This window comes from Neovison vison, chromosome 2, assembly GCF_020171115.1.
Source record: "Neovison vison isolate M4711 chromosome 2, ASM_NN_V1, whole genome shotgun sequence".
Taxonomy (NCBI): domain Eukaryota; kingdom Metazoa; phylum Chordata; class Mammalia; order Carnivora; family Mustelidae; genus Neogale; species Neogale vison.
This window is the reverse complement of record NC_058092.1, coordinates 228975669-229047286: the sequence shown is the minus strand read 5'-3', so window position 1 is coordinate 229047286 and position 71618 is coordinate 228975669. Positions and strand designations below refer to the sequence as shown.

Below are 71618 nucleotides of genomic sequence, written 5' to 3'. Positions count from 1 at the left end.
TTCTGGCATCAGACACCTGATCTAGAAGCTGTTTTCTCTATTTGTCGACAACAATAGTAACTCAACCTGTTTTTTTTCCCCTTTCAAAAGGTTTATGAAACCACAGCCTAACCAATCCACTGGATGGGTACACAAAGATCTCAGCTTGCTGGGTGAGTCTTATTCTAAAAACAAAGTGTTGGCAATCTGGGTATATGCTACACTTACAGTAGCTATGTTCAAACTTGACCTTCACTCACAACAAAGGGTGCTGGCAGATTCTGACAGTCCCTGTCTCTATATAAAGGAGGCCTTGAGAAATTATAGTTTTACACCACACCAAAAATCTACATCCATGCAGAACACTGGAACAGGACTGGTTTGAAATGCGCTTCAGTTTCACCCAATTATGGGCTGAACAGACACCAAAAAAGTATATATAATTATGCCCATCCTGGCTAATTACATACTCTTGTACTAATTTTCAGATAAAAATATACAATTAATTTATCATAAATGTAAGTTGCTGAATGTTCAACATCTCACTTTTGAGCACCAGGCTCTCAACAATATTTTTAATTTAAAAAATGCATACAAAGGAAAGTGGATGATACAACTATTTCTCCTAAAATAATGATTTATAATGTACTTTAAAATTTTGTGAATTTTTAAATCTTCAAAACAACTGACCAGTTCTTTATGGCTTTTTAAAAAAAATTTTGCCCAGACAGCACAACAGGACCCTTTCTTTAAGTGTATTTCTTTCTTGCCAGGCTTTTTACTTTAAAATAGTTCAAATTTAGGGGCGCCTGGGTGGCTCAGTGGGTTAAAGCCTCTGCCCTTGGCTCAGGTCATGATCCCAGGGTCCTGGGATCGAGCCCCTCATCGGGCTCTCTGCTCAGCAGACAGCCTGCTTCCTCCACTCTCTCTCTCTGCCTGCTTCTCTGCCTGCTTGTGATCTCTGCCTTTCAAATAGATAAATAAAATTTTAAAATAAAATAGTTCAAATTTATAGAAAACTGGAAGCGTGGCACACTTAGCTGTAATCAGACTGATTCCAAATTTCTCTCTCTCTTTTTTTTTTTTTTACTGATTCCAAATTTCTATTTCCAAACTTTCATGCTCTTAAGAGTTAAAGAGCATATAACTTTCCATATATGTAAATGAGACATACTTCTGGTGCGTTCACAAAAGTACATCTGTATTAGTTATTTGTGTATTAGAAACTAATCCTAGGTATCTTAATACCATAACGAGGAAGGGAATGGATGTCATTAAAAAAAGAAAATTCTTTCATGCCAGTGTGAGGCAATGTCTTAAGCCAATGGTCAACCATGAGACAGTCTCATATCTTTAGAAATTGCCTGGGAGAAGAACAACTTATTTTCAACAAATCATACCGGATGTATTCTTACGGAAAACCGTTTCAAACAATAATACAATTTTAACTGCAGATACAAAAAGGGGGACAAATGTATTTACTTCAGCCCCTGAGTCACTCTGTGCCCGGGACAACAAAGTCAAGATGCCCCTCGACCAAGCTGAGGAAACTGAGGACGCAAAAGTCCTTCGAGAGCACCCCCCAAGCTTGCGAGGGCCCCCACGGCGTCCGCCCGAGCGCGGACAGCAGTGAAACCCGGACCTCAGGCCGGGTGGGCGAGCGGCCGCCGAAGCCGCCGCGGGGCCTGGCCCGGGCCTCCGGAGCTGACCAGGCCGGCCGTCCCTCCGGGCCCCTGGCGCCCCAGCCACCCGACCCTCGGCCCCTCGGATTCGACCCGCGGGACGGCACCTGGCGCCACCGCGTGGGTCGCATTTCCCGGGCCGACCCCCGGGAACCAAACGTGGCCCGGGGAGGGAGTCCCCTCCCCCCCTCCCCGAGGCCTGCCCCTCGCCCCGACGCGAACCAAGGGCAGACCGCAGCGGGGTCTGCCAACAACAGGACGCCGGGCGCGGGCGTCCGCCGGCAGGTGCGCCCAGGGTCCCCGCAGCGCCGCCCGGTGCAGCCGCCCCTGCCGCTCGCCGTCGAGGGGGGTCGCCGGCCAGGGCGCGGCGCAGGCTGGCTCACCTTGGGGCCCTCGAGTGGCACGCGCGGGTCGTTCCACGTCGTGGTGCGGCTGTTGTGGTCCACGAAGAAGGGCCAGCCGGTCTGCGGATCGATCTTGATTTCCCAGCCGGGGGGCAGGGGGTCACCGGCGCCGTTGCCGGACGCCATCTGCACCATGGGCGAGTGGGTGGCAGCGCTCATGCTGGGTCGGGGTCTGCCCGGAGGGGCGGCCGCCGGGGTGCCGGGTCGCGGGGAGCCGAGTCGTGGGGTGCCGGGCCTCCAGGCGCCGAGTCGCTCGCTGGCCGCGGCCGGATCGAGAGCGGTGCGCGCCGCCGACGTGTCCGGGAAGCCGGCGCCGGGCACCCTTATGAATTAAAGGAGGGGGTGACGTGGCCCGAGAGGGGTGGAAGTGTCTGGAAAGAGCCTCCTCGCTGCCAACCGGGAAGGAGATAAAGGGAGGTAGCAACTGGCCGGCTAGAAACTTCTGGTCCTATCCAGAGAAGTTGGCGGCGAGCGGGCTGGATGCGGAGCTCCGCCCTGAGTCATCGGCTATAATCGGGGCGGGGCGGGGAGGGGCGGGGCCTGGGCGGGGGGGGGGCGGGGCCTGGGCCGGCCGCCCCTCCCCCCTTTCCTTCCTCCGCCGCCCAGCGGCCCAGGCGGGTGTTCCCGGGCCGCGACTGGTTGGCGGGGCGGGTGGCCGGCAGGGCGTCGTCGGTGAGCGCTGGGCCGGTTTCGGTTTTCAGACTCCCTCCCTCTGCGTGGAGCCGAGTGGGTGTTCCCTGGACTGGGACTGCGCGCGGGTGCCTGCTGCCGCTCCTTCCTATAAAAAACAAAGCCACCGTGAGCCTTTAAAGTCGTGGATTTTAAACTAGAGTCTCGCACACACACACCCCACTTTGCTCCCTTATACACTGATAACTTGGGGACACTGGCGTCCCTCAAGTACGTATTCACTTTTTTTCAAGGGCGTGAGGAGCTCCGGAATGTTGATCTGACACCGTAACAAAGCCGGGGAGAAAAGGCAAATACAAATAGAAATTCACCTGCCTTCTTCGGAAGCCTAAAAAAAGATTGCGTCAGCCGTGCTTTTCTGCATCTCAGATATTCAAACTGTCATTGCATTGAACGACTCTAAAGACAAATCACCTTCTTTTGGGTCTGGATCTTTTTTATGGTAGAGATGGTTTCTTGGCTATCTTAAATCTTGACCTTCATTTGGGCGGTGGGGCCAAGTCTAACCATGAAAAATTCTTTGGTTGATTCAGTGGTGGTTGTGCTTGTAACTTAAACCAAGCAGTTCCCAAGAAGAGCATGTGCCCCCAGAGGGAGAATTTGGAGGAGGTTCCATTTCAGATTCTTAGGCAGGCAGACTCACTCCCTTCCCCTGAAATATTCTGGAAAGTTGCTTTCATTAAAAAGAAAACCACAGGTCAAAATGGTGTTACTTGGACCAGGCCAAGTCACCAAACCAGGGTTTAATACCTAACCTAATTTCAGTTTCCACCTCCCCCAGAAATATGTCTAAACCCGTCAATCAGGAGTTTTCTGATAAGCACAATGGGAAGATGAGGTTATTTGCAAAGTAAGAACCCCTGCCCTTCCTCATAAGGGAAGATGATCTTGCCTGAAATAATCCTTTTCTTTTTCTTCTTCTTCTTCCTCCTCCTCCTTTGTTGCCCCACCCTCCTTCTTATGAAAACCTTCCATTTTGTACCACTCTTCAGAGCATCTATTTGCTAGATGGGATGTTGCTTGGTTCATGAATCTTTTAATAAAGCCAGTTAGATCTCCAATTTACTCGGTTGCGTTTTGTTTTTTAACACTCGGAACTAATATTGGACCTAATTTTTCAACTCAAATTCAGAGACTATCCTGGAACCTTTCTTCCTGCCTCAAGTCACACCTTTTGGGAAAAAATGCGAGATTGGCCTCCTGATCATTCGTTTCCAGTGGAATGTTTCTCATTTGCATGGGTCTGCTTGTCAGCTCTGAAACCCAAAAACTCAGTTTTGTGAAAAAGCACAGTTGAGTAAGCACACATGAAACTAATATATAATCCAAATGCCAGTGTACCAATTTACCATTAGAAATATTCCTACTGAAGGAGCTGGACCCTCAAGTTCACAGGTCAGTGTCTAGTTTACTCTCCTATTTGAAGCTCTTAGCACAGGGCTGGGCTCAGAGTTCATATTCAATAAATATTGAAATTTAGAGAAGGTTGAATGCAAAGCAAATATATATCTCTTTCCTCTGCTCACTTTGCTTTCCACCACAACTACAGCTTAAACACTGAGAGCATTCTTTACTGGCTTTTTTTTTTTTTTTTTTTTAATCCTAGGCAGAAGCAGAAGAGGAAACAGTTTTCTCTGGGATTAATTTAGCTGTTTCTGAGACTTGTACTCCATGAGGGGCTTTGAATGGGTTTGCCTAAAATGGAGCCATAAATCTTGGAGAGCTGGCTGAAAGCAGCTCCTTTGAGCCATTCCGAATAACAGGGAGCTTGTCTGTCTGTGGTGGCTTTTTAATTTTTTTCTTTCTCTGGGACATTTTCTTTCTTGGGACATTAGTTCCCGGGTGCTGTGGACTGAATGTTTGTGTCCTCCCAAATTTGTATGTTGAAACTTATTCCCCTATGTGATGCTATTTGGAGGTGGGTGTTTGGGAAGTGATTAGGTCACGAGGGTAGAACCCTCATGGATGGGGTTCCTACCCTTATAAAAAGGACCCCAGGGAGCTCCCTGCCTATTCTACTCGCACAAAAGGACCCAGCAAGAAGGTGGCTATCTGTGAACCAGGAAGCAGGCTCTCACCAGACACCAGCTCTGCTGGTGCCTTGACCTTGGACTTCCCAGCCACCAGAACAGTGAGAAATAAATTCTTGTTATTTATAGGCTACCCCGTCTCTGGTATTCTATGACAGCCACCTGAATGGATGAAGATACCCGGCCTTCGGGAGTCTGCCCAGATCAGAAGCTTAAGCATGACCCTGGCTTCCTCTTTCTCTCTTACCACCCAGCATTGCCAAGCTTAAGGATTCTGCTACCTCAGTATGCCTTGACTGTGTACATTTGTTCTTTGGTACCACCAAAGAATGGCATGACCCAGGTCACCCTAATCACTTCTGTAGACCCAGGCGATGGCCTCTAATTTTGTCCATGTCCAATTCCTTGCCCACAGGGCAGCCAGAGTGACCTTGTTCAAGTGCAAATGTACCATGTCCTTTCTCTGATTAGGATGATCGCATGGCTCCGGTTGCCCTCTCTATACTCAAGTCCACACTCCTTGGCCTGGTGGACCCAAAACCAGTCTCCCCGTTCTCCGGTGCACACTCCGCGCTCGCCCTGGTGAGCCATATCACACACACAGTTCTCTCGTCTGCACACACTGCTCCTTCCATCTTTTTCGCCACCCCCAGCACCTGTAACTCCCTGTGCCTGGGTAACTCCTCTTCATCTCCGGGTATCCCCTTTGACTCACACTCCTTCACCCTCCTCGTCCGGGTCACATGTCCCTTCTACGTGCCACTGGCACAGTGCCTGGCAAATAACAGTAACAAAAACAGCAGTAATGGTAATGGCTGCCATCTGCTAGGAATTTTCTGCAGGCTAGTTATTGTGTGATGGGCTTTATGCCGATTAGCTCATCTTTGTTGGGGAGGCTGTGATCCCCTTTCGGGAATGAAGAACTTATTCCCACAGATGCTGGGAACACTACAGGAAGATCAATCTCTTTTGTCCTTGGGGGACTGGCTTTGCTGAGGAAGACCGCCTCACGTAAAATCATGTGCGGGAGCACCCTTCATCCAGGGCTTGATCTACGGAGGGGCACAAGGGCCCCACCTTTTGGTCCAACTCCGGGTCGGGATAAAGAGCTCTCCCCTTTGTGGAGCGCTCTCAGGGGTGGCTGCTGCTTTCCTTGGGACTGACTCAGGGCTCAGCTTCTCTCCCCGCCCCCTCTTGCTTCCTGTTCTCCCTTTCAGTGGTATCCCTCTTAAAAGGATTCCCTCAGGTGGCTCCATGATTTAAAGCCTCTTCTTTCAGCTTGGGTCATGATCCTGGGGTCCTGGGATCGAGCCCCGCCTCGGGCTCTCTGCTTTGCAGGGAGCCTGCTTCCCTCCTCTCTCTCTGCCTGCTTGTGATCTGTCAAATAAACAAATTAAAAAAAAAAAAATCTTAAAAAAAAAAAAAAAAGGACTCCCTCAAGAAGCCCAGCTTGCCGACTTCTGTCTCACAGTCTCCTTCGGGGAACCCAACCTAGAATAATCCTCTCACCAGCCCTCTGGGAGGGTATTACTATGACCTCCCCCACTTTACAGATGAAGCAATTAAGGTCTAGAGATGCTACCTAACCTGCTCAGTGTCGCAGAGCTCATGATTTGTGCAGGTGGGATTCAAATGTAGGCGACTGATTCCAGAGCCCATGCTGTTAACCAGCCCATGCCTGGTTAATGGCTTTGTCCTCCTAGTCACCAAGGAAAAATTTTAGAAGGCTACAATTCAGGAACAAAGTTTTGTGCACATAATTTGTCTCAAGGCTGAGGAAACAGGAGCAAGCCCAGGCTGTTATGGCCCATCATGTGAGGCCCCCTGATGTGGGGATGTGCCCGGCTGACTCACAGCACAGGTCACAGACTGTGGACTCTCGCCCAGCTCTGATGGCGAGTTCCAAATCCAAATGTCACGCAGAAGATTTCGGTGTCTGAAAAATCTAATCCATTTCTAATGGAACACATGAGCCGGCATAAGAGAACAGTTAGTTCTCCCCAATCCGTGCAAAACGTTGGACATCCCAAGTCATTTTTTTTTTTTTTGTCCCGGGGATGCTATCAGAGAACGACACATGCAACCATGCACAACTTTACCAGCCAACCCCTCCCAACACAACCCTTCCACTCTGGGCAGCCTCGACCAGGAAACCAAGGCCACCTGGTTGGGAGCTCTGGCCTCTCCCCAATGTCCTGACGGTCCAGTGTATCAGGGAAGAGAAGCCCCAAGCAGGAAGTGTTAGAGCAGAGGGGGAATGGGAGATGTCTAGTTGTGTGATCAAGACCTCAATGATAAGCTCTAGAAATATCCTCTGGTGGAGGGGGAGGGGAAAAAAACCAAGACAGTTGGCCCTTAAACATCATGGGTTTGAACAGCATGGGTCCACGTATACATAGATTTTTTTCAATAGGCACAGTACAGTACTGTATATGTATTTTCTCTGCCTTACGATCTTCTGCACATTTTTCTTTTCTCTACCTTACTTTATTGTAAGACTACCACGTACAACACATGTAACACAGAATATGCATTAATGGACTGTGTATGTTGTCTGTAAGGTTTCTGGTCAACAGTAGGCTATTAGTAGTTAAGTTTTGGGGGGGTCAAAAGTCATAGACAGATTTTCAACTGTGCATGGGAGGTTTGGTGGCCCTGACCCCCATTTTGCTCGAGAGTCAACTGTATGGCTTGGCCGTAGAATTTCAGATTGTAGCACTAACTTCACATCAGTTTGTTATTAAGAGTTAAAGTCTGCCCGCTGAAGTCCAGCTGCTCCCTGCTCTCTGACCCCCTGTGATGGGGACATTCTGTACCAGACATCTGGGCCTTTAATCATAAATTATCCTATTTTGCTCTTTATCTACATATCCCCCCGAAAGGATTGCTGGAGCCATGGAAATGGGAACTCTAGCATTAAAAGCTAAGTTTAAAAAAAATTTTATTTTATTTTTTTAAAGATTATTTATTTATTTATTTGACATAGAGAGAAACAGTAAGAGCAGGAACACAAGCAGGGGGAGTGGAAGAGGGAGAAGCAGGCTTCCTGCTGAGCAGAGAGCCTGATGCAGGACTCGATCCCAGGACTCCGGGATCATGACCTGAGCTGAAGGCAGATGCTTAACGACTGAGCCACCCAGGCGCCCCCCCAAAATTTTATTTTTTAAGTAATTTCTACACCCAACGTGGGTCTTGAGCTTACAACCCCACGACCAGGAGCTGCATGCTCCACTGACTGAGGCAGCCAGGTGCCCCCAAAACTAAATTTTTAAAATATCAGGCGCTGTGTTAAGCGAGTCAGGAGCTGATCTTACTTATTTTGCCCAGCAAACCTAGGAGGCGTTAGCCCATCGCACAGATGAGGAAACAGACTCAAGAGTGAGTAACTGGCCCAAATTCACATGGCTGACCAGTAGGATGAAGCAGGGTTGGAAACCAAGTCTGTCTGATTCCAGGGCCTGTGCTTGACGGGAAGGTTAAACACTCCTTCAATTCTGCTGCTTCTCCACTCTCAGTGAGTCCCAGCCCGCTGAACAGCTGTACTAGGTTGGATACTGTTTCCTCCCCAAAATCCATATCCACCAGGAACCTCAGAATGAGGTCTTACTTTGTAGGTAGAATCAAGTTAAAATGAGGTCATGCTGGGGGTTCCTGGGTGTCTCAGTCTGTTAAGCGTCTGCCTTCGGCTCAGATCATGATTCTAGGGTCCTGGGATCGAGCCCCATGCCAGGCTCTCTGCTCAGCAGGGACTCTGCTTCTTCCTCTGCTTCTCCCCTTGCCCCGCCTCCCTGCTTTGCTCTCTCTTCCTCACACACATACTCTTTCTCTCAAATAAATAAATCAAATCTTTAAAAAAAAATAAAAATAAAGTTAAGACGAGGTCATATTGGATTAGGCAGACGGTAATCCAATGACCAGTATCCTTATAAGAGGAAATTTGGACACAGAGACACACACAGGGAGAGGGCTTGGAGAGGCTAGAGCAGAGATTGGAGTGACTATAGCTATAAGCCAAGGGCTGCCAGCAAACACCAGAGATGCAAGAGGAAGGTCCTCCCCTCGAGTCTTCCAGAGGGAGCCTAGTCCTGCCGAACCTCCATTTCCAGCTTCTAGCCTCTGGGACTGTGAGACAATGAATTTCTGTTGTTTTAAGCCACCCACTCTGGGGCAGGTACTTAAGGTCACACTACGAAACACGTTCAGCGGCCATACCATCCATCTTTGTCACCTGCTCAGAGGTGGCTCCTGTGATCCATAGCGAGAAGCTCCCTTCGGAGCATGAACAACACACGGTGTGACTGATCCCTCATCGAGCACAGCCATGCAGAGAGGAGGCCTGTCCCCGCTGCCTGTGTCCCCACCAGATAAAAATCAACCCTCTTCCTGTTTGAGGAACTATAAATTCCCCAGAAAAGTACTGAACTCCCGGTTCATTTGAAGCAAACCTCTTATATTTGTTTTTATTTTTATTTACTTACATACTTATTTTTACATTTTAATGCCAGTATGGTTAACACACAGTGCCGTGTTAGTTTCAGGTGTATAATACAGTGACTCAACAGCTGTGCGTGTCACTCAGTGCTCAACGCCGTAAGTGTCCTCTTCCTCCCCTTTATCCATTCCCCCCGACCCCCCCCACCTCCCCTATGGTAACCACCTGTTTGCTCTCTATGGTTAAGAGGCTGTTTTTAGTTTGCCTCTCTTTGTGCCTTGTTTGCTTGTTTCTTAAATTCCACTTGTGAATGAATCATATGGTATTTGTTTTTCTCTGACTGACTTATTCCAATCAGCATTATACCCTCTAGATCCATCCATGTCATCGCAAATGGCAAGATTTCATCCTTTTTTATGGCTGAATGGCTAGTATTCCATCGTGTATAATACCCCTTTTTCTTCATCGATTCGTCGATGGATGGACACTTGGTTCACTTCCAGAATTTGGCTATTGTAAATAATGCTGCAATAAACATAGGGCTGCATCTATCTTTTCAAATTTGTCTTTTCACATTCTCTGAATAAATACCCTGTAGTAAAATTGCTGAATCATATGGTAGTCCTGTTTTTAGTTTTTTGAGGAAACTCCATACGGCTTTCCATAGTGGCTACATTGCTTTGCATCCCCTCCCACAGTGCACGAGGATTCCTTTTTCTCCACATCCTTGCCAACACTTGTTGTTTCTTGTGTTTTTTATTTTAGTCATTCTGACAGGTGTGAGTTGATATCTCATTGTTGTTTTGATTTGCGTTTCCCTGATGATCAGTGATGTTGAGCATTTTTTCATGTGTTGTGGGCCATCTGTATGTCTTCTTTGGAAAAATATCTGTTCATGTTTTCTGCCCATTTTTAAAATGGATCATTTGTTTTTGGGTTTTTTGTTTTGTTTTTTGTTTGTTTGTTTGTTTGTTTTGTTTTGCTGTTGAGATGGATAAGTTCTTTCTGTATTTTGGATACTAACCTTTGATCAGATATGTGATTTGCAAATATTTTCTCCCATTCCATAGATTGTCTTTTAATTTTGTTGCTTGTTTCCTCTGCTGTGCAGAAGCTTATATATGTCTTTAAATGATGTGTTTTCCTTCCACCACTCAAAACTCTCCAAATTTTAGGGTCAGTTTTCAGCCATGTCCCCCTGACAAAGAATAAAGGAATCGATAGCTTGTCAAGCCAAAAATCGATAAATAGTGATGGAACTGTAAGAAGACAGTGAAAAATGTCTAGTTCTCCATTTAGTCATCCACTCCAGCGAACATCTGAGGGCCAATCTTTGGGAATATGATGATGAATAAAAGGTAGGCTTGGCTCCTTTTGTGGATGGGACAGTTAAATGATATTACAGTTAAATGATTACAGATAAACAGTTAAATGATATCACAACGTGGTAAATGACATTGCAGCGATAATATATTCTCAGAAAGCAAAAGACGGAGCAATTGATCCAGTTCTGTGAATCTGAGATTTCAGAGAGGAAAGAACATTTGTGTTGAAAAAAAAAAATGTGTTTTAAGTTCGTAATGTATGTGCATGATACAGAACGTAAGAGGTGCCAAAGGATACTGTATTCATTTGTTAAGTTTTTGTAACAAAGTACCACAAATAGGATGGTTTAGAACAATGGAAATCTGTTGTCTCATAGCTGTGGAAATCAGAAATGCAAGATCAAGGTATCTGCAGGGTTTGTACCTTCTAAGGAGTGCAAGGAAAAAACTGTTCCATTCTCCTCTCCTGGCTTCTGATGGTTTGCTGAGAATCACTTCAACCTCTGCATTCTTCTTCACATAGTGTCGTCCCTGTGCACCTGTATGTGTCCAAATTTCCCCTTTATATAAAGACACATGTCATACTGGATTATGGACCCACACTACTCCTGTATGACCTCAATTTAACTAACTTCATCAGCAAAGCCCCTTTTTCCAAATAAGGAAGTTCTGAGATACTGAGGGTTAGGACTGATGTAGGCATTTTATGGGTCATAATTCAATCACAGGTACTCAGGTACTCCATGAAAAACAAACCTCTTTCCTTTGGATGTTTCCATGCCTCTCAGGTTCCTGCTCTGGAAGCAACCAGTGTTCCCAGGTTATTGGACATTCTTGCAGGGGTTTTCCACGCATTTACCAACATATATGTGCACGTGTGTTCCCACTCACAAACACACACCATGCATGGCATCCTCGTTACTCTTTTCACTTAGCACGAACCCTGCAAAAATTTCCATATCCATCTGTACAGATCTTCCTATTCCTTTAAGCGTCTGTACAATGGTTAATTTATTTACACGGTCCCCTATTAACAGGCATTTAGACAGTCCCTGGTCTTCTATTAAAAACAATTCTGCAGTGTATATTCTTGGGCACACGTCATTTTGCATGAACGTACAAATTTATTAATACCTGGATGTGGAAGTGCTTGGTCATCAGACCACTGCATTTTAAAATCTGAGATCTTTTGCCAAATTGCTCTCCAAGGAGGTCAGAGAAGGTCAGCCATGCATCTGGTAAGATGCATCTTGCATCTTACCAGATTTCATTACCTAATATTCTGATCTTGGCTGGGCTGTTATATTCTCCTTGGACTTTTAATTTGCATGTCTATTATTGTGAATGTAACTGAGCATCTTCTCATGTGTTTCAGAGACATTGGGAACGTCTTTTCTTTGAACAGTCTGTACCTATCTTTTGCCCATTTTTCTAGTGGGACTGAGGAGGAATGAGAAGGATTTTTACAGACACAGAAGGAATTTTAGTATATGTGCTGCCGAAGAGAGCACAACACAGAAGGAATTTTAGATGGGCACCAGATAACTGCAAGTACATGAAGATGGGGCTGGCGTTTAAACAGGGCTTGAGGACCCACCCCCTCCCCAGTTATTTGCGAGGTATGGCCCAGGTCCCCCTCCTCTTCCAGTCTAAGCAGTGGCCTGCTCAGAAAACAAGGGGAAGCCCAGAAATTAGATTCTGGGTTTAGAATTAAACATTTGAGCTAGAGGGATGCCTGGGTGGCTCAGTCAGTTGAGCAGCCTACTTGGATTTGGTTCAGGTCATGACCTCAGGGTCATGAGATCGAGCCCCATGTTGGGCTCCCTGCTCAGCGGGGAGTTTGCTTGTCTCCCTCTCCCACTTCCTCCACTAGTGCACGCTCTCAAATCTTAAAAAAAATATTGAGCTTGAACTGGGAAAGCAGTAACCCCTCTTCTGAGCCTGCTGAATCCCAAGGGGGCTGATCTGAGTTTGGTTTGGAGTGGGGGGGGGCAAGCAAGAGGTAGAGCTTGTTGTATAGAGTTAGTAACGGGGTTGGGGAAAAGTGGAAGCTTGAAACAGGTACGTACATCATAAAAATCTAGTCAGAGACCAGGGTTGGAAATCTCTCCCTAGGCCACAACGTGCTTTGGTGGTTTCCTCTTGTCTTTCCTTCACTTGCTAGGGCTGTGCTGCATTCAAATCCAAGTGAACAGGCATTTCTATCTAATTCTATGATTGTCCCGGGAAGTGTGACTGAGTATGGCTGAAGAGTCCTTTTCAGAGCAGAGAAAGGATCAGGTATGCCTTTGGGTTCTCTGCCGCCCTGTGGTTTTTAGTCTGGGGACTAAGAAGATGTTGGTCACACATCCTCTCTCATTCCCAGAAGATGCACGAGCTTGCTTCTAGAGGGTCTATCAAGTCTCGCTGTTCTATCCTTCCACTCTTTGGAGATTTATGGAATGCTTCCTGATAATAACCTCTGAAGTAGCCCCTGTGGGAGGATTCAGACTGGTAAGAGCTCACCTGGGCCTTCCAAGATGGTGTACTCTATTAGGGAAATAACACTACTGTGATGGCTCATTTTATGTGTTAACTTGGCCACAGGGCCCAGATATTTGGTCAAACATTAATATAGATGTTTCTATAAAGATGTTTTCTGGATGGAATTAAGGTTTCATCAGTGAACTCTGAGTAAAGCAGATCACCCTCTACAATGTGGATGGGCCTCATCCAATCAGTTGAAGGCCTTAGAAGAACGAAGATGGATGGCCCCAAGCAAGGAGATCCGCCAGCAGACTGCTTTGGGACTGGGCCTGCAACTCTTCCTTGCATCCCCAGATTGCTGGTGTACCCTGTAGATTTGGGGCTTGTACCTCCACAATCCTGTGAACCCATTCTTTAGAATAAATCTCTCAACACACATCCACGTGTGTCTATCCATACAGATAGTAGATATATAGATATAGATATAGACACGGGCATGTATACACACATATGCATATTCATACACACACACACATGCTTCTATACAACACTTTGTTGGTCTGTTTCTCAGGAGAACTGTAACTAATACAACTACTAGTGACAGTGTTCTAAAGAGGGTATGTGATTTAGCATGGGTTGGGAGAGATGCTGAAGGGAGGGAGGAAATGAGGGCCCCTGCAGTCAGGGAGGCCTTGAGCAGGAACTGGAGACGTGAGCAAGATTCTAAAGCAAGGTCAAGTCTGAATAGGTAGAAAAAGGAGGAATGACCTGTGGGAGGGGGAATAGCAAGAACATGTGTGGACTTAGGGCCAAGCGGGGGCCCAATCCTGGAGACGCAGGTGCTTCCGGCACCAGGTGCCTTCCCCATGGTAGCTGTCACAGTGGCAGCTGGGCACTTGTTAGTAGGAGTGTGTGTTTCATGCCTGTCTCCCTCTTAGGCCATAAACTGGCGTTTCCCCATGCCAACCTAAATCCGTTAACACAAGCCAGTGTCGAAGAAATACTTGCGGAATGAATGAATTCACTTTGTACTCCTATTGAATTATGATCGGTGGCAGGATTAATTCCCTACCTTGTTCCAAAAGCGGACAAGAAATTGGTAATGACGGTTGTAAGAATCACTTTTTTCCCCAATGTGGAAATCATTTGGTTTCATTCCATTTCAAAACACATACTCATAAACAATTCAGACAATGCCAAAAACCAGAAAATGGGAAATCCGTAGTCTTGTTGCCCAGAGACAAGATGGGAAGGAAATAACATCAGGTAACACCGCTTACTGTAAAATGTGGCACATTATTATCACTGCGTCCTTATCAGATCTTTCCTTGGTCTTGAACGAGGACTGTCCTATTAACTGACCACCTACTATTACGTGCTAGGGACTGAATAGGAAGGGAACATAATCAGCCACATGTCACCCTGCCTTCTCTGGGTGATCAGAGAAAGTTCTGTAGCTTTTCCCGACTTCGGTGTTTCTGTGACACTTCTTGGCTGCTGGACACAAGCTCTCTTGCTGACCCTGTGCTTGAATACTTGTTTTTCTTCCCCTTTCCAAGGCTGCGGCAAACAAACCTCTGAGAGCATTTCTGTGAACCTGCCTCCATTTTCTGGAAAATGAGTTGTGAAATTGGAAGAGCCCTTTTTATTTCTTTCCTTCAATCCCTCTGGAAGCTCAGCTTCCTTAGTTTAATGAATCTTTCTTTCTTTCTTTCTTTCTTCCTTCCTTTCTTTCTTTCTTTGTTGTTGTTATTTGTGTTGAAAGATCCCATTAGCTGCCCAGTACAGCAGCTATTCACCCTGACAGGCCAAGCTGGTTTTGTTTTATCATTTTTCACTATCAAAAAGAAGCCTATTCTTGGGAAACTGAGAGGAGTAATTAGCACCATTCCCTTTACTGTTTGAACTTTTTTTTAATGTGAGTAATCTTTAAGTACATATATTTATACATCCTTGTTTAGAAACATGTTTTAAATTTTAAGTCTTGTGTAAATGAAACTTTGCACCCAACAAGCCTTAACCTGGTCTTTCTCTGCATACTTTAGGGTTGTTCTTATAGGCATAGGACAGAGGTTAACCCACTTGTACTGGAGGAAAAACCTGTTTTGATTTGCCAGAATCCCTCTGTGCCCTGGAGTAATTTTACTCATATCCTATGGGTCACCCATGAAGCTATGCCATACAGCTGATTGGCTATAAGAAGCCAAAACGGTCTCGGGAACTGGTGAGGAAGGCCCTCTGGGAAGGCCTGGTGGCCCCCTGGGGGTCCATACAGTACTGCAGGGCCTCAGCTCTTGGCTGGTAAAAGTGCGCTTGAAAGTTGAAAAAAGCATTTGCTAGTTAATGGCAGCCACGGAGCAAATAGCAGGCAGGTCCTAGGGCAAGGGAAGCCAGACTGTGCGTCTGCTGGCTGCCGTCACCAGTCTCATGTGGGAGAGGAGGCCAGCGAGTAGGTTTCTTGTTAATACAAGTATATAAAAGTTTGTTGCTAAATAAAATGTAAAGGGTTTCTTATAAATATAAATATATATATATATGTATATATATATATATATATATATGGCAGAACTAGGCTTTATAGCCAAAAATTTTTAAATGCATTGTTTTCTCTCTAATTATAAAAGCAATTTATATACACTCTATAAACATCAGAAAATACAGAAGTCACAGAAGGAAATAAAAATCTCACAAATGGAGGCATCTGGGAGGCTCAGTCAGTTAAGCTTCCAACTCTTGATTTCAGCTCAGATCAGGATCTCAAGATAATGGGATCGAACCCCACTGGGGCTCTGCACTCAGTGTGGAGTCTGTTTGGGATTCTCTCCCTCTCCCCCTCCCGCCCCTGCTCATACTCATACACACACACACACACACACACACACTCTCTCTCTCTCTCTCTCTCAAAAAAAAAGGGGGGTGCTTGGTGGCTCAGTTGGTTAAGTGTCTGCCTTCAGCTCAGGTCATGATCCCAGAGTAAGGGGATCCCTCCCCAAATGGGGCTCCCTGCTTAGTAGAAAGCCTGCTTCTCCCCCTCCCTCTGCCTGCTGCTCCCCCTGCTTGTGCTCTCTGTCAAATAAATAAATAATATCTTTAAAAAAAAAGGGAAAAAAATTCTCACAAATGGGTGGGAACATTTTAGGAGACAGAATTAAGATTGAAATGGGGAAGAACTTGCTAACAATTAGGAGTGAGCTCCCAATCACTGGAAATATTAACAAAGGCTGGGAAGGGGTTGTGGCGCAGGAGGATGACCAGCCTTTAATAGGGACTTCCTGCTCTGATCTGCTGGCACAGCAGCCTGTCCTCAGCCTGCCAGGTTCCCAACAGCATGTCCCATTGCCCCTGCCCCCACCCCCCCAGAGCAAGGGAGGGCAAAGTGCAGCAGGGCTCTGCCGGGTGGCACCTGCCACCAGACTCGGGCTGGGTCCTGAGGATGGAAGGCCACATCTGTTTAATTTATCCGTTCAATAATTCACAATTCTTTAAACGTTTACTGAGTGGCTACTGTAGGGCAGGCATTACATCAAGCTCTGTGGATTGTTTCGTGAACCACACAAACTCCAGACCAAGTTCCTACGCGACCTTTAAAACGATACAAATAATTTCATCACAACTGTTAGCACCAAGAAGGAACAGTCTTCCTTGTCCAGAAGAAGGGGAAGGTGTCTCCGAGGAAGCCAGTGGAGAGCTGCCCTTGGCTGGGTGAGTAGGACTGAGTTAGCTGAGTGGCAAGGGCATGGGGGTGGGGGGCGTGAGGCTGCGGGGAAGGCCTGTGCTGGGGAAACTTCATGATGTGAGAGGAGGCCTGTGTGGTGGCAGCCCTGGGGTGCAGGGCTCTGGCTGATGAAGGAGGCTGGGCCGGATCAGGAAGGGCCAGGCAGGCCTCTCTAGGGCTGTGTGACCTTATTCCAAGGGCAACAGGAATTTTAAGCAAAGCAGTAACATGATCAGGTTAGAGTTTTTAGGAAATCACTCGGCTGCTGTGTGGAGAATGTCTTGTAGGAAGACAAGATTGGAGGTCAGGAGACTAGTTGAGAGGCTAATGGACATTGAAGTAAGGGAGGTTGTAGAATGGGGATAATGGTCATGAAAAGTAGGTCTGGTTGAATGTGTGACCAAGCGCCCCTGCACGATCATTCAATCCTCGCAAACCCCTGTCAAGTAGGTATCATTATTATTATTTTACAGATAACACTAAGACTCAGAGAGGTTAAGAAACTTGCCCTAGGTCACCCAGCCAGGATTTGGACTTCAGCACTCTGGGTCCAGAGCCTGCTGCATAATACTGGAGAAAAGTGGATAGATTCAAAGTGTACTTGGGAATAATAAGCCACAGAGCTTGGTGATTGGAGGCTCTCTTCCATGATCATAGCCAGATGATCGGTGCCGTTTATTATGGCCAGAACAGCTAACTGCAAGTGACAATTTGTTACAGTTGGAGCTTAATGGGAGAAGAGTTACAGATGAATTAATTTGCACTAGAATAATAATAGCAGCAAACACATGAAGCTTTCTATGTGCCAGGCACTCCCGATCTTCTATGAGGATAATTCACTTAAGCCTCGCAAGAATACTGAAAAGGAGGTATTAGTGTTCTCATCCCTGCTGTGGGGTGAAGGCTTATGAACCTCTCATAATTCCCATGTTGATATCCTGACCCCCAAAGGTGATGGTAACAGTAAATGGGGCCTTTGGGATGTGATTAATTCATGAGGGTGCCTTATAAAAAAAGGCTCCAGAGAGCTCCCCAGCCCTCTTCCAGTGAGAAGACACTGTCCGTGAACCGCGAAAAGGGCTTCCACCAGAAGGAGACCACATAAGCACCTTGATCTTGGACTTCTGGCCTCCAGAACGATGACCAATAAATTTCTGTTGATCATGGGCTACCCGGTGTTCTATTTTGTTACAACAGCTTGAACAGACTAAGACAATCCCTATTTCACAAATGAGAAACAGAGGTGCAGAGAGGCCAAGTGACTTAGCCAAGGTCACACAGTAGAAATTGTCAAAGCTAGGATATAAACCCAGGCAGGCTGGCTACAGGGGGCAGGGGCTTAACCATAAGCCATGCAGTTTCCAGGAACTTTTGTTATAGAATGCTTCCCCCCGACCCAAGGGACCCAAGGCTGGGCTTCACCAACGCAACACATTTCTCCGAGTGAAAGTCCAAGAGCTTGCTTTTGCTTCTGAACGTGGTCTGTGAGACATAAAATTGGCCCTAAGACATTGAAATAGTAAAATCTGGAACTCACGTACCTGCAATGGGTTCACTTGGTATGATTCTCGAATCTGCTCTAAGCTGCTTCTTGCCGGGGCCTGAACTGCTCCAAGGGATTTCTTCTCCAGACATTATTTTCTGAATTGGTTGGGAGGTTGTTTGCAGGAGGATGAGGAATTATTTGATGAGGAGCCCACCAGGAGACTTCTTGGGCTTCTGATGAAATCTTTTCATTATGCAGATGTGGCCTTCTTGGTGCTGAATAAAGCCTTGCTTAATTTGGATGCCTGCAGAATTATATTTGGAGGAATAGCTATTACAGGGAGCTAGTCATTAGGGGGAGAAGCCATTAGTTCTTCAAAAGCACGGGGGTCTTTTTTAATGGAGACTACCACTTTCCTCAAGTCCTACACAGCTCCTCGTGAACTAGACCCTGCAGGGGAGGATGCTCACATGTTTCTACAGATCTTCATAGGAAGCCTTAGACCTGCCCCCCCTCTAAGGTTGCTGTTGGCGGCAGGGGGTGAGGGGGGCCAGACACCCACAGTCCTCGCTCCGTCTCAATGTCACCGACCTCGCCAGCTTTTCTCCCATCTGCCCTCCCTTCCAGTCCCACCACAGGGTCCCACTCTCCCCAAATAATTTCTGTGGCTCCTTCCCACTGGAAATGCCGTCTTTGCTTCTTTTCATCTGGATCTTCTCCATCTCCCCCTTCAGGACCCTGGCAGGGGTCTTCTTAAGACGTCTTCCCCAAGGGGATGCTTCCCTAAGAGTGGCCCATCTTTTGGCTTCGGCTCAGGTCATCATCTCAAGGGTTAGGAGATCGAGCCCAGCCTCAGGCTCTGGGCTCAGTGGGGAGTCTGCTTGAGATTCTCTCCCTCTGCCCTTCCCCCACTTGGGCTTTTTCTTTTACTCTCTAAAATAAGTAAATAAATCTTTAAAAAAAAAAAAAGAGGTCTTACCCCCACTTGCTCCAGGGAACCTCCAGTATTGTCTTACTGTAAACAAATTGTAATTATTTGGTTATGGGCATCTTAAATAGAGAGGTGAGGGATGGACTTCTTTGTCCACAATTTTCTTCCTTCTCCCCACCTGTGGCCCCCTCTGTCTGGCACTGTGCCTGGTGAGCCACAGCCATGCTGAGCAGACATACTTCTTGAGCTCTGTCCCATCCCTCCCCAACCCCCACTAGGACATCTTAGTGAGACTGCCCTGACCACTGTGCTAAGGTGTCCATGTTTTGGATTGCGTGAACCTTGCTTGACTCCCCCAAACATCTGGACTAGATGGATCCCCAGAAGCTAACTCGCAGGCTGTCAGGGAACCTGTGGTGACCTGGGGAAAGGAGGAACTGACCCATCAGGCTCTCCTTTTAGGAAAGGACAGTGAGAAATATGGAAGGGACTGGCAGAAGATAGGAAGGATGTAGCTGGGTGACAAGAGGGGGGACAAGAAGAAGACAGAGATGTCTGCCATTCAAGTACCCAGAAATGGCTTGGCTCCAGGATGCTCTTCAACCCTTACCTCTAAGGGGCCCACTGTGGCCACTGTTCATGGTTTTAGAGCCCCAGGTCCACTTCCTGGAGCCAGCTTCCAAGATGGCCCCCGGTCAGTGCCTCCTGGTTTGCCATATTCAGTCCCCTCCCACAAGGCATCAGGCAGGGTCATGTGACCAATGGGGTACTACAGAAGAGGGGGTGTGTGACTTCCAAAACAGAACGTAAAAGACATGGTAGATTCTGCCTTGGTCTCTTGAATTCGCTCCCGCTGGGAGAAACCAGTTGCCACGTTTGAAGACACTCGGACAGCCTTGTAGAGAGGCCCATGTGGGGAGCAGCTGAGCCCCCAGTCAGGACCCACACCGCCTGGAGAGTGAGTCACCCGTGAAGTGGCTCCTCTCACCCCAGCCAAGCCTTCCAATGACTGCAAACCTGGCTGACATCTTGACGGTGGGAAACACTGAGCCAAAACCATCCAGCTAAATTGTTCCCAAATTCCTAATGCACAGAAACTGTGTGAAATCACAAATGTTTGCTCTTATTTTGAGCCATTAAATTTTGGGGGAAATATGCAACAATAGACAGCTAATATACCTTTTTGCTTCTTTACAAGAAAATTTCCTTGTGTTGGCTTGTGTGTGAATACTATTTACTCACAGCTGCCTTGTGCAGGTTGGTGGGTTCCCATCCTCAGACAAGGGGCAATTTATGCCCTGGGATTAGTATCCACTCCACTAGAAGCACAGAAGTCTCTCTCTATCTTTCTCTCCCTCTCTGGATTACATATACCAATAACTCATTACCTATTTTTTTAAAGGTTTTATTTATTTATTTGACACAGACAGAGATCACAAGCAGGCAGAGAGGCAGGCAGAGAGACAGGGGGAAGCAGACTCCTGCTGAGCGGAGAGCCCGATGCAGGGCTTGATCCCAGGACCCTGAGATCATAACCTGAGCTGAAGGCAGAGGCTTAACCCACCGAGCCACCCAGGCACCCCTCATTACCTATTTTTGATGCGTTACAGTTTTCAAAGAACTTTTCGTACACATCTCATTTGAACCTCTTAGCAATTGACATGGCTATGCAATTCTACATTGCAGATATACGTATCACTTACAGATTGACTTTACATTGAGAACTTTCGCAGTAATACATGGAGAAAGCCCTTTTTGCAATTCTTTCATATATGTATAGGGTCAAGAGGTTTGCTTACTCAATAAAGGTTTACTGACTCCCTACTATGTGTAAGGCGTAGGAGGTGGAAGACATATAGAAAAGAAGCAGAAATTAATTTGTCTTCAGGGAATTTATATTCTGATAGCAGTATCACGATATGTACATAAGTAACTAAAATACCCAGAAACTTCTAAAGCCCCAACAGCTAGCTTTGTCCTGGGGGTTGCAGTAATGTTTACGTGGAGAATCTTTCCATACCAGGATGTGAGATCCATGAGGGCAAGGGTTTATCCTTAACTCTCACACCTAGAACAGTACTTGGCACACAGTAAATATTTATTTAACAAATCTCACTGAATCCTCACAATCTTGTAAAAAAAAAAAAAAAAGGCAGAAGAGCAGAGTGGTTACTCCATAGGTTCTAGAATAAGTCTCCTGTGTTTGGATCCTGTCTCCATTAGTTGTAGGGAAGTGATCTCAGAGAAGTTAGTGACCCTCTCCGTGACTGGGTTTCCTGCCGTGAAAAGTGAGGATAATAATAATACCTAGTTACAGTACCTAATAATATCTCAGAGTTATCCTGAGGACCATATGAAATAATTTCATGCAAAACACTTGGAACCATGCTTGACACACAAGAAACACTGAAATCCCCATTTTACAGACAAAACATGGAGGCTTAGAGATGCTCAGCAAGCCACGCCCATGCTTTTAACTGTATCACTCGTATTTCCGAAAAAGGTGGTAAAGGAAGGCAGACCAAGGTCTGTGTCAGAACATTTTCTTGCAAAGATAAGGAAGAGTTGGTTCCTGTCTAAAGATGAGGTTGAAATTAATGGAGACATCCCCTGAAACAGTCTGTTCTAAAACAAGGGTAATTGGATTCTGGCCACGGGCTTCGTTTGCTGCTTTCCCTCTCAGGGCGTGGAGCCCCACTGGGGTTGGGGAGAGGAACTCCTGAGGCAGCCATTTCTGCACGACTCACCGGGCAGTTTATAGCACCCTTTAGACACACCATGGATAGCAGGATTACTAATCACGCTGTCTGCTGATGTAAACTCTATTTGGATACAACAATGTTTTTAAATAACCTCAAATACAATTACCACCCTGAGGATGGGGTGGTTGAATGACTAGAGAAATATCATTTAGCTCCTTCATTAACTAATTACAGTGCTCCACGAACAGTGACACAAGGCAGGGCTGTGGGGGTGAGTCACACGGCTGAGCTCAGGGGCCACAGGGGGGTTCCACGGTCTCTCTGGCACCAGCATCTGGAGGCATTCCCGAGTGGCGAAGAGGGACTCCTCCCTTCCTTGCTGTCTCCTTAGCATCCACGGGAGCTTGGGAGGCCCAGAAATCTCTCCAGGCCAGAGTGACCCACGGGGCTTCAACAAGCCCCACTTCCTTCCCTCATTGCTTGCTGTCCTTACACCCAAAGACAGACTCTCAGAGGGCTTGGACTGGGCAGGCAGGTGGCTGGTCACTCATTGAGTTAATGAACCTGTCGTCTATGTTGTCTCGAGTGCTGTGTGCAAGAATATTTGCTGGGGGCCAACAGGGCACCTGCTTCTCCACTGCCTGGGGAGCCCCTGCTGACCCGCCCTCTGGAGGAACTTGAATTCTCACTACACAGGGGCTGGCGGCGCTGTGGCTGTAGGGGGTTTTAAAAATTGTTTCAAGTTGTGAAAGTGTTTGCCAAGCACCACTTTGGACAAATCACCCTCTGAAACTTAGTTTCCTCAACAGTAAGAGGGGATAAAATTGGGCTCTGTCCCAGAGTTGTTGGATCACGTGACAGAGAGAATGTGAAGTTTCTAGCATAATGTTCGGCAAAAAGCCCAGGGCTCAGTCAACGTGGAGCTAGTATTTGTCATGTCATCATTTGACCACATGCACAGTCTTGCCGATGACATCCCACGACGGAGAGCAGATTCTGATCTCTGCTCCGCTCGCCCGGGGCGCACCTTCTGTCATCATTCAGCCTCTCGACATCGGCCAGGGGACCGACTCTTCAAAATTCTCCTCCCGCACTTTGAAAATCAGTAACAGCTGCACACTGAGTCCTGAACAACAACGTTCCCCCAGCAGCTCCAGGTTCAAACTGGCAGACCCTTCCCCCCTTGATTTGTTTTGAATAAACATTCTTTAAGAGAAGTATAATGGAGGCTGGCTGGCGGTACTGACCCTATTTTTCTCTTCTCCTCCAAAGTGAATGCCAGACGTTTCTGGGGCCAAAGACAGGATTAACGTTTCTCAGCCTAGTAAACACACCCATCTGGACTCAGCACAGGGAACATTAGCGCTCCAACCATTTCCTGTAATCAGCTTGAACGATCCAGGCCACAAGCTTGGAAATTAAATTCTAGAAGTGATTTTTCCATCCTGGAAGCTATTTCAATTACAGCTTCTTGCAGATGCACCTTGGATAAGCGGCAGACAAACCAGCCCTGGCATTATGTAATGAATCTGCCCCGCGGGAAGCTTGCCACGACACTGCAGAGAGGCCGCCTGGAGGCTGAGAGCACCTCTGCCGGACTGGGCGCCCTACCTGCTCCCAGCACCCATGGCATTCCGGGCCTCCGGCAAGACCCTGAGCAACCTGGTCCCCAGTGTGAGACTTGCAGTCCAAAGCGGGAGCCACATTTCAACGTCAGAGGCTGGGAACCCTGTGATGGGCATAAACCCTAGCGGCGGGAAAGCACTAGCCTGGCTTGAGGGAGAGGCTGTGCTCTCCAAGCTCAACGTCCAGTCAGTGGTGTGAAGGCAGGTGGAAGAGCAAGCCAAGACCCAGAGGGCGGAAACAGGGTGTAGGGATGTCTGTGTGGCTCAGCCGATTGGACACCTGCCTTCCGCTCAGGTCGCGATCCCGGAGTCTCTGGATCGAGTCCCACATGGGGCCCCTTGCTTACTGGGGAGACTGCTTCTCCCTCCACCTGCCGTTCCCCCTGCTTGTGCTCTCTCTCTCTCTCTGACAAAAAAATAAACCTTTTAAAAAATAAAAATAAATTAATAAATAAGAGCGCATGTGTGTGTGTGTGTGTGTGTGTGTGTGTGCTTATGCGCTTGGGTGTGCACGTGACTCCAGGCAACACCCTATTCAAGTGCAAGGAGACTGGCGGGTCTACCTGCCTTTGCCTATCACCGTTGTTCTTAGCATTAGAAAGTCCTTTCGGACCTGCCCCAGGACCTTTCCTTCAAGACGTCAGATTTCTGGAGCGTGAGATTCAGAGCCTGATGGGCCCTTCTGAGAATCTCATTCTCGCAGAGGCCCGGCAGTGGAGTTTCTGAGCACCATCTCCAGAATGCGGTGGGGCGAAATTTCGGAATTCGGGTTTGGTGGGCGGCAGAACCGGGCAGTTTGGGAGGTCGTCAGGCAGGTGGCAACAGGGCGATCTGAGAGCAGATGCTACTTTAGTCACTTTGCTCCAGTATGGGGACTCGGGGACAGACAGACTGGCTCATGAGGCAGGAGCCTTGCATCATTTTTTTTTTTTTTTTTTGTATCCTACACTATTTGGGGGAAGGCTCTTAGGAAGGGAGGGCTGAACATAGGAGACCTGGCTGCAGCAGCTCACCCATGGGAACCCCAGCGTGAGAGTCAACAGGGAGACAGACAGACCCACCTTCAAGTTCCAACCTTGCAGTTTCCTGTGGGACTCAAATTATTGAACTGCACCAAGTGCCAGATTCTTTGCTGTTAAAGGGGGATAACGGAGCTCCGGGTTGTCATGGGTGTGGAATGAAGTGTGAGTGGGAGGCATCGTAGGGGGTGTTTAATAATAATAGGTTATATCCAGGTAGTGCTAGATGAAAGGTTGCAGCTGGTGGCTAATGTTGAATTGTTTAGGCTACTTGGGGGGCAGTGCTGCCCTTCTGTCCGGAGGCCTCCCTTAATGTCACCATGGTGACCAGTGGGATCAGCTCATCCAAAATCAGAAGGGCCTCCCCCTGCCTTTCCTGGGCTCCTGCTTCTACAGAATTCTGCGGATGATTCCAGCAGCTCCTCACCACCTTCTCCCTACAAGCCTGCCAGAAAAAGGGCACAAGCAAGAAGCAACACAATCTGGGTTTTTTATTTATTATGGTATTTTATGTATTCTGCTGGCACAATAGAACTTGTTGGCTCTGAGCATTTTCACTGCCTCTCTTGGTCTCAAAATCCAAGAGGGAAAGATTTTAAATGATTCCTGAGTTTGTTTTTTATGATGGAAAAGTAATCATGCAAATTTAAGGTTAAAAAAAACCCTCAAATAATATAGGATGCTGAAGTCAAGTTACTTTACTTCTCCTGACCCAGTTTCCTCATCTGTAAAGGAGGGATAATAGTTAAGTCCCCGCTCTCAGGGTCATTGTGGGGACTAAATGCAGGCATATGGGAAATGCCTGGTGTCATGGTTGGCTCAGAGCAAGCACCTGACATACGTTAATGATTATCACCCACCACTGTCCTACTTCCAGCGATGGCTTAGTGTCTCCCTCTGGAAATAGTCTATGCTTGCAAGAAAATATATTTACATATTCATGTACATGGAGATATGATATCTACTGTTCTGAGACTTGCTGTTTTCACTTAATAATCTTGGGCATGCTTCCATATTAACATGTATAGATTTCCCACATTCTTTTTAAATAACCAGGTAACATTTCACTGAATGGGTGTACCATTATTTCTATGACCAAAGGAGAAACATTTCAATTATAGAATTATGAACATTTATGCAATTTAAACAATTATAGTATTTGTTGAGAAGTTTTATTTGAAAATACATGCAGAAAGCCATTTGAATAATTAAAACTTTTCAACATTTACAGGGGTTTTTTTTTTTTAGGAATTTTTATTTATTTAATTGACAGAGCGCACAAGCAGGCGGAGTAGCAGGGAGAGGCAGAAGGAGAAGCAGGCTCTCCGCTGAGCAAGGAGCCAGATGTGGGGCTCCACCCCAGGACCCTGGGATCACGACCTGAGCCGAAGGTAGTTGCCCAACCAACCAAGCCACCCAGGCGCCCTAAAACTTACAGGTCTTATAAACTTGACCCACACTGGATGACAACAGTGCTGCTGAGTGACAAACTGGAGCGTCACATTTAGAGCACCGTGAACCAGCCCGGACATGCCTAATGGGGCAGGTTAAAAACAGTGTAAGTTACTCTGCTTCTTCCAGATTAATTTGGAACAGAAGAGAACATGAAAGGAGGTGTAATACTTGTTTGTTCAAGCTTTTAACTACAATGTAAAAGGACCAGTGGTTTTACTATTATTTTTCCATTTGGCTTCCTGGCACCTCGAATTCAATCAGTGTCCTGCTGTTCAGAGGTATTTTGAAGTGTGCCAAGTCTTAATTGAAGTGGAAGTGCCTGAAACCAAGTTAATACCACGAGCAACAGGGAGTCGAATTTATGGAGGTAAACTGTTGCTAGCTCTGCATTTCAACTACTTTTGGCTCCTGGGGTCAAGTTACATTTTCAGAGTAGCCTGGATGGTTGGGAACTGAGCTGCACTGGGCCAGAGGTGCAGATCTTGTGATTCTGTTGGGCTTTGGGTTCCCTTGGAGTGTACGCATTCTGCTAAAGGGTCCAGGGACCCCAGCTGGACAGCACCTGGCATGTGAAGCCTACTGATGACACCAGCGCGGTGCTTGGGGCTAGAGATCCAATGGGCAAAAGACGAGGTGGGTCCTTGTCCTATCAGATTCTAGGCAGGGAGACAGACATAAATAAGCAAGCTAACAAAATTAAGAGAACTTATGATTGCCACCAAGAAGGAAACAAATAGGGGTGAAATAGTAACTAGGGGAATCCACTTCCCATCAGAGGTGAGGGAGGGGAGATATGGGCTGGGATTTGATAGATGCCAAGGGCCTGGCACCAGGAAGAGCTGTGAAAGACCATTCTCAGCAAAGAGGAAGAACAAGGGCAAAGGCCCCGGGGTGGGGAAGAGCTGGCTATGTTTGATGAGCTGAGAAAAGTCCAGATGACTAGATCACGGTGAGGAAGAGAAAGAGAAGAAACTCTACCAGTGGGCTCTGTGGTCTTGCAGGATCTCACAGACCATAGCCGAGAGTCTGGATTTCATTCTCAATGCTGCAGAAGAATTTAAGCAAAACGGGGATGTAGTCTGATTCCCGTCTTTTCAAAAAGATCATTTGATTGCAATGTGGAGAATGCACTGAAATGGAGGTCGGGGTTGGGGGAGGTGGAGGCCACTTGCCATGCAGGAGGGGATGGTGGTGGAGGCAGTGGCTACAACAGTGGACGACAGCTCGGTTCTTAACCCCCCCCCCCCACTCCAAGTAGGTCAGAGCCCACTGTAGGCTCTAGCAGACAAAGATTCTCCAAGGGTTCCCATCAGCTGGTTCACAAAACATCTCTCGAGGGCATGCCCAGCACAGGGGTTAAGACTTAGGCTGTCTCACGGAGTAGACCAACCCCCCATGCCCCGACAAATTAAATTGTAAGATGCCAGGCCTCAGGCACTGGTGACCAAGAGCACTAGAGACAGGGGTGTCAGGGAAGATTTTTCCCACACCACAGACACCTGCCTTCAGGACCTTTGGCAACAATGTGAACTATATCCTGTCTATGCCACCTTTCTTTTTTCTGGCCCAGAAATCCGACTGATCCCATCTCCCACACCGACAACTATCCAGACCCCTTTTGCCCACTGTAGCTACCCCTACACGGGTCTGATTTTAAAGTGGTGTTGTAACCTAAATGGCTTTTTAACGTTTGGTGTGTGTGGGAGACAGATTTAAGGTCTGGTGGCCTTGCCAGCCCCCCTCGGACTGCAGGTGAATAGGAAGGCCACATTACAGGCTTGGAATGCTGCATGAATTCAGAGAAGGCAAACCTCAGGGCAAGACCTCTTGAGAGACGGGCCAGGGGCTAAGCCCCCGTTTGAAAGCTGGATCTTGGAATGCCGACGGGGAGCCATCCTACAGTTTTTGCGAGGTGTGGCTTTTCTCTCTACTTGCTTTTAAGATCTTCTCCTTGTCTTTGACTGACATTCAGCAGTTTCACTACATTGTGTTAGGATGTGGATTTCCTTTTATTTGTCATACATGGAATATACTGTCATTCTGATTGTTAAGGGCTGAATTGTGTCCCTTCCACAAAAAACATAGTAGAAGTCCTCAGCCCCTGGTGACTGGCTTTGAGGAGAGGATTTTTAAAGAGGTGATTAAGTTACATGAGGTCATTAGGGTGGGCCGTGATATCCTTAGGAGAGGGGAGATTAGTACAGAGGTACACACAGGGAAAAGCTATCTGCAAGCCAAGGAGAGAGGTTCAGAAGAAACCAATCCTGCCAATACCTTGGTCTCAGACTTAGAGCCTCCAGAATTATGAGAAGATAAATTTCCTTAGTTTGTGTTACCTACTACATCACGTTTTAAAATGGCATTTTGGCTAGGGGAGGTCAAGAACGCCCAAATTCGATCTTTGGCTTATTACTTCTACCTAGCCCTAGTTCCCAAACTGGAGGCCACGACAGGCAGCTGGGAAGCCATAGGAGCTGTGATTGCTCCCCGTAAGCCCTGGTGCAGGGAGAGGAGGTTACGGGGGGCTGGCCCCCTGCTGCCCCCTTTACCCTACCTCTGTTGGGCTGTGAAAGCTGCTTACAAGCTTTGAGGTCTAGTATTTATTTACCACCCGAGCTTAGACTGGAGTCTCAGGTTTTGCTGCTGTGCTGGGAGGAAGAGCTGGTTTCACAGAGACCCGTTGTCATCAGGGAGAGTGCTTCCAGAGCGCGGGAGTGAGAAGACCTCTAGAGCAAGGGCAGGGCTGGTGCAGCTCAGGGAGCCGGGAGGAGAAGCAGGACAGTCATAAGCTCTCCCGGGAGGGAGCAGTCCATTCCTTCATTCCTCCTATTACTACTCTACAGGAAGGGACTCAGGAAAGAACCACATGGGGATGGAGACAAGGTCCTTTTTACTCAGTTACTCTGTCACTGGGAAATGTGGTCGACCCCAGAGGAACTTAACCTTAGAGTGGAATCCAGCACAAGCTGGGAGGAGGCCAGGAAGGGAATGTGAACTCCTTCTCTCGGAGGACCCTCCTTTTCACACAGGGCAGCTCCAATCCCATATTTTGACAATTTAAATGGACACATTTAAACTGTCCTTGCGTGTCCAACAACTGTTTTTGCGGGTCTAACAACTGTTACATTGCTTGTTCTCCCTTTCCCTCAAAGAGCTACAGTCTCCAATGATGAGGTGCTCCTCCAAATCTCGTGACCGCGACGGGAATTGTCATCTTTCTTCCCCTCTGGGTCAGCCAGCCTCTGGCTGAGTCCTCAGGGACAGAGCTCCCTCTGCTGGCTCGGGAGCTGGAGCCTTCTGGATCTTGAACAAAAGCCCTTCTTGCGGTGACATCAACTTCAAATAATTGTCCTCATAATCATCTAGAAAAACCCATTTATGGTACAGTACAGTTATCTATTGTTGTAGATTAATAGTGTTCCTGTGAAGTATAGCAAGGGCTGCGGAGTCAGCCTGGGGCCCTTGTGAGCAGTGACCTTCGGCGTATTTCTTAATTTCTCCGAACCTCAGTTTTCTCATCTGTAGAATGGATATAGCAGCACCTGTGTCAGTGGGGTTCAGTCGGGAAAACAGAAACTGCTCTGGTTGCGTTCACAAAGAGAACACGGGGAAACTGTGAAGCGTGTGTCGGAGGCCTGAGAGAACAGATCGGGTGTTTTGAGGTCCCAGAGAACAGCTGTGGGGAAGCAGCCACCATCCCCGCGGTGGAGGGAAGAGCCTGGGATGACCAGAACTGCTTCAGGTCCCTATTATTGCTCAAGAAACCTCCCCAAAGCTTAGAGCCTTACCGCTCTCGGGGTTGGCTGGTTGGCTAGGCAGTTCTTCTCCTGGTCTCCCCGAGACTCATTAATGCGGCAGTCCTGCACTGGAAGCTAGGCTGGGAGGTGTGAGAGGTAGCCCGCTCCCCCCAGCCCGACAGTCCAGAGAGGAGACATCTCACAGCACAGATGCTCCTCCAGCCTCGGATTCCTGTCTGTCCCATTGGCCAAAGCAGATCGCCTGATCTAGCCATGTCCCGCCCAAGGGGACCACTCCCGGGCCTGGATATCAGAAAGCGGGATCCATGGGGAGGGGGGTGTCACCGGTGTAATAATCCATCACAGGAACCGAACCTACAAATTTAGAGGAAGGGGCTTCCAGCCACGTACTACCTCTGGATCTTGGAGGAGGGGTGTGCTGGAGCTGGGCACAGACGTGGGGCGTGCAGGCCTCCACCCTCCTTATGCCCCACCCCACCTCCCGCCTCTCCCCCTACCTCCCCCCCACCCCGCCCATGCCCCCTGGCTGTGCCGGGAATGAGGAAAGAAGTTGGAAACTGGAACCATCTGCGGCTCCAGGGGAAGCAGTAAACAGATTTAAGAAGGGACAAGTCTCTTCCTTCACCTTCCAAACTTCCTCTGACAAAGGAGACTTGTGGCTTGCGGACTCCCAGCCCGGCGTCCCCGAGCGCAGGGTAGGATGGTGGGAGCTGAGACTCCGATGGAATGCTTCACGGTCTTTTTTTTTTTAAGATTTTATTTATTTATTTGACAGACAGAGATCACAAGTAGGCAGAGAGGCAGGCAGAGAGAGAGGGAAGGGAAGCAGGCTCCCAGCCGAGCAGAGAGCTATAGGCGGGCTTTGATTCGGGCTCGATCCCAGCACTCTGGGATCATGACCTGAGCCGAAGGCAGAGGCTTTTTAACCCACTGAGCCACCCAGGCGCCCAGTGCTTCACAGTCTTGCAGGTGTGTTGACGACTGATGGTGTGTGCACAGAGCCCAGCCCAGATGGAACATTTGATAAGGGATAACGTATTATTAACTTTTTTTTTAAGATTTTTTTTAATTTTTAAAATTTATTTATTTATTTGACATAAAGATCTAGAAACAGACAGCACAAGTAGAGCAGCAGGCAGCGGGAGAGGGAGAAGCAGGCTCCCCGCTGAGCTGGGCCCCCCGATACCTGGCTCGATTCCCGCACCCTGGGATCATGACCCGAGGAGCCACTTAACCGACTGAGCCACCCAGGCAGCCCTACGATTTTAAGTGATCTCGACACCCAACACGGGGCTCAAACCCACAACCCTGAGTGAGTAGTGCGCTCCACGGGCTGAGCCAGCCAGGCACCTGTTATTATTAACTCTTTTTAAATCTTTCCTAAGCACGATGGCACTGAACTCTCACTCACTAGATACCTCACCGTGGCATAACATAAGGAGGTAACTGAGGCTTTATTCTGTGCTGACATCTTCTCACTGCCCTGCCGCCCTCATCCATAAAGATAGTAACATTTCTCATCTCACCGGGGAGAATGTCAGGGTCTGGCACAGAAGGCCTAGAAGGTCCTAGAAGTTCACAGGGCTTCTGAGTGGATTTTTCAAACATTTAACTAAAACAGTGGCCTTGAAAGCCACCACCTTTCCGTCGCAAGATCTGGGTTTATTCAGAGAGTAAAGGTTTCTTGAGGTCTCAGAGACCTAAGGCCTCAAGAGCTCAGAGCACAGCGCTCATACCAAAGGTGCAGAGAGGAAAGCAAGGTAGGAGATCCCACCCGGGAGGAGAGAACAGTGACCAACTGGCAGAAAGAATCAGAGGGGCTTGACTGGATCTGGTGTGTTGGGCCAGAGAGAGGGTCCCACACTCTGATCCTGGCAGGACTTCCATGGGTAGACATAAATTGCTGGGGGAGTACCAAAAAAGAGGGCAAGGAGCTGTGCATTCTGTCTCAAAGAGCCATGTCCAGGCTTGTCGATATCCAGCAGGGCATGGACAACGCACCCAAAGTAGAGAATTGAAAAGAATTGAATCAGGATCTATTTCCAAAAGTGTGGGCACAACTTAGTAACGGCAATAAGAAGTCGGTACAGGAGCCTGCTACTAATAATAGCTGGGAGCTATTAACTACCACTTTTAGGCCTGACAGAGCAAGAGGAAGGACCAGTTTCTAAAACCTGTGAGCTGTGTGTTGACGGCTGCCAGGCAAATTCTGATGTGGGGCCTACAGCCAGCCCATTGCAGTGGTCCAGCAGGTGGGAAGTTTGGGGAATAAATGAGATTCTCTTTCCCCTTTCCTGCCAGTACAAGGGGTTGCCAGATTACATAAGAAATGCTTCTGCTAAAAAAAAAAAAAAAAAAAAAAAAAAAAAAAAAAGAAAATTAAATTGCTTATCTGAAATTCAAATTTAATGGGGGGTTCCTGTATTTTATCTGGCAAGTCAGGCTGGTATCCCCTTTGGCTAAACCCAGAGAGAAGCCAGAGTCCAGGACATCCTACTGATGCAGCCCCAAAGATCCCCTTGGGTTTTATCCTATAGGCAATGGAAGTAACTAAAGATTTTCAGGAAAAGGACAAATATTTTATTAAATCATTCTTTATTTAATATTTGTAGTGATACCGTGCATAATAGCATAAAATGCATTATTACAGGGAGAATGAATAAATTGCAGTGGGCACACAAGGAAATATTGTACAGCAGTGAAAAATCAACTATAGCCACATACAACATGGGGTTTTTATTCTTTTCATCAGTTTCAATTTATTGATTTTTTTGTATAGATTTCTTAAATAGCAATATTTAAATTAAAAGTCAAAGCATATTAACTTTATGTAGGGTGCCTATCTTAATTAAGTTTAATGACAGCATGTTTAAGATGACTACTATATTGTATACCTGAAACTAATATAACACTGTTTAGCTATGCTGGAATTAAAATTTTAAACATAGTAAGTAAAAGATTACTATATTGCAGAATTATTGTCAATCCCTATGTATCATTAATATATTTAAGTTGGCAATTTTGTGTTACCATATAGTTTCTTTTCAGTAGAACAATTTTCTTTTTCTTTTTTTAAAGATTTTATTTATTTGAGAGAAAGTGAGAGAGAACACGAAAGGGGAGAAGGTCAGAGGGAGACGCAGACTCCCCCGGAGCTGTGAGCCCGATGCAGGACTCCAGGATCATGACCTGAGCCAAAAGCAGTTGCTTAACCAACTGAGCCACCAAGGCGCCCTAGAATAATTTTTTTTTTCTTTTACCTGACTGCCTCCTGTTCATTTTTTAGCACATTTTTATGAAGGCATAATTTAGTCCTGTAACTATCACAAAATCCAGTTATAGAACAATTCAATCACACCTCAAAATCTCCCTATACCCTTTTGGGGTCAACTCCTCCACTAGCCCTTCTCAGCCTGTGGAAATCACTGATCTGCTTCCCATTCCTACAGCTTTGCCCTTTTCAGAATTTCATACAAACGGAGTCACACAGCATGTAGCCTTTTGAACCGGGTCTATTTCATTTAGCATGATGCCAGAGGTTCATTCCTATTGTTGCCTGCCTAGCTAATTCCTCTTCCTAAGCGTTTTTCCACTGCATGATGTACCAGTTTGTGTATCCATTCCAAAGTTTAAGGACACTTGGGATATGTATCGGTCAGGGCTCTCCAGAGAAATAAATTCCATAGGACATATACACAAATACACATATACAAGCATACATACGTCTGTATCTATCTGTATCTCTATCACCTGGATCAGTACCTGTCTCTATCTAGCAAAAGAAAGAATTCATTTTAAGGAATGTGATTGGAGGAGAGGAATGCTGGTTAAGTCCAAAAATCTGTAGGGTTGACCAGCAAGCTAGGGACTCAGGCAGGAGTTCTATGTTACAGCTTCAAGGTAGAAGTGCTTCTTTAGGAAACCTGTTTTTGCTCTTAAGGCCTTCTACTGATTTGAGGAGGCCCATCCACATTATTGAGAGTAACCATTACGTAGAGCCAATAGACTGTAAATGTCAATCACAACTGCAAATACCCCCACAGCAACATCTGGGCTAATGTTGGACCAGACAGCTGGGTTCCATAGTCTAGTCAAGTTGACACATAAAATTAACTATCACAGGATATTTCTCGTTTTGGTGAATGTGAATAAAGCTGCTCTAAACATTTCCATATGGGTTTTGTGTGGATACAAGTTTTCATTTCAACTGGGTAACTAACTCAGAGTAGGATACCTAGCATTTTTGCATTTCCATCAGCAACATGTGAGAGTTCAAGCTGCCTGCTTGGAATTGTCAGATCTTTTTTTTTAAATTTTAGCCAAGGTATGAAGTATGAAGGAGTGAAAAAAGCAAGAGTACATATGGCCTTACATACTTTTCCACAGTTATAAGAAGAAAAACTAAATTTTTTATGTGTGTGTGTGTGTGTGTGTGTGTGTACACACACATACACATGCATTATAATTCTAATTTAGAAAATAATGGTAAACTCCAACTTAAGGATAGGACTTACATCTGTGGGGAGAAGGTAGAGGAGTAAGAAATAAAAGAATCCTATAAGTCCACGTTATTATTAATGTAATGGTTCCCAGGTTAGCTGACAAGACCATGATTGTTCATTATTTCTTTTTTTCTTTTTCTTTTTTCAGACAGGAAGAGAGAGCACGTCAGCACCTGAGCAGCGTGGAGGGAGAGGCAGAGAGAGAGGGAGAGGGAGAATCTTAAGCAGGCTCCATGTCACGTGGAGCCCGATGCAGGACTCGTTCTCATAACCCTGAGACCACGACCTGAGTTGAAATCGAGTCAGACACTTCACTGACTAAGTCACCTAGGTGCTCCCCACTGTTCATTACTTCATTAAAACATGAATACATTTTAAAAGGGCCACACGTGGACAAATGATGACAATGCACTGAAAACCAAGAATTGTGATAAATCCAGTTCTGTTTACTTGAAGTCCCATTTAAAAAAAAGAGAAAGAAAGATTAGGGGCAAAATGGGTAGTGGATTAGAAGCGGGAGAGAGTAAGGGCATGAAGGACTGGGAAGGAAAGCTATTCCTATAATCAGTGGAAATTAGAGACCAAAGGCTTGGTGGGGGTAGTGTAAATGACAAATCAGAGGGGAAATGGAATGGACAGGGACTATGGATCAAAGGAATATAGGGAGTAAGAGAGAGAGTAAAGTACATGGTCAGTGTTACTGGCTTGCAGGAATGATGTCATTCCAAGACAAAGATGCCAGAATGGAATTTTGAGGAGGGTGAAGAGCCCATGAAATTATTCAGAATTCAAGCAGGGAGCTCAGGAAATGGAGAGAGTCTTGGGAATAATTTGTATAGAAAAGCCAAATGTGTTACATGTGTTATTTCATTGACTTTTTACAGCAATCCTGTGTGCTATTTTATACATATTTGACAGAGGAGAAACAGAGGCACCAAAGGAACATTGAGTGGAGTTAAGGGCCCTGTAGAGATCAGAAAACTGTAAATCTGTAATGGTGACCATTGACGAGGTTATCCACTTTTTCTCTGGCAATCCTTGACAGCCAGTGAAAAGGAGCAAATAGAAGAAGCTAAAGTTAGGGGTTTGGGGTGAAGGACAAGGGGGTGAGGAGTGAGGGCACTCTCCTGACTGATGACCCTGTTGAGCAGGACCCTGGGCTTGCCGACTCTGAGACCAGAGAGTCCAAGGATGACACGGTGGGGCACGTCGAGACCTCTGGAGGACTAACAGATTCCTGGCCCTCAAAGTCACAGACCACAGATTTGAGGACTCCTTCCTTTTCATGTAGGTCATTGGCTTGCGATTTTTCTAAATTGATTCTAGATGATTTTACACACCGCAGCCTCTGATAACAGGAGGGGCTGAGATGGCTGTTCTTATTTATTTGACAGAGCGAGAGCGAGAGAGCGCGCACAGGCAGGGGAAGTGGTAGACAGAGGGAAAGGGAGAAGCAGGCTCCCTGCTCGGCTTGATCTCAGGACCCTAGGATCATGACCTGAGCCACAGGCATCAGATGCTCAACCAACTGAGCCACCCAGGCGCCCGCACACAACTCTCTTTTTAAGGAGCTGGTAAATGTCTTTTTTTCTGTTCATTGGGTTTTCTGTGTACGTATTATTAACGCATCCCCAAATACTCCCTCACTTGTTTGTTCTCCTTCCAATAAGATCAAACAAATTAGGTGTTCATCACATTTCATATTCTTGAAGAAATCTCTGAGCCTTTCAAACAATTGTGGTAAAATAAAACTCACCATTTGAGCCATTTTTAAAAAAGATTTTATTTATTTATTTGACAGAGAGAAATCACAAGTAGACTGAGAGGCAGGCAGGGAGAGAGAGGGAAGCAGGCTCCCTGCTGAGCAGAGAGCCCGAGGTGGGACTCGATCCCAGGACCCTGAGATCACAACCCGAGCCGAAGGCAGAGGCTTAACCCACTGAGCCACCCAGGCGCCCCCCCATCTGAGCCATTTTTAAGTGTACAGTTTAGCGGCATGAAATGCATTCATATCACGGTGCAGCCATCACCGCCCTCTGTCTCCAGAACTTTTTCATCATCCTACACTGAAACTCTACCCATTAAACAGCAAACAGAAACTTTCATTTCCCTTTTCCCCACCCTGGCAACCACCGTGTTACTCTCTATCCTTCTGAATGTAAATGGAATCATACAATATTTGTCCTTTGTGACTGGCTTATTCTACTTAGGATGACATCTTTGAGGTTCCTCCATGTTGTAGCATGTGTCAAAATTCCTTCCTTCCGGGGGCGCCTGGTGGTTCAGTTGGTTAAGCATCTGCCTTATGCTAAGGTCATGATCCGGGAGTCCCCGGCGGGCAGGGGGGATCAAGTCCCACATCAGGCTCCCTGCTCAGCAGGGAGTCTGCTTCTCCCTCTTTTTCTACTCTTCCCTGCCTTTCTCTTGCTCTCAAATAAATTTAAAAAAAAAATCTTGAAAAAAAATACCGTATTAAGGCCAAATAATATTCCATTGTATGCAGATACATTTAGTTTATCCAACCATCCAGCCCATACTTTTTTATACAACAACACCTGCACTGCTCAACATTCCCATCAACAGAGCACAAGGGTTCTCTGCATTGCTGTCAATTTTTAAAATTTATTATTATTATTATTTTTTATAAACATATAATGTATTTGTATCCCCAGGGCTGTCAATTCTTTTTTTTTTTTTTTTAAAGCCATAGACTTTTTTTTTTTTTAAAGATTTTTATTTATTTATTTGACAGACAGAGATCACAAGTAGGCAGAGAGGCAGGCAGAGAGAGAGAGGAGGAAGCAGGCTCCCTGCTGAGCAGAGAGCCCGATGCGGGCCTCGATGCCAGGACCCCGAGATCATGACCTGAGCTGAAGACAGAGGCTTTAACCCACTGAGCCACCCAGGCGCCCCTGTCAATTCTTTTTATTTTCTCTTTTTGTTTTCTGACAGTAGCCATCCCAAGCTGTTTCAGATAGCTTTTCCTTTTGATTATTCTATATCAATTTTTTTTGTTGTTTTTTTAGATAGTTCCTCCTCCTCTGACTTCTCTTGTTAGGTTAGTGTCTTCCCATGCTCTCAGCCCTCATATCTTCTTCGCCCTCCCCAAGTGAAGCTTTCACTCATACTGAGACGTCTGGACGACAATGACTCCTGAAGACTGATTCCTCCCAAAGCTAGTCTGGGCCTCTGCATGAGCTCCTGATGTCTATATCCATGTGTACAACAAGCAGCTTTAAATACGTGTCCCAGGGCGCCTGGGTGGCTCAGTTGGTCGAGCAACTGCCTTCGGCTCAGGTCATGAACCTGGAGTCCCAGGATCAAGTCTCACATCAGGCTTCCTGCTCGGCAGGGAGTCTGTTTCTCCTGCTGACCTCTCCTACTCTCATGGTCTGTCTCTCTCAAATAAATAAATAAATAAAATCTTAAAAAAAAAAAAATACATGCCCCATCAGCAGATGCAAAGCCAAACTTAACTTTCCCTGAAACCTGTTCTTCCTCTTGCACTTCCTGACTCAGTGAAGGGCTCCACGACGTGCGCAGACTGCCAAGCCATTAACGTGGGAATTCTCTCCTTTTTCCCTCTCTCTCACCCTTCTGCCTCCTGGGTATCTTATATCCATAACCTTCCGTCTTTTCTCATTGTTACTGTTGAAATTCACTCAATCTATGCCCCCTGATCTCTTGCCTGGACTACGGAAATTATGCCCCAGGAGCTCTCTCAGCCTGAAATCTCCCATCCCTATAATGACCCGCACATCTGCTTGAGTTCTTCGGCTAGCATACAGATCTGATCTGACTCCTCTGCTTAAAAGCTCTGCATACACATGAAGGAATAAGGACCAAGAACAAGGACACGTCTGAAGACGTGACTAATGCCACCAGGATTAGAAGTTATCCTTTTGGCTAAGATCACGTGTAGAACTTATTAGGAGGATCTATTTTTGTCACGGCACAGGCATAGACAAGTTGGCCAATGGAATAAGAGAGCCCAGAAACAAACCTGGGCAGACAGGAAGCTCTGGTGACAAGAAGGTGCCCAGCTGAGTCGGCCCTGCAAGAGAAGCTGCGGCAAGCAGTGTAGTTGGTGGATGGCCTCCAGGTCTCCTCCGGGACAGAAGGCCGCGGCTTCATCCCTGCGCAGCATTCACGCAGGAGCCATCCTGCCATCTCCCAGGGCTTTCAGCCTGTCTGAGATGGCGGAATGACTGCGGCTGGGCCATTTCTGCTCCACACGGGAGTTTTTCTAAGGGGCACTCTTTGCCCTGGGGCACCTCGATGGCCTAGCCAAGACTTTGAGTCACACAATGTCGGAGGCAATTGCTAGCCAATCCTTCCTTCCTTCCTTCGACAAGTCTCCAACCTCTGCTGTGGGAGTCCTGACCTACTCCAGTTCTCTCCTCCTTCCATCCTTCACAGGTTTCCCTTGGGGCATCTCTTGCACATCAAATCCCATTCTGGTGTCTTCTTAGAGGACCCCAACTGCACAATGACAGAGGGAGCATATCCCATCAACTGGGGGCAGGGGAGAGCTGTTCAGTAACTGCAGTTAAAAAATAATGGTTGGGGTGGGGGGGATGGGTGAGCTCAGTGATGGGTATTAAGGAGGGCACTGATTGCATGGAGCACTGGGTGTTCTACACAAACAATGAATCATGGAACACTGCACCAAAAACGAATAATGTACTGTATGGTGACTTACATACATACATACATACATACATACATAAAATGGTTATCTGGGCATCTGGGTGGCTCAATCAGTTAAGAATCTGCCTTCTGCTCAAGGAAATATTTGGAAAAATATTTGACATTATCTTTTAAATTGAATATTCACGTATCCTGGGACCCAACAATTCTACTTTAGGTACAAACCCAAACAGACCAAAGAAAGCTACCTATGTAGTAGGAGATAAACAAAAGTATGTTCATAGCAGCACCATTCATAATAGAAAAAACCCAGAAGTGATCCAAATATCCATCAATGAGAAATCAGACAAAGTGGGGTTTATTCACACACTGGAAATCACACAATAGTGAAAATGAGTAAGTCAGATACATAAAATATGGCTGCATCTTAAATTAGGCGAGAAAAATCTCAAAAGGATACAGAAGCACATTTATTCCTATATAAGAGACTTTACTTTTTTTTTTTCTTTAAAGATTTTACTAATTTAGGGGAGCCTGGGTGGCTTAGTGGGTTAAAGCCTCTGCCTTTGGCTCAGGTCATGATCCCAGGGTCCTGGGATCAAGCCCAGCACTGGGGCCTCTCTGCCCAGCAGGGAGCCCGCTTCCCTTCCTCTCTCTGCCTGCCTCTCTGCCTAATTGTGATCTCTGTCTGTCAAATAAATAAATAAAATCTTAAAAAAAAAAAAGATTTTATTAATTTATTAGAGAGACAGAGCACAAGCAGGGGAGAGGGGCAGAGGGCAGGAGGAGAAGCAGACTCCCCACTGAGCAGGAAGCCTGACATGAGGCTCAATCCTAGCACCCTGGGATCATGACCTGAGCCGAAGGCAGACACTTAACTGAAGGAGCCACCCAGGTGTCCCCAGGCTTTATTTTTTTAGAGCAGTTTTAGGTTTATGGAAAAATTGTGCCCAAAGTACAAAGTTCCAATACACCCTCTCCCCACCATAGCATACAGTTTCTGTAATATTACCATCTTGCATTTATGTGGTATGTTTGTTGCAAGTAACGAACCAATACTGATACATTACTATTTACTAAAGTCCCCACAGTTTACATTAGGATTCACTCTTTGAGTTGCAGAGTTCTAAGGGATCCACCAAACAGTATCAGACAAAATAGTTACACCGCAGTAAAAACACTCTGTGCACCACCCATTCCTCTTCCTTCCTCTGCCCCTGACAACCATAATCTTTTTAGTCTCCACAATTACACCTTTTCCAAAATGGCACATAACTGGAATCATACAGTGTGTGGCCCTTTCAGACTGGCTTCTTTCACTTAGCAATATACATTTAAGATTCTTCCATAGGCTTTTTTGGCTTGATAGCTCTTTTTTTTGTTCTTTTTCTTTCACTGAATAATATTCTATTGTCTGAATATATCACAGTTTATCCATTCACTTATCGCAAGACATGGTAGTTGCTTCCAACATTTTGCAATCACGAATGAAACTGCTGTAAATATCCACGCACAGTTTTTTGTGTGCACTTAATTTTTCAACTTATTTGGGTAAATACCTAGGACCTATGTTTAGCTTTGTAAAAAAACCTGCCAAAATGTCTTTGAAGGTGGTTGTACCATTTTGCACTCCCATCAGCAATGAATGAGAGTGCCCATTGCCCTGCATCCTTGCCAGCATTTGGAGTTTAGCTATTCTAATAGGTGTGTAGTGGGCATACTCGGGGGGGGGTATACTCTTTTTTATTATATTTAAAACAATTAAAAATATGTTGTATACATACAACAGTCTCTCTCTGTATATAGTTGTATTCCGTTTAAATACATACATGGAATAAAAAGTTATAAAAAGGAGAACAAGAAATGGCGAAGATTGGTGATTATTTTATTTTCACCCCATGAGAGGAGATCCAAGAGGATCACTTAGTGTGGGGGTGAGGGAGGCAAACCACACATTTGGTTGTAAAATGTTGTCACATTTTTTTTTTTAGAGTGGAGCGTTCACAGCTATTATTACACTGAAAGCAACTAAATTAATAAAGGTGGGTTGTGTGTTGTTGGCTGAAAAATGGCCTAGCAAAGTTGCCTAAATCCTAATCCCCAGAATCAGTAAATGTGTTTCAGGGGGGAAAACGGACTTTGCTGATGTGATTAAAGGTGTTGAGTTGGGGAGATTATCTTGGGCCCAGTGTAATCACAAAGGGTCCTCACAGGTGAGAGGGAGGGAGGAAGATCAGTCAGAAAGAGGTGTCAGGATAGAAGCAGAGGTCAGAGAGGAAAGAAGTTGCTATGCTGTTTCTGAAGACGGTGGATAAGGCCAAAATATAAGGAATGCTGGCAGCCTCTAAAAGCTGGAAAAGGCAAGGAACCCATTCCTTCCCTAGACTTCAGGAAGAACCAGCCCTGCCAATACCTTGATGTTAGGCTTGTGAAACTGACTTTGGACTTCTGACCTCCAGAATTCTAAGATAATAATTCCTTTTATTTTAAGGCTCTAAGTTTGTCACAGCAGTAATAGGAAACTAATACAATGGGCCAGGCATGGATCAAGATTAGGTGGATTATGATAAATCCAGTTCTACACCTAGGTCCAATAAAAGCAAAAAACCCCAAACAAAAAATCCTTCACAACACAATTCTTTAAGCCAACCTCTCTCAGCTCTCAAGACCCCTACACCATGCCTTCCCCTCTTCTCCCTCCCCAAATAACTATATACTTTAACCCTGGATCCTGGTCTCTGAGCACTTTGCTATTCCCACTGACTCTTAAGTTAGGAGTTCAACTTCCTTGCCATGGAGTCTATGAAGCTTTCCAGGTTCAAATCCCCCTCAACCTCAGTAAATGTTGGCAAAGCCAACTCTTAAGGCGCTGTTTAACTGGGACCTTTAAGGTTGGGCAACAAGCTAAGAAATCTTTATCACCACCTTTCACTAGGAACGGGTACAAATTCAGTAACATTCTCCTAAAGGTGGTGGGGAGAGGGGACGTAAGCGTACCGTGGACGGTTGTGGGAAAACAAAAACAAAAACAAAAACATACCACAGGGGGCACCTGGGTGGCTCAGTGGGTTAAAGCCTCTGCCTTCGGCTCAGGTCATGATCCCAGCGTCCTAAGATCGAGCCTGAGCCTCACATCGGGCTCTCTGCTCAGCAGGGAGCCTGCTTCCCTCTCTCTCTCTCTGCCTGCTTCTCTGCCTACTTGTGATCTCTCTCTCTGTGTCAAATAAATTAAATCTTTGAAAAAACAAAAACATCCTACAGGCCTACAGCAGTTTGAAAATGGTTCCCTCAAGCAAGACTTCATCTCCCATCTACATGATGGGTATCTGCAAACACAACCTTAAGTCTGTGCACGTCTCTGCCCAAAGATTTTTTTCCCCACTCCAAGAATTAAGTAAGGGGTTTGAGGGCATTATCACTGCACCTTACACGGACTCGATGAGTCATTTTAACGGATAAGTAGAGCGCTCTACTCACCACCTTATCCGACGAGATGACGGATGGGGGAAACTGAAACTTATAAAGCAATCTACAAACAGCCTGCCTAGGCCGGGAATACCTATTGCGGGAAAACACGCCCAAAAGACACGGCCGGACTTAGGAAGCCCGAGGGGACCCAGAGAGCGCAGTTCCCAGCTCAGCCCCGACCCGACGTCCACCACAGCCCCTCCAGCACGTCGCGCGGGTCGGCGGTTGATGACCACGGGTCGACTGTTTTGATGAATAGAGGACGGCTAGAAAGGCCGGCAGGCTCGGACACCACGCGGAGCCAAAGCACGAATCCAGACGCAGTTAAAGAAACCGCTCTCAGGCTGGACGAAGGCGGAGCCGTAGCACAAGCTGCGCCCACTGAAGAGCCCTAAAATGCTCATAGCAGGGCTAGGACAGCCCCCAGCGCGAGGCACTCTGGGATTTGTAGTTTACTTCCCCGCAAGCGTTTTTCCCACTCCCGTCTCCCCGCCTTAACGTCGCTTTTATTGTCTCCCTCTTCTTCTAGCACGCCGACTTCCTGGTCGCCGCACGTCCTCACGTATGACTACACTACCCAGAAGTCTCTTCTTCGTGACCCAGCGCGCCGCGGGCACCGGCCTTCTCCTCTGGACTACAGTTCCCAGAAATCCTCTGGAGAAGTGTTTCCCTCTCTCCTTTCCAGGACCACAATTCCCAGAACCTTCAGCTGCACGGCGGTTCCCTTTTCACTCGATCTCTTCTTGAGCTGGCTGGGCTTCAGCCGGCCAGCAGGCACTCAGCGAAGACGTGATTCGTCGGGACTGGGCACAGGGTTTCCTTAGCGGCCTGTTTTTCCCCCCACTCAGTTATTCCCTTTACAGGCCGTCGCGGCTGGCCTGAGCGGTGACCTGGCGGGCCGCGCCTGCGCTCTGCCCCGTTTCCTGCCTGGCTGGTGGCGGTGGCCATTTTGTTCATCCTCCTCCTCCTCCTGCTCCTCCTGGTTGGAGCGCAGTGTCCGGAGCGGGCTGGGGGGAGAGAGCCCGAGAGCAGGGTTCGGTGGCTTTTCCTCTGTCCCCAGCCAGTGCCCGGAGCCCCCCTCCCCTTCCTCCCCACCCCCTCCCCTCCCCAGCCCTGCCCTCCCCCTTGTCCCGGGATCGCTCCGTCGCACCCACCATGATGGAAGACGACGGGCAGCCCCGGACTCTGTGAGTACCCGAGACGGGGGTTGCCAGGCGCCGAGAGGCCCGGGCACCGCGGGACGCTGAGGGAGGGAGCAGGAGAGTGGGGCCGAAGCTGGGACTTACGGCGGCTCCCTGGCCGGGGTGGCGCTGACGCGAAGTGCATTCCTCTTCTGTCCCCTTTTCCTTGGGAAGGAAGCCCTCCCTTCCCCCAGTCACTTCCTGGGGTCTGGGGTTGGTTTCGACCTCTTCCTCTCGCGCCCTTCTTTGCACACCTCTCCTAGGCCGGGTTTCTGCACGGCTGTGGCTGTCAGGCCCGGGAGAGCTCCTGCTCCCCCTCTGCTGTGGGGGCCCTGGACTGGGCCGGGAGCTGCCGGTCCCCACGGGGGCAGGGCCTGGGTGGGGGTGGGACCGGGGGTGGGACCGCAGCCTCGAGCCCCGCGGGCCCCGAGGAATTAGCGCTCTCGCCCTGCACGTCCCCCAGCTCCATCGCTCCCCGCTCTTCTCCCAAGCTAAGCTCTCCGAGGAAACTGGACATTCTGACTCCACTCAACCCCCTTCTCTCTTTCTGCCCCACGTGCCCCCGCCCACGCTGTCAGAGGTACTCGCCAAGCGCCCGCTACTTTTGAAGTGCAAAAGGGATGCCTCTTGCCGCGGGAGCATCTTTCCCTTCTTGGAAGTTTACTTTGAGCACTACCTACGCTAAACTGACAACCAGTTGTTAAACTGCTTTTGCTCTTTTGGTGTTACCTCCTCCTAATCTGTGTGCGCTTTGAGACCTTCAGAATTGGATCAAGTGATGTCTAGCCACTATTCGATGTGTGTCTTCTGAGCGCCTTTTCTTTTATCTTGCTGTTTTTTTGTTTTGTTTTGTTTTTACCTGAAGCCTGATCTAATGAATGAATTTCATCTTCCAACCGCTTATTCGACTTTTCCTTTCTTTTCTAATGAAGAGTGATGACTCAGCATTTGCATTCCTTTCCGGATAATGTGGCACTCCTTTCTTTTTCCTGCATTAAAAAAAAAAAAAAAAAAAAAAATCGGAGTAATTGCTAATTAAATGTTGGCTACCTTCGGTTTTCCTAGCCTCTGGAAGCTCAGCGCACCTACCTCGAGTACCAGGAGTCAGATCGCTGCTTTGTTTTCTCTTGCCTCTGCCTGATATTGATATGATCATAGTCCACTTGGCTCTGCTCTCTGTTGGGGAAATTACTTTGGGGGAATAGATGAAGGTGGGTGGATACTCAGGAAGTTTGACTAGGTTCTCATCTCTTCTGCCAAAGAAAGTCCATTGGGTAAAGAAGATAGATACCTGTTTACAATGGTTTGGTTTTTTTGTTTCATTTTGGGGAGGGTTTGGGGTGGGCTTGCACTCTTTTATTCCTATTTTTCTGTCTTAACTAAAGTATTTGCCATCCTGTTTTGAGAATTTGAGGCGAATTTAAGCCCATCAAATGCTTCAGCGAAAAGTCTGTTCCGGAGAACATTTATGTTTTTATTTTGTGCTGTCTCCCATTGCTTACTTTTTTCCCCAGAAAAGAGAGAATTGGGATAATTTGAAATTTGCCCTTTAAGATCTGTTGAAGCCAAGGTTGGGTAGTTAGCCACATGTGCTTTGATGGAAGCATCTGGGAAAGTTGAATTTAGTGCTAGCTAGTGTATATTGAACAAAGAAAAGTTACATTGTATCGAAACACCTGAAATGTCATCATTGCATCATAATAGCTACTGAATAATTGGTAAATTCTCATGGTACCTTTCTCATTAACTGTATCTGTCTGTTCCTTAAGAAGAGAAATTCCTGGTTTTGTCCGGCTAAATAATATGCCATTTCACTACCTTTAATTCCTATAACTATCTTTGCATTTGCCTTATCTTCATCTCCATCAGATCTTGGACCCTTCTTGGGTAGACTAATGAGCTAACTTTGTTGCTTATTTCTTAACCTCTACTTTCTCCAATCTCCTGTTCTTTCTCTGAAACACACTTAAGTCGTCTACGTTTACAGTTGTCTAAGATTATGTGACGTGCATACATGTGACTAAAGAAACATCTTGAGCTTAGTTGTACCTGTATGTCAGTACATTTTTACTATTCTGTCTTCCTTTTTCCTTCTCCCACTCTTCTCTATGGGAAGGGTTTTTTTTTAGACAAGGACTGCTACATCTTCCTAGGTCTTAACCCTGCAGCACTTAGTTCACTGCCTGGAACACAAGAGGTACTCAAATATTTTACAATGATTATACTTCTTTTCATTGAATTAATATTAAGTTTGGTTTTTTTTTTTTCAAGTCCTGATTAATGTAAAATTATGAACTGACATGACCGTGTCATACATGGTGTGGTCTGTTGATTTGTATATATATTTTTTAAAACCTTCAAATGTGGAATTTTGAGATAAAAGCAAATGTTTCAGAATTGGGATTTCTTGGTCAGATTTTAATAAAAATAATGAACAGTATGGTTTTTTCTAAGCTTTCATTTTACCTAATTCCCCTCAAAGGGTTCTCCTAGGTGTAAGTAACATAACAAAAACTTTGAACGTTAACTTTAGAGGTTGACATCTAGTAGGGTTTTATTTTGTTGGTTTATGGAGATCCTTTTATTTTATATTGTGATCTGTGGGTTAGGTTTTCACGTGGCCAATATATTTTAAAAGAATGTACTCTTAACAAAGCTTATCTTAAACTGTTTCCTTAAAATGCCTGTGTGTTACTAGTGAGGTTTTTTTCCTGCAGACACACACAAGCTAAGACATATGGTTCTATCATCAGAAAACAATATGGTGTTTATAGCCTAGGTAGGTCTTTAAATATTCATTACCTACAGTATTACTAATTTATTTGATGGTATTTAAAGTGGTATAGAATTGCTTTGATGTTGAGCCTAAAGTTTATTTATCCTTTAAAGGTCTGTTTTCTGATGTTCTTTGTTCTTATTTGACATTTATTTTGGGGTAATATGTATTTGATAACTTGTGATCTAAAAAAACAAACGAGATCATGCTGTGTAATCTGGTGTTGGAAATAAACTACCTGACACCGACCTTGTGGGACCCACATTTCGGACTTGTGGGTAGCTTTTGAGTGCACAGATTTGATGCATGGTATATCTGAATCTATAACACAACATTAAATTACAGTGGTATTCTATTGTAGTTTAATTAACTTCATTTATTTCATGCCTCAAAATGAGTAGGAATTGTGGATCTGGGATTACACCATGGTATGCAGTGCCATCCTTTAAGGCTGTTCTTTCTTTCTGATAGAGGCTGTCAAAAGGAAGAAATAAAGCAGTGATTTAGAATATAATCTGAACATCTGAGGGCAGTAACAGAAGAAACTATTAGATCCTGTTATAAAATTGATGAGCTATATGATGGATTTTGCTGTATTATGGCTGTAATTAAGCACCTCGGCCAACTTAATCATATTCTGTTTCTTTAAAATGTGTGTATCTATATCCCTTATGTAGGTGGTCAGTTCACTTATACTCACCCTGTATCTTTCCTCTACCTTGCCTCCTTCCTAAAATGAAATACTGACAAATTGATCAGTTCGTTAGAGGCCCATTGAAGGATATTGTTACAAAATCTCTTCTAACATAGGAGCTTGTCAAGAACAAAAGTAAAAATGTTACTTTCATGGAAATTTAGCTATAGTTTCTTGTGTAAACGTGCATGAATTAATTTCAACCTTGATAGGGCTACTCTTTTCAGAGTGAGAGCACATTCAGTGTTGAAAAAGCTTGGTTAGCCTTCTGAAAGGCATGATGTTCTTAACTTAAAATTCTGCCCAGTTGGACATAGGAAGTAGTTTGGCAATGTGAACTTTTGCCTACTGTGAAACTGCCAAGTTTCTAGTCTCAAATTGGATTTTAACCCTTACGTTAGGGATAAAAGCACGATTTTCCATTTTTAATGCTTTAGTTCCTACAGTTCCTGTTCATAGAAGACAAAATAGACCTAAGGTATGCCTTTTTTTTTTCCTCGAGTAAAAAATTGTTTTAGAATTTAAGTGTTTACTCTTTGAATTCATCTTTTAATATAAGAATTTGAGCCATTTGTTTTTTTCTATTATTTTGTATGTTCTTCAAGTACAAATTTTATACTTAAATACTTGGAATTTTAGAATATATTGACTGCTTCACAAGAGAAAGAGTGAAGTGTGGAAACTATAATTTAGAAAGAGAAAATAAACTTCAGTGTACTGCCAAGAGATGCCATAATTTCCAGGTCAGGTGTTGAACGTCTGCCTTAAATATTTTTGTTAGTATTTATTTGGGGACATAATTTTATGGTAATGTAAGGTACGTAAGCTGTGTCATACTGTATTTTAAAAGCTATAAGGAGTTCTCTGTTGAACATTATGAAGGATGAAGGTATATGCAAATGAATGAATTACAGAACTTGAGTAAAGGAAAAGGCAGTCAGATTTGGGTAAAATTCAGGTGAAATTATATGGTGAATTACATCCCTTTCAGTCTGGTAAATTAAGATGTTCTGCGTGTTGTTATGGAAGACCTTTTTTATATTAGTTTTGGAATTTAGCTTGCTACTTTCCCACTGAACTTTTAGAGGAGATATTTAAAAAATAGGAAACCTTAACCTGGATTTTTGTATTTCATGACATTCTAAACTTAGATTATCATTTTGCTCTTTGGCATCGGTGCTTGAAGTGTAAATTACTATATCGAAACATGCTTGTAGAAATTCTTCAAAATTTGTAGCTTACTCTGAAAAGATTGACTTGAAATAAAAATCCTATTAAACTGTAAGAGCTTTAATTGTGCCTGTTAGGTGTGGAAAGTAACTAATGCCCATGCAGCTTTTTTCTGAACAAATCAATATTTAAGCAGTAATGCAAATTTAAAACTATTTAGTTTACTTAAATTTCATGATATAAAAGTGGTGATCTATTTTAACTTTGTTATTAATGACAATATGTGAAAATCAGTTTTACCCATTCCTCTTTTTTTCTCTTAGAAATTGACTAACTAGCACTTTAGGCTAAATGAATATAACATTTAGGAGACCAAGGTCACTTATTCATTTACTTTATAGATAGTTCTACCTTGTACAAAAAGAAATTATTCCCTGGATACAGGCTCACAAATCCCTCTGAGATAAAAAGGGACAGGCAGTTGTCTGGCAAGCTTATGATCCTATAACCTTTTGCTACTGCTGGAAAAAGTGTGTCATTCCATGGCCTACCAATGGGTCTGCTCTACTTTAATTATAAGAAAAAGATGGCATAGTAGACCTAAAGCTGTTTGTCACTGGTTTAGTGGTTAAGTAACATCGGACTTGTGGTTCAATTTTAGTACAGTGTAGATACTAGTACCCATTGTAGTGAAATTCTTACCTGAACGGGGAAATTGCTACTCATTATTAATCAGATAATTTTTTTTTACACTTTACCTTTCTTGGTTTATTTTTCCCTTTCGGAATGTTCCAGCTTAAAGCAGTTATGTATTTAATATGGTAACCATAGATGCAAGGCTTATTTTGGTCTCAGTACTCAGTTTCCAGATGTTATATATTATTATCGTTAGGAAAATAAAACAAATCTTTTTAATTTCCAGGAGAAGCTATGTTAAACTTTACAAATTAAATATTGTTTGGGTCACTAGGTTATTCACAACAAATGTGAGTTTTAGGATTTATACACCGAGTACCAGAAAGACTTAAAATTTAAGTTCAGCAATTTATTAAGCTAAATTAATATTAAATCCATGTCACAAGAGAAACCAGGTGGTCATTTCTGGGTGGTGGTGGTATTTTTTTCTGAGTTTATCTGTATTCTGAATTTTTTAATACAGGATGCATATATTCAATATGTAATTAAAAAAAAAAATCCCAGATCTTTAAATAGGCATAGTGAAAAGTATACCTACATGTCTTAAATTTCCTCTGAATTTCTGAAAAAAATCTTTATATTTGCTTTTTTATCTATATAACGATATATTTTGTTGCTCTCATATATTTTAGACTAGGAAATTTTATCGTTTTGTCCTGCTTTCCTAAAACAATGAAGATACGTCATTGAAAAATCTTGTTTAGCAAGACAAAACAAAACCTTCTAATCTCTGTGTTTTGCTAACTTTACTCTAATTCTGGTCTTTGTTCATGTAATTGCTTTTATTGGGGGTCTAAGATAAACTTACCTTATGTCTAATGCCTCTTTATTGATCAGGTGTTATAATTAATCAGTATTTTTGGTGATATTTGTGTGTGTGTGTGTGTGAGAGAGAGAGAGAGAGAGAGAAAAAGAGAGACACACGTACACACATTATTTTGAATTGTGTTTTACATCCAGAAATTGTAGTTATGTGTAGACTGGCTTAAATTTTTTTATTATTTTTATTCTAATAAATAAGATGAGAGTGATATGTAGGATACAGAATAATAATGCTTTTGGGGTATGCAAGGTCACATTGATTTCTTTAGAAAATGTTTGAAGTGATACTTTAGTGGCCTAATTTAGTACCTTAGAACACTTGGGCTGCTTTCCTAAATGAGGGTTAATCTTACTTGCACAGGACTAGACTTAATTGGAAAAAATTTTATTGAAGACAGAGGAAGTTAAAATGAAATAAAAGGTATTAATGCATTAGAGCCAGAGCTGAAGGGAAATTGCTGATAATGTATTCTTTTTTTCTTGAACAGATACGTAGGTAACCTCTCCAGAGATGTGACAGAAGTCCTTATCCTTCAGTTATTCAGTCAGATCGGACCCTGTAAAAGCTGTAAAATGATAACAGAGGTAAGATCTCCCAGTTCCATGTGCGGACAGCGGGATGTTTAATGTTGTGACATCCATGAGTTGATGAGTATCATTTTAAAATATCATTTTAAGCCTCAAGTTATTCTGATGGAGAGATTCATGTTTGTTGTGTTGACTTACTACTTGGATCTGGCGATAAACGAGGTTTAGAAGGGAGTTTTATTTGAAAGGACAAAGTTTGTGTGCCGTCACTCTCGTACGGTCATTCTTCAGGGTATCGTTACATTCAAGTGATTCTGCTTGTAAAAAATTGTTAGCACTTATCTCAAGAGCGCTGAGAAGCTAGATAATGTTTCGTACAATTCCAGTGAAAATGTTCCTGATTCAGGTGATACACATGTAAAGTTTCGGAAGCGGTGTAGTAAAAGAACGGCAGGTTCTTACGTGCACAGTGGAGCGCCGTGCCCCTCGCCTCTCTCTACTGAGTACTAATGACAGCAGCTTTACACAGACTGTTAGGGCGATCATTTTATTTTATTTTCCCTTTTGCAAAGAAAACTTCCTTTTTATACTCTCCTGGTTAAGATTGTGTATAGAAGTGCCCAAAGATGTGTTTCGGTTTGTTCTGTTCTTCCTTTCTCTTGATTCTCCCGCACACTTCTTAGACTGTTCACTGTCTACCAGCCGTTCCGGTAAGTGCTAGAGATTCGCTGCTGAATCAGACAGTTCTTAGCACTGTACAATTTTACAACCTGATGAAGGAGACAGAGTAGTTACTAGGCACTAATGACAGAGGATGAGAAATGCTGTGGCAGCAGGCATACCAAGTGCTGTGGGAGCACTGGGGTCCAGTACAGTCTTGGGTCCGGGAGGCTTTATTGGAGGAGTCAGTGTCTAGGCTGAAACTGAAGGATGGCCGTGGGATCTGAGGAAGAAGGGATTCCGTGGGAGAGAAGAATGTTGGTCCAGTGTGGTGCTCATGAGAGTAAGTGGGAAGGTAGAGACCGTAGCGTGGTCGGTGTTCTGAATGGGTTAGTCACAAAAGGTGCCAGGAGGTGAGGCAAGAGTGTTGGGCAGGGGCCGGAAGCTATGTTAAGGAGTTCGTGTTATACCCTGGGAGGGGAACTATGAAAAACCCATAAAGTAAATTGGCCTTTTGATTGTCTTTCCTAACTAATAATCGTCCTTACTCTGTTCCAGTACCTTGTCTTTCTGTCCCGTCTTTGATTACTCATTCATTCATTCTTTCTTTCATCAAAAATTTACTTTGTGCTCAGAGCGCTGGGGCTATAGTGGAGAGCAAAGGGAGGAGACTCCCATGAGTTTTACATACTATTGAGAATATTGTTAACAAATAAGTAAACAAGGTAATTGCAGATAGGGATAAGAGCTGTGGAGAGAAGAAAGCAGTTCTGTGATGGGGGGTTGGAGGGTTGGTGTTTATGTAGGCTAGGTGGGGAAGGAAGACGTCACCTCTTTGATCTGAGACAGGAATAACAAGATGGTGCCATCTAAGTTAAGAGTTGGAGGCAGAGGGCATGGCAGATACAAAGGTTGTGAATTGGTCATGAGCTTGGTGAATTCATGGAACCAAAGAGCAGGATGGCTGGAGTCTGGGGAGTGGAGGGAAGTGGTGGAAAATGAGTGTAAAGAGGCAGGCAGGCAGAGTTCAGAATCACCTAGGGAAGTGTGCGCCATGACACAGAGATTGGATTTTATTTTGTTTGTGGTGGAGTTTTAAGTGGAGTAATGAGGCACTCATTTGCATTTTTAAGATTATTTGGAGACTGTCACGGAGAATGGGTTGAAGGGGGCAGGAGTGGAAAGAGGGAAAGCAGTTGGGTTTAATTTACTAGTCTAGGTAAGAGATGATGGGGGCTTGTTCTTTAGATGGGTAGGTGTAGAGATAAGTTTGAAATATAATTTAGAGTTGGAATCAGGAGGACTGGTTTGGCTGGAGGCCATAAGGGAAAGGAGGACATTAGGAAAGACATCTTGAAAGAGTCTTGTTTGTAGTTGTGTAGATGCTGATACTACTTGCTCAGATGGGCATGACCAAGGGAGGTGTAGGATGGATGAGGAGAATGGTGGGAATCAGGAGTTCTGTTTTGGCAGTGTTAAACTGAAGGTGTCCATTAGACATCTGAAGGAACATTATATGTGAGTAGTTGGATAAACTGAGAGACAGTGGTGATGATACCAGCTTGCGGTGGTATTTAAACTATGAGACTAGATAAGATCTAGTTCCTTGATCTAAAGAGAGTGCTGAAAGAAATAGGGTGGTCTAGTCTAAGCCCTGGAACATTTCATCACTTAGGGTGATGTTTAGAGTTTGAATAAAGGGGGAAGAGCTGCCTTCTGGAAGATCCTCCAGTGAGAAAACCAGAAAATGAAGAGGCTGTGTGGAATCTAAAATGGAATATTTAAAGGAGGAGGAGTCATTAGCTGTTTTGAATTCTGCTTCAGAGTCTGCTTCAGGACAGAAAAAAGATCACAGAGGTGGCAGAGAGGTCACTGGTGAGCTCAACACAAATTTTCAGTGGCCTGGTTGGGTAGGAAGCCAGCTGGAGTAGGTTTAGGAGAGAATGGGTTGTGAGAAAGTGGAAGGAGTTCTCTAGAAAGTTTTTGAGAAACATTTGATAATTATTTATTTTAATAGTATTCTTTTTAAAACTTGTGTGCACGATCAGCCATTTGTGGGGAGGAGGATTTGAAATGAATTTGAATTGAATTAATTCATCCATATTCTACAACTCCTACATTCACACTTGTATATAGCTGCAAAATCTCGTATTTTTCTGTCTTGACATTTATGTCATCCAACAAAAATTGTGACAGTACTTATTAAGGGAAGGACATGGTTGCTTTTTAGAGTGTCCCTTGGCATAAATGGGAAGCTTCCTAAGAGCGTGAACTCTAGTACAGACTATCTAGGTGTTTATTTTCCTTTCCATAAATTCCACTTCAGTACATGAAAAATGCTTTTTTTCCCTAGTTTTGTGATTTTTTACTTTAAATATTGTTCATCTTAGATTCTAGCTTTCTCTGTATACTATTACGTTATCAGTTTTTAGGCTAAAAAATTCTCTGGCGGTTGGGTTCGACAAAAATCCGTGGTGTCTTAAATGAGATGCAGTATGATGTGAGTGAGTGTGTGTGTGTGGGTGTGGGTGGGGGGGTGTGTGTACGTTCGCATGTTCATACACTGAATGGGGTTAGCCTGTTACTGTTAGGTAAACTTGAAGTCATTCTGCATTAGTTAAGGTAGTTTACTAAAGCCTTTTGTTACTATGGATCTACATTGGATCTCTGTATGTCTTGATGTAATTACCATTGTTTTCTATAGAGACCATCAATCAGGGCAGAAGAGATAGATGTAAAATGAAAAATTGACTAGCATAGTTTAGGTTGCTGTTTACCTTTAAATCCTTTCTACAAATGAACGTTATTGGTAAATGTTAACTCTTTAGCAAGAGGAATTTAAGTGCATGTTTTTCTTTGGACTCTTTTCTCCATTTCCTTTCTCTCCTCTTACGAACAGAATTCACATGGCTACAGTAGGATTTTTGTGTGAGAGCCCATAGTTTTCTTGTCAGTATTAATGATCACACTTTTTTTCCCTCAAGGAAATGCCTTCTGGTTGCTTCGCCACTATTGTTTTAGACGTCTTATTTTGGATTTTTCTTCTAAAACTTTCCTGGAATGAAAAACAGTGGTTGTTGAAAAGATCTTTATTTTATCTGGTATTTTGTACCCCTTGTAAGTGCAACTAGAATTCCACATTTTAAAATAGTTTTTTGTTTTGTTTTGTTTTAGGGCATTTTACACTGAACAGTGATGTGTTTAGCCTTATGCAAAAAAAAAAATGTATTTGTACGGTTGTGTAGTATTTGATACAGGTTGCAGTTATATAAAATTTATTTCCGTTTTGGTTGTTAGATTATAAAGTTGCTATAACTTCGGTCGTACTTTCTAATTGTCTTTATAAATGTCTATTTGCCAAGTCCTGTCAAGTGTAATATGTTAGAATATATTTAATAAAGATTTCTTATTTTTTTATGACATAAAATTGTAGCATTGTCCTGGAATATTTATTCAGAAGTTCTTTTCTTGATTACTAGCATGTTTTTCTGGTCTTTCAAGACTAAATTCAAAGTATATAGCATCTCCTGTTCATTAGGATAGTTTGATAGTTCATTTCAGTAGCTGGTTAAACATTTAAGTTTTTTCTGTTTTTATTCTCATTCTTTATCCAGAAAAGGAATACATAATCTCATCTCCTCCTATGCAGTACTCACCCTAGTTTCAATCATAAATAGAGTTTGTAAACTTGGTTCATTTTTGTGTTTTCTTTTATCATGGGATATAGTTTATGAAGGATTATGAGGCGTAAATAGAATTCATCCTTTTGAAAATAATGTTGGGAGAGAGAAGAGCAGTGGTAAGGAGTGGTCCTTAAGGTTTTGTTTGGCCTAATATAAACTTCTGTTTTACATTTAACATATTTCACCAGAATTCCTTTTTTTTTTCCCTCTAATACTGATAATTAGGATTCTATACTGCTTTGATGGTTCTGCTTGAGTACAACAGTATTCTGAGGTACAAAGTCAGGTGTAGCTGTAAATCTTATTTTTATAAGTGTTAGGCTTTCATAAGCTTATGCAATCTCACCTTGTACATTCCTAGCTGTCAGTAATGTTTTTTCCTGGATTTTCTTCTCAGCAACCCGATAGCAGAAGGGTCAACTCTTCTGTTGGATTTTCTGTTTTGCAGCATACAAGCAATGACCCATATTGCTTTGTGGAATTTTATGAACACAGAGATGCAGCTGCTGCATTAGCTGCTATGAATGGGAGAAAAATTTTGGGAAAGGTAAGATAATAGAATGATGGCACTTCATGAGTATATATTTTTGCATGTCAGATTAGCGTGTGTGTGTGTGTGTTTTAGCTTGTGTTCTTTTTAGCAAGTTTTTAAACAAATATTCAGCTTTGCCGAGTGGTGGTTTTGCTTCTATTCAGCCTAGTGTTTTTACAAAAATTATCCTGTTTGATAAATGATGTAATAAGTGGTAAGTGTTATGGTTCATAATGACATGCCTAATAATTGTATTAAATATAATCTTTATTTTTAGGAGGTCAAAGTAAACTGGGCAACAACACCAAGTAGCCAGAAAAAAGATACTTCCAGTAAGTACTCCTGCTGCATTTTACTGTGGAAGAGTTCTGAAATTATCCTGGCAGCGCTACCAGCTTAAATAGGGTTTTTCTTCCCTTAGTGTTGCCTGAAAAAGGCTTATTAGTAGCTGGCTCTTTAAGTATTTGATTACCAAATGCTTTGATTTCAGATCACTTCCATGTGTTTGTTGGGGATTTGAGTCCAGAAATTACAACAGAAGATATCAAATCAGCATTTGCCCCCTTTGGTAAAATATCGTAAGTATCATACTCAATACTATATACTCAGTAGTGATAGGCAGAATTGTATATGATTAACATGTACTGGAATTAAGATTTTCTTTCCCTAGTTAGTGTGACTTTTTTGTTTGTTGTTTTGTTTTTTTGATTAGTAGATGTTGTTGAAAATGTTAATGTCATTTCAATGTTCTGGGGTCTTGTTTTCATCTAATCCTGTGTATGATATGTTAAAATTTTTTAAGTGATTCTGTTTGTTATCTTTGAAGCAGATGTTTGGGTGGTAAAGCCTATTATAAAGTCCAACTTTCTGTCAGATGTTTTCAAAATTTGGTGGTTAACTAAAAGTGAATGTGATGTATACTGTGTATTAAATTTTATAGGAAGAGTTTATAAATTGGGAAAAGTAGGTAAATCCTTGGGTATATGGTGGTTAAATTGGAAATGTACATGTTTAATTATAATGATAAATGTGTTTTGATATTTTAGCTGAAAAGTAGTCTATTATAATACTAAAATGTTTTGTTGTCTGAGCCATAAATGTGGGATTAATCAGTAGATGTTTTTTTGTTATTGGTATTTGATTCTGGTAGTTAGGGCCCAAATGTGGTTTGATTTTAACAAAGCTTATGCTCAAATCTCATTGTATGTTATGTAATCAAATATATTGGAAAATTGAAAGTGGTTTTATAAGTTCTATAAAATGTCTGTTATAATGTATCTTTCTGATTAAAATCCGTATATTTTATGTACTTCCTGTAGATTTAAATGAAACGTTGTAGTACTACTTAAAGGAATATGTTTCACCTAAGAACAACAATATTCTTCTGTATACAGTTTGTTGTTCTATAGATTTATTTGAAAGAAAGATTTAATTCTTAATTTTCTATTTTGATATTTGCTTTGCTTTTTAATCTTTAAATGTGGTAAGTAGTACTGTTTTAAAAATCAGTATAAAAAATAATACAGGTTGCTGTTTTTCAATCTTGATTTATACCTGAGACCTGCAGTTTTTCTAAAGTCCAAGTCACAATTAAAAGTAATAGCATTCTGGTTATTTTGCAGAATTGCTCATAAGAATGGACAGGATCTTGAAGGCTAACTGCAAGGAACTGTGCACACTGGAACTCAGTTGTAGATTTTTTTCTCATTTCTATTTATTCTTATTATACATTATTTATATATACATATTTTAGTATTTACATTTTAACATTCTATATTCAGTGGAGTTCTATATTTCCAATCATCTTAACTTACTCACTAAAATTTCTGTGTAAATTTGTTGTTTTCGTACTGGTGTGCTTAGCATTGTTGTTAGTTTTTTATTCTCCTTTCTTAAATTTCTGAAAATGTCAATTTTTCAAAATTTACAGCTGCCCAAACTCCAAAATGATGGTAGAGAATTGACCAAGAAAAATAAAGAAATCTGTTAACAGGCCATGTATGCCTTTTTAATTCCTATTTTTACCTCTTTTTCAATTTTTTAATATTTCATATATTTTGTATCACTAGGCAGAAGACATTTAACTATTTAGAGATTGCATGGTAAAGTAGTTAGCATTGTTACAGTAATTTATAGACCAGTAAACCTTAGAGGACACTAGCCAATAGAATATTAGAAAAGGAAACTATTGTTCCTATTAATCTTCAAATTTGAGCATTTAGTTTAGAAAGTGCAGGCTATTTGATTAGGTTGCATGTTTATTACATGTTTTTGTCCTACTGCTTTTTTCTAACAGGTAAAGAAGCGTTAGGGAGAGTTCAGGAATGGCAGTAGTTAATTAGGGCTAACTGGAATTTTATTTAAAAAAATGCTCACAATACAGTGTGTGTGGTTCCTTTTAGTTTTTATTTTGAGGATGACTCTTACTTCCCTCATTTAGCTGTGCTTCTTTTCACAGGGATGCCCGAGTAGTTAAAGACATGGCAACTGGAAAATCCAAAGGCTATGGTTTTGTATCTTTTTATAACAAACTGGTATGTTCTTTCAACTCAGTATAAATTTAATCCAAAATTTAGTCGTTAATCGGAATCTTGAATATTCTTAGATATTACCTGTAACACCTTTTAGGTAATTTTGTATGTTTTAATAGTAGAGTGTAATTGTTTTCTTGGAAATAAATAGCTGGAAAAAGATAGGCTGGTTGTAAGAAAGTGTATCACGGTTGCATTTATGCATTGGTGAAGATAAGATGTGTTGGAAGTCAAACTCAAGGTTAGGACATATGAACTCATCTCAGAATTTGGAGGGAAGTTAAATAATATTTAGCCTGAACCACGAAAATCTCAGTTTTAACTTTTAAATGGTCATCCATACTTTTATAGCTAGGATATTAATGACTACAGCAAAGTATTTAAATGAAAATTAAAACAATTCATCTTGATTTTTTGCATATATTCTTAAAGAAAGAGGTGCCAAAATGTCTTAAGCATCTGTATTAACTGTAAGATCCGATAATAAAGTGGGCTTCGACAGTAGCATTTTAGACCAATTTTAGCAACTTAGATTACCAAGATAAAGGCTGGGAGCTGTATTCTTTCTTTGCTTAAATTCATTGCAAATTCCCATTAGTTGCGATAAACTCATTTTTACTGGCAGCATTCTAAATCCTAACGCAGAAGTCTTCTGTCTTAAAATGAGTTATTAATCTTGTGTCACAATCATAATCCATTGCTATAAGAATGTTGATTTTGGGCTAGGTGGTTTAGACCGTAGTATTGGGAGGTTCTGTATATTCTTCAGTAAAAGTTACACCTTAGTCAGCCATCAAATTAAGATATTTTTGGCAGTCTTACTTTCCCTCTTTTTGGTAATGAGTGGGGTTATAATTTTTTCTTGCATACTTGAATTATGATCAATTTCCCTTGATGCTTAAATGTTGTACTAGTATTTTGAAATCTGTGAATAAATATAGTTTTGATGTATCACTGGAGTTGATACCAAGGGATAGTTAGTATCATTTTTGTGGTATTAGTTCAGTTTTGTTTGAATTCATTCCCTGTGCTGGTAAGATTTGGATCCAGGGGGTGCCAGCATGTTATTTCATTTATTGGTCTTATATGCTACAATTTTCTTTTCTGTGTTTGTAATTGCTCTTTCTCTTTTTTTATCTGTAGGATGCAGAAAATGCAATTGTGCATATGGGAGGTCAGTGGTTGGGTGGTCGTCAGATCAGAACTAACTGGGCCACACGTAAACCACCTGCACCTAAAAGTACACAAGAAAGTAAGATACGTCTACTGCATCTTGTTAAAATTATGGCTACGTCACAAAGTCATGAAGTAGCGTAGTCTTGATTTCTTGAAATTTAAATTTTATTAGCTTTGTAAGGCTCAGTTCATCTTGAATTTAATTGTCTAGTAATAATTGGACTTTGATAATTAATATACTTGGGGCTGTGAACCAGCTGATTCTATAGATCAGATCATGGCATCAAGAAAAAAAATTCTCTATTTTCTCTCTCAATGAGGTGAATCTTTGTACACAGTAATCAGTTTTATACGACTGTATAATCATCAACATTTTTGTTTTCTTTCTGTATATAGATAACACTAAGCAGTTGAGATTTGAAGATGTAGTAAACCAGTCAAGTCCAAAAAATTGTACTGTGTACTGTGGAGGAATTGCCTCTGGGTTAACAGGTACAGTGTGTGGTCTTCTCCTCCCCTTCTCCGAGGAGCTTTATCCCTCTTAGTGTCAGTGTCATGAGCCTTAAGTATTTTATTCATGTGTTTTTGTTTCTCAGATCAGCTTATGAGACAGACTTTCTCACCATTTGGACAAATTATGGAAATAAGAGTTTTTCCAGAGAAAGGCTATTCATTTGTCAGGTAAAATTCTGTCTACAGGTTGCTCTGCTATTTGACCCGTTCTTTTCAGTTACATTATTTGATCCCCTCGGGTATCCGCCTTTGTTGTTTTAGCAGTTCTTTGCGATGTAGAATTTTAGCCTACCTGCATAATGTACTTTAGGAAAACACCAAGTTGACAGTTATAAACTAATGAGTTTCTATTATTTATTGTGTAAGTTCTTTAAAAAAAAAAAAAAGACAAACCCTCATATCTTCCCCTTCTAGATTTTCAACCCACGAAAGTGCGGCCCATGCCATTGTTTCGGTGAATGGCACTACAATTGAAGGACATGTTGTTAAATGCTATTGGGGTAAAGAATCTCCTGATATGACTAAAAACTTCCAACAGGTAATTCGATTTTTCACAGCACTTTTTAAGGTTTCCATCTTACATATCTACATAAAAGCTTTAGAAACTCTGTAAAATAAACAAACAGAAAATAAAGCATATAGCTGCTTTCAGTTTATTTTTATTAATGCTTTTTCGAAAGTGATTATTTTGCAGTATTAACTGAATCTTAATACTTTCTTTCCACAGGTGTCACCACCCCAATAAACTTAGACAATGATAAATAACAGAGTCCTATTCACATAAGGGTGCTTACTTAGTTTTTCTCTTCCTTGTCTCCCACTTTCTTCAAATACTGTGTTTCTTACTTACTCCCTAAAACGATGATTTGTTTTTTCCTAGGTCGACTATAGTCAGTGGGGGCAGTGGAGCCAGGTTTATGGAAACCCACAACAGTATGGACAGTATATGGCAAACGGGTGGCAAGTACCACCTTACGGAGTATACGGGCAACCGTGGAACCAGCAAGGATTTGGAGTAGAGTAAGTTGTCTGGGTTTTTCCAGTGTGGAAACTGATACAGTTTTGACAAAAGAAATCAAAAGTGTGTTTTTCTAGGGGGAAATCTATTTAAAGTAAATTCATCAAGCTATTCGACATGGTGTTATGGAAACCTTACGAAAAGTGATTTATAGTGCTAAAATTTTGCTTTTTATTACCTAGGTGAAAGGTGAGGTTGTGGTAACATTTGATGTTTTCTACTATCTCTATAAGCTGTTGCTAGAATTTCATTTACATTTCTAATCTATTTTATCATTTATTTTTGCATGGAAAGGGTCTTTGTCTAGATGTGTTTAGAAATTTAATGACTTGTGTCTGTTGGCTTGTGGGAGAAGTCTACAAGATTTATGTGGTACAAAGTAGCTTGCGTTTTTTTCCTTTGTTCATAGAGTAGGTTGGTCCTTTGCACGTTTCTCCCCAGGCCAGCCCAGATCTTTATTTTTACTGGTTCCTTCTTCCTTCTCTTTCCAACATGAATTTTGTGATTTTTAAATTTCTTATATTGATGTACCATGTATGCAATACATGATAGGTAGGTGATTTTTCATTTTTTAAAAATCAGTTTTGAGATGTTCTTCAGAGAAGTCATTGTGTTAAGTTGTGATTACGTTAACCAAAAATTTAAGACTACTGTTGGGATACGTATTGTACATGTGTGGATGCGTGTCATTTATTTCTTCGCCCTTTGTTGTGGGTGTGTTGATTTCTTGTTGTCTATTCTATGATGGGGCTCTGCTTGTTTTTGTATAAATGGGTGGATAATATTTTCTTCGTGTTTGCTCAAGATTTTTTTTTTCCCCCCCAAGTCAATCACCTTCTGCTGCTTGGATGGGTGGATTTGGTGCTCAGCCTCCCCAAGGACAAGCTCCTCCCCCTGTAATACCTCCTCCTAACCAAGCTGGATATGGTATGGCAAGTTACCAAACACAGTGAGCTGGGACTCTAAACAAAATTGTAATTCATGATAGCTTCAGTTTCCTGTGACACTCTGAAGACATGAAAGTAGACATCGGAAAATGAAAATATTTATTTTAAAAATTGAAATGTTTGGAACCTTTAGCACAGCTTTGCTTTGGTGAAGGACACATGTCTTCTAGTTCTGCCTTTTTAAGTTTTTGTTCATGATGGATATGAACATGATTTTTCTTTGTGTACAAAAACTAAAATAAAGTCAATAAAGACAATTCTGACTACAAATTTTGATATAATAGGAGAAATGGGTAATACATTTTGATTCTTAGGTACTATTCCATTTTTATCTTGCTGTTCAGTATTTTAACTCACTGTGTTTTTAAAAGAGCAAAAAAAGGGAGGATCGTGGAAAACTGGGAATCACATATAAGTTCATCCTGAACCTTGATACTCCCCTCCCTCCCCCTGAGGTGGACCACATTTGAAGTCAGCAGAAAAAAGTGTGATATTGAGAAGAAATTGCATGATTTTGGAGTCGCTTTGGAGGAAATAACCTTATGCCTAAAGAAACTGAAGCCAGACTGATAAAGGAATTTTACAAACTAAATAAGGAACAGCATTATCTGAGTTACTTGAGCGAATGTTGGTGGTCCACATTAAGACATGTTTTTAAACCTTTAAAAAGTGTTGATTATTAAAACTGTAGTAAATTACATTTCATTTTGGGGGAAATTCCAAGTATGGTGTTTGTATTAAAGTCAGACAGTCATACTTGTGCTTTTACATAAAGTTTAAATGATATACATTGTAAATATTGAATAACTACAGTGTTTAAAAAGCATGCTTCACCATAGAAGTAGCAGCAATGTAATTATTTGAAGTAACACTTAACACACTCCACTGCATTGAATGCCGTGGATTGATAAGAATGTTTAAGACTGACACTTCCAAGGTTGGCTACTATGTAAAATTAAAATTATACAAATTACTATACAGAAAAAGCCTTAATTTTAATTTCATACAAATCTTTGATGCATTAGTACATTTTAAAATGTCATTGGAAATCAGATTTCTTTTCTTTTTTTTTTCTTTACATCACTTGGTATGTAAATACCTTGATTAAAACCTTGTAAACCTATTCCAGGGTTCCTATAAGTTGTATAGTACAAGTGTTTTTAAAAAAAAAAAATCTTGGGGTGTTTTTTAAAATTAGATATATTTTGCCCGAGAATTTTTTTAACAAGATTGCTAAAACATCTTATTTAGACAGTTTGATGTACCAATTTATAATTGGATATTCAGCTTAAGTAGTACACAGAGTTGTGACTTTTATTTTTATTTGACTTTTTTCTTGTGGGTAGTGTGCATGGGATGATGAGCCTGATCAGAGGCTGAGTTGTACGTGTGCAGAGTTTGTAAATGAACCACTTGGGTAGATGTAGAAGACGGAAGTTTGCTTCAGACGTATTTTTCTGGCTATGTGGATAAAATCTGCCTCAAATTTCTATCCTAACAAGAATGTACAAGAAAAAATCCTATGTATTCGAATTCTGACAGCTAGAGGGTGCAAATGTTTAGGACAGTGTATTTGAAATGTTGCTTTGAAGCCTGGGCACCAAAATGAGAAAACCCTTACCAGAGTAAGATGCAATTAATACCCACAAAGCACTATTTTTTAAACGTCTAAGGTCTTACAGTCAGCTTTAAAATAATGATGGGTTTATAAATTGGTGACTACAATAATTTTGGTATTATTCTTCCCCCATTTAGAAAAACAGATGTATTAAACATGAATATTTGCGGGGTCTGAAATTCATCTTCAGGCCAGGTTTTTTTATGGCACTTTAGTTTTAACCACAGGAGTCCTCTGTGATCCTCTTCTGTATAAAAGTTACCCTTATTTCTTTGTTTATGGCTAGTGTCCTTGGGGGTTGTTATGGTAAAGTTACTTTATATTTTATAAGGAGAACACTCAAATTATATCAATTATGCCTCCTCGTTTAAAATTTCTTGAATATATGTGAAACTTGAACAACTAAAGACTTTTTTTTTTTAATATATCAATATTCTCAGTTTGCCTTTTTTGGTCTGCCAGTAGATTAAGTAGCTGACTGTGGTAGCAGCGAACTTTAGCTGCGGTGTTTTCCTGGTGGTTCTAGGATTTCATAAAATGATCCAAGCTAGTTCTAGCGCCATAGAAAACCTATTTCTAAAGTGTCCTTCGTCTCAATCTGAAACAAAGATTTCATGATCAGCTCAGTTAATGGAAGTTATTTCATATTAAATGGTTTTTGAAATACAAAGCTACTTATCCAAATGAAACGCACCATTTTAAAATTCAACTGTCAAGCTAACACAGACTCAAGTCTATTTTATAACAAAGTGAAGTCAGTGCTATCTTGATCAATTTAAGCCTAAGAATCGTTGCCTTTTCCATGTTTATTAAAAACAACAGCAGAGATTCTTTGGCATGCGAGAAAATGTTTCTTATTAATATTTCGAGATTTATTTTGGTGATGTGTTTCTGACTGCCATCTTTGCTCTAATAATCTCTTTACTAGTATTTCCCCCATACCATTCCCACGTGATTTTTATGTCTGCTGGCAGTGAGAGGCTAAAATGACTGGCCAAAGTAAGCCAAAGCTGTAAACCACAATTGAAGTAAGTCTTTCAATAAAGACTAGACTGTCTGATAAGTGGTTTATTTCTTATTGTCTTTTATTACTTAAGTATTCCTTCCAGGCTGCCATGAAATAAGCAATTTTGTTTTATTAGTAAGGTATGTGGAATAAACATTTATTCAGGATCTGTTGCTATGTTCTGTGTGTCAAAAGTCCATTAGCTTTGTTGAATTAAAAAATTTTTTTAATTAAAATTTAATTTCTGGATATGGAACAGCAGAAATTTGCATCCTTCTAAAAAAGTATGCTCTACTGAATATTAATATAGTAAAATTTCATTAATTTAGAGTTCCCAGATAATGGAAACCCGTTGTTTTACCACAGCTAGGTTGATCTTTGGTAGTATCTGTGAGTAAAGTTTGCACTCAACAAACAAAAACATAGGAAAGGAATTTATCCTGAGACTTTTCTAGCTGGTGTGCCCAAGTTAAATTGTCCTATTTGTTAAAAATCAGTATTTGGACTTCAACTTAAACCATTTTGAACTTTGAAATTGCATTTTTAGTATGCATTGGAAAGCAGCAAAATGATACAGACTTCAGTTTAGCCTTCTGTTAAGTGGTCCAAATGAGAAGGTTTTGTTAAATACAAATTCTGCTATGTATAGTAGATAAGTGTCCTACTTATGTGTCCAAATAGGATACTATGAATTAGATTGCCATCTATTCTATTTTGAAACAAGGAAATTATGTGAATAATTACAACTTCAACAAATGTGTTAATAAGTACAGGTTGATAGGAAATGTGGGCTCCAGTCTATTTAAATGGATCTGCTATGACAATTAGTATGGAGGCTAGAAACTGATTCACAAGGTGAATTATTACTTTGTGTAAATACCTCTTTGGGGGGCAAGAATGATTTTTGGTTTTTAAACCCTAAATATGAAAGAAGTTCAGTTTATATCTAGGAAATAGGGGAGGGGTGAGGAATTATATATAGTTGGTTTTTTTGTGGGTTTTTTTGTAATCTTGGGCAAAAGAGGGTGCTACTGGTAATTGACTTTTTGATCTAGTTAGGATTTTGTTTGAGGGAAGAGAGAGCTTAATCCACACAGTGTTCACAGTTTGGTTTTTAAACAAGAATGTCAATGAAAGTCACAGTTTCTGACAAAAGGTATGTATCAAATAAATGATTTCCTTGATGTTCTAACTCAGTTTAATACAGATACTGAATTTTAACTTTTCCAGATTGTTGTGTTTTTTGCAATTCACTAAGCATTTTTTGCTGGAGTGTTCCACTGGGAAAGTGATCCCCATATTCTAATATTTTGAAGTCAGCTTGGAAAGTCGACCAGACGAATGTAGCTGGCTGGAGAGCCGTCTGCTGGCTGTCGTTAGACGAGGGCAGGCACGCAGCACGGTGGGACGTAAGCTCTCGCGATGGAGCTGTCCACTTCGTCTTGTAGCTGGACTCAGCTTGCCTGCAGATCTCCTGTTTTCACTCTGCTTCGTTCTGCTGAACCGATGAGCGTTTGCAAAGAGCCCAATTCCCAGCTGATACTGGAAAATTGCATTTTTAAGGTAACCCAGGTTTTGCTATAAACCATTCAAAACCATAATGTGATTTTTTCCCCTCTGTTCTTTCTTCCTTGGGTTTTGGTATACCAATGAAGAGAAGTCCAAAACCATCTGAACAAAATGGGCATATGAAGAATGTAGCCAGATGCAGCGCTGCCTGTTCTGAGAGGTGATACGTTGTATATGTTTTAAATTTTCATAGTTCATTTTATTGGGTAAGAGTTGGGAGTTGAATTGTTTGGTATGGGGTTTATATGATTACTTTTGCTCACAGAAGTAAAAGTAATTCATAAATCTTAACCTACCTAAACAAGATTGAGAATGCCCATTTAATCTTAGTTTGCTTCTTTTTGGAGAAGACTAAACTTGTAAAAACCTTGGTTTCCTTTGACTAGGTTGTATTTTAGCCTGTGGCCCTGCTCAGCCTTGGTTATCTGTTTGATGAGAATTTGGACCGGGAAAGGGGTGGTGACGAGGATAAAGAAGGGGGCAAAGGTCGTTGATGTGGGAACAGACAGGCCCCAGGCAGGTGTAGCAAACCCTGGTGATCAGGGCTTCAGTGCTGATACTTCATGTTTCTTAATTTAAGACGACATGCACATATTACCAGGAAGACTAGGACACTTAGCAGGTCCTTGAAAATAAAATATTACCAACACCTTTGTCTTATTTACTGACCCTGGTCATTTTTTTTTTTTTCAGTTTCCTTTAATAACGTGTATCTATTAATGTATCTAGAAGGCTCTTAGAACGTTGGGCAGATGCTGTGGTTCCAAATACTGCCTTCGAGCATTTTCAGTAAAATGGGATTAAGATAGGATTCAAAATCCACATTTAGTTTATTATAACCAGGAATCTTTTATTTTTAAAAATGGACAGCATTTCCAGATTGCTTTGCTACTTTTGTATCTTTGGTTCTGTCATCCTCCACTAGAATGTAAGCTCCGTGGGGGCAGGGATTTTCTTTCGGTGATGACCCAAAGCCTAGGACTTACAGAACAGTGCTTGGCACATGCTAGATGTTAAGTAAATGTTGAATGCCATGACTATGATGGAGGAAGTGAAGGTAAACATATTTTAGTCTCCCTTTTAAAAGCAGAACATCGGGCACCTGGGTGGCTCAGGGGGTTAAAGCCTCTGCCTTCGGCTCAGGTCATGGCCTCAAAATCCTGGGATCAAGCCCCGCATCGGGCTCTCTGCCTACTTGTGATCTCTGTCTGTCAAATAAATAAATGTAAAAATCTTAAAAAAAAAAAAAAAAAACACCACCACCTGGTGTTCTGCTGAACTAGAACTTGATCAGAATCAAGTGGGTGCTTGTCAAAATGCAGATTCTGAGGATCCATAGTTGTGGATGAAGGTAATCTGAAATCAAGTTAATTGGTGTGGATTCCTTTTTTCCTCTTCTAACTCTTGTCCAGGGAAGAAGACCCTGTTGGCCATGGTCACACGTTTTCAGAAAAAAAAAAATGGTTTGGGGGGAGTGCATCATCTCTGTAATTGCTACCCACTATAGCTTGTCAAACATCTTTGAAAAGTGATTAGGATGTACCCCTTCTGCCAGTGCCCTGGGGTGCACCAGTTAGGAGTCCTAGCTGCCCCTGCATAGCACGCTTTCAGGAATGTGAGTGATAACTGGGCCGTGGTGCCAGATAGCTTAGGGAGGATTACTTCTTTAGGAAGAGGGGCTATCAGCAAGGCAGGAATTGGGCTTCTGGACAGGCACCATTGGAGTGTAACAGACAACCTGGAAATAGCCACGGGAAGTGACACAGATAAGATTCTTAAAGTGGCAATTATATATATAGCACATAGACTAGATCTAAAGTCAGTGTGTGCCTCAGTGTATTTACTGATTAAACTGGTTAGAGCAGAAGGCAGTTTCTTTGTTGGTTAAGTGAGGATGAGAAGACAACTTACAAAAGACTTGCACAGTGTTGGAAAACAGGTCACCTGAACAGGTACTGGTCTTTCAGGGCCTGGTGTCTGCCACGCGAGCGCACAATTAAAATGGTGTCTTGGTTCAAGTTTGGTTTGCCCTTCAGTCCTGAAGGGTGAATATTTATTGAAGACTTTGTATTCTTTGGTTAACTCTAAAATGTTCTCTGAATCTAGCTCTTCTGTCAAGGAGAAAGGTTTTAAATATTCATAGCTAGAAATTACTTCCATTTACTCACAGATACTTACAATCTCACCCCAATCTATTACCTCTTTCAAGCAAATGCTTTGTTTTGACGTTAGATTTGCTGATGATTTTGTTAGACTTACTAGGCTGGTGACAGAATGCAAAAATGGAAATAACAAAAAGCCTGTCAGTTTATAGCTCTTGTCCGCACCCATCCCTGTCCTCCCCCACCGCCTGCCCAGTCCAGCTACCGCCCTTCATCTGCAACCCTGCAGGAGCTCCTACCGCATAGACCGAGTATAGAGGAGTACACCTGTGTGCCCAGCTCCACGCACAAAGTGAACTCCGTCACACGGTGGCAGGAGATCGGGCAACAATGTTGCCAGCACCCAGAAGCCCGCCTGCTCTTCTGGCTACCACCACTCCTCCCCTGACATAACTGGTAGCCTGATTTCTGTGACCATAGATCAGTTGGCTTTTTTTTCAAACTATATAAATACAAAGCTAAGCAGTTTATATCCTTTTGTATCTGATTTACTTAATGCTCTGAGTTGTTGCATGCCCGGTTTTCAATGCTGTATGTAGTATTGTGTGAATGGGCGCCACGGTCTATCCATTCTACTCTTCATTAAACACTTGGCTTTCCATTTGGTATTTACGTATAGTGCTGTAATGAATTTTTATAAATGTCTTGGGGAACAGAGGTACTCATTTCTGTTGAGTATATATCTAGGGATGAAATTTGGGCTTCTACCGTGTGTGTCTGATGGGTTTCAGAAGATGCTGCCCCGCATCTCCCAAAATGGTTACATTAGTTTGCACTTGGACGCAGTGTATGAAAATTCCACTTAATCCCCACGTTGCCAACAGTAGATAGCATCGGTTTTTATTTTAACTGTTCTGGTATCTTTCCTAAGTTTTGGGGTGTTTTCTTCTTTCCTAAGAACAGCCAGTCCCAACAGCCAGCGTGACTTTTTAATTTTTAATTTAGTTTACTGTTATGTAGGTAATTCTTAAGCATGATACCTATTTCAAAAGATAAAAAGATGTACAGTAAAAACTTCCTCCCACTCCTCTCTCCTAGCCATACTATCTAGTTCCCATTTTCAAGAAGCACTAGTGTTACCAGTCTCTGGTATTTTTCTAGAGATATCCATTTATATATTAACGTTAATTTTCCCCTTCCTCCAGAAACGATAACATGTTGTATATACTGTTCTGCACCTTTCTTTATTCACATAACAAATCTTAGAGCTTATTCTGTAACAGTTGCACTATTGTTTTTTTTTTTAAACACCTATTAACATGACTCTTGAAAATGCCTCAGTAACTTCCCATTGCATGAAATCCCAAGTGCTTCACAGGCTTCCCAGCTCTGCAGGACCAGCTGCCTGCCTCTCCATCCAGCTTCGGCCACCCCTCCACCCTCCTCTCTGCTGGCAGGCTCCAGTCGCCCTGCCTGTCTTTCACTTCCTGTATTCCCGGAGCCCTCCCACCTCCGGGCCCTTGCATATACCTTCTTAACCTGGAAGGTGCATCTACCACCACCTACCTGGCTGTTTACATCAGCCTATCATTGTTCTCAGAAGTCTCTGACTACGCCTGCGCCCTACATGTAATTTAAGGGTCCCTCATTTTTGCTTTCATTATCCCTGTATTTTTTTCTTTGTGATCCTTGAGATTCTAGACATGTATTTATGTGATTATTTGATTAATGATATTCTACTAGATTATAAATTCCACAGGGGTAGAGATTTTATTTCATTTACCACTCATGGTGTCTGTGTGCTTAATGAGTAGTTGAGTGAAGAAATGGATTTATAGGAGGTTAATTTGTAAACTAATACGAAGGGCTTAATGGCAAATAATAAAGTAGGACTCGGACAGAAGGGAGATAGGTGCTTGTGTACATTTGGAATAGCAGTCTGATGGTTAGAATAAATGAAGCAGTACAGGCTGTTCTATTTTCCAAGACATAGTTCCTGTGCCTCCCACCTGCTGCTTAGGAATCTCCCAAAGTCTGGGGGGCCACTGGCAGCCTAGGAGGCTGCTGCTGGTGGTGGGAGCCGTAGTTCTTAGCTGTTCCGGGGAACAGGCAAGTCCCCTTCTTCCTAAGAGCTCCCATTGCTGTTCCCGAAGGTGCTGTTGCCAGTGACTGGGAGGGAAATCGCTGAGGGTGGCCAGTGTGGGACAACACCTTCCTTTCTGCCCTGCTCTGCCATTGGCAGCCCTTCCTGTGTTTACTGGTGAATGGGTTCTTCCTTATCTTCCCGATGGACTAGAATAAGGCAGGGGTTCAAGAGAAGTTGAAGTCTAGAATTAACAAAAAGATTTTGAAGTTAGAATTTTTAAAAGTTCTGGGAACAATGATTCAATCAATGATGTGCACTTTTAAATATTTGAAAAGTTTTGGACAACTGTTTCCAAGTTCTTTCAACATTCAGTAACTTAACTGAAACCAAAAACTTTTCCATGGATGTAAAAAGTATATCTGTGTGTGTGTGTGTGTGTGTGTGTCTGTGTTACTGTAAAGAGAACCCCACCCCCCCAAACTAATAGGTGTTGGTGACACTGTGGAGAAAGTAGAACCTTGTGTGCTGTTGGGTATATAACAAGGGTCCGGCCACTGGGGGAAATAGCATGGAATGTTGTCGAAAATTAAACCCAGAATTACTGTAAGATCCAGCAATTCTATGTCTGGGTGTATGTCCAAAAAAGGGCAGATTTTTGGGGAGAGAGTTGTATACCTGTGTTTATAGCTGCGCTGTTCACAATAGCCAAGACGGAGAAGCTCCTCATGTACATCACTGCGTGAATGGAGACACAGAATATCTATCCACACGTGGGCCAGCTCTCAGCCTGGAATGGCAGGGACTTCTGACTCGCTATGACCTGCATGAACCTTGAAGATCTTGACTAAATGAAGTAAGCCACTCTACTTTTTCTTTTTTAAGATTTTATTTATTTATTTGACAGGCAGAGAGGCAGGCAGAGAGTGAGGAGTGGGGAGAAGGCTCCCCGCTGAGCAGAGAGCCCGATGCGGGCCTCGATCCCAGTACTTTGGGATCATGACCTGAGCTGAAGGTAGAGGCTTTAACCCACTGAGCCACCCAAGCATCCCAAGCCGCTCACTTTAAAAAGACAAACACTGAACGATACCACTTACACGAGGTTTCTAAGGTAGTCAAGTTCAGAAAAACAAATCATAGAATGGTGGTTAGCAGGGGCTGTCGTTTCTTATTGACAGGATTAATGGTTCTGGAGATCTGTTTCACAACCATGGGAACGGGCACCATATACAATTCTGCTGAACTATATACTTAGAAATAGCCACGATGGGGCGCCTGGGTGGCTCAGTTGGTTAAGCGTCTGCCTTCAGCTCCGGTCGTGATCCTGGAGTCCCGGGATCGAGTTCCCCTTCGGGCTCCCGGCTCCACGGGGAGTCTGCTTCTCCCTCTGACCTTCTCCTCGCTCATGTTCTCTCTCACTGTCTCTCTCAAACAAATAAAAATCTTTATTTAAAAAATGGCTGTGATGGCAAATTTTATGTTGTGTATTTTCACCACACTAGAAGTACATGATTTTTAAATTTTATAGATCACATTTAAAAGTAATAAGCCGGAAAACAGCTCCTGCCTGAGGCTAGTTACTTATCTTTCAGGTTCGTCCACTGCTCACCACATCTGGGTCTCCATGCAAAATTTATTCAACTTTCCTTTTGTTAGGTGACTGTTCTTAGATATTTTTCCTCTTGAGAAATACTATTCTTCCACATCTTTGCCTTTATATTAACTGCCCGTTTTATATGACAGAATTTAGACATTTGACATTAGGGAGAGTTACAATCTCAGCTAGTCACCAGCTAATTAGTGAGTTTCCTCTTAAATTGCCTTATGGTGGCTTTAATCTGGCATTTTTAATCCAGAATATATCCATATCTAAAATATAATGTATCAAAAACACTAGACCTGAAGAAAGAAGGTGGGTCCATTACCAGGAAGTTCCAAATGTCTGCAAAATGTACCAGATAACAATCTTTTTTCCTCAACTGCCCTGTATCTGT

At 43.0% G+C, this 71618-nt stretch overlaps 2 protein-coding genes across 6 annotated transcripts in view; one reads left to right on the top strand and one right to left on the bottom strand.

Moving 5' to 3' along the window:
* Positions 1 to 2383, bottom strand: part of BAG3 (BAG cochaperone 3) — a 22814-nt gene extending 20431 nt beyond the window's left edge. For both annotated transcript variants that reach the window (XM_044240625.1, XM_044240626.1), the window contains exon 1: positions 2045 to 2383. In XM_044240625.1, the coding sequence (XP_044096560.1) occupies positions 2045 to 2224 (180 nt within the window). In that variant the 5' untranslated portion in view covers positions 2225 to 2383. The remainder of the gene's footprint in view (positions 1 to 2044) is intronic.
* A 40647-nt stretch (positions 2384 to 43030) lies between these two features.
* Positions 43031 to 61503, top strand: TIAL1 (TIA1 cytotoxic granule associated RNA binding protein like 1). Of its 4 annotated transcripts, none has more exons than XM_044240622.1 (12): positions 43031 to 43506; positions 50147 to 50243; positions 54978 to 55076; positions 55339 to 55393; positions 55552 to 55639; positions 57520 to 57595; positions 58736 to 58844; positions 59165 to 59260; positions 59365 to 59449; positions 59696 to 59819; positions 60162 to 60301; positions 61126 to 61503. In XM_044240622.1, exons 1-12 carry the CDS (start codon positions 43475 to 43477, stop codon positions 61250 to 61252), a joined length of 1128 nt encoding a protein of 375 aa, XP_044096557.1. In that variant the 5' UTR covers positions 43031 to 43474; the 3' UTR covers positions 61253 to 61503. The 4 variants fall into 4 exon arrangements, with proteins under 4 accessions (XP_044096557.1, XP_044096556.1, XP_044096558.1 ...); XM_044240621.1 differs by having other exon boundaries at positions 54927 to 55076; XM_044240623.1 differs by lacking the exon at positions 43031 to 43506 and adding an exon at positions 46218 to 46279 and having other exon boundaries at positions 54927 to 55076.
* The last annotated feature ends 10115 nt before the right edge of the window (positions 61504 to 71618 follow it).

Excerpts from the sequence above, each read along its gene's own strand:
- TIAL1 (XM_044240621.1), top strand. The coding sequence starts at position 43,475 with ATGATGGAAGACGACGGGCAGCCCCGGACTCT. Across the intron at positions 55,394-55,551 it reads CCAGAAAAAAGATACTTCCA|ATCACTTCCATGTGTTTGTT; the intron begins GTAAGTACTCCT and ends CTTTGATTTCAG. Across the intron at positions 57,596-58,735 it reads TATCTTTTTATAACAAACTG|GATGCAGAAAATGCAATTGT; the intron begins GTATGTTCTTTC and ends TTTTATCTGTAG.